Genomic DNA, 60,948 nt, shown 5'->3' on the forward strand with positions numbered 1-60,948 from the left:
TATTTGAAATCCAGTGTGCTTTATACCTATAGCACACCTCAAGTTGGGTTAGCTTTATTTCAAGTGCTGCATGTGGCTATTGCTACCAAAGAGCTAGCCTCTGGTGGAAAGGCCAACGTGGGGTCTCAGAATATGGAAAGGCCTCCTTGTTGGAGTGGCCACTCCCATGACCCGCCTGTGTGTGCTCTTGTTGCCCCAAGATGTGCTTGCTCTTGGGCCACTAACTCACGTCCTAGTGGCCATTGTTTCTTGTGTTCTGAGGGAATTAACTTTAACCAAGTTTCCTGGCACTGTGCCACCTTTCCTCTATGCGTCATTTTTTCCCCTTCATGTCCTTGCATGTCACTGTGATATAATTCAAAGCTTCTGTGGGCTGGGATCCAACAGACCCAACCCAAGCAGGAAACTGGCTTTCTCCTTGTTTATTTGGAACCATGAAGCAGAAAATGTCCGACACTTGTTTTTAGTGCTTCATTGAGCTGGAACTGAATTGAAACACAGCTATTTCCAGTGGGGCCTTCTGACATGGAATGATTTAGAGGCTTCAACTGTTAGATCAAGAGGACTAATTAGAACATGAATTGACCCTAAGCTTTCCTTGCTTTAATCATTATCACTGGCTGTCTCACCCTTTGCTGAGAATCTTGTCCGTCAGAAACTACAAAACCTTGTATGAAGCTGGGGTATCCTAATGTACTCTGGGAATATCCCAGGAAGTATTCCACAAAGTATCTCTGTGTAAAAAGTCTTGGTCTAGGTCTCTGTCCCAAACTCTTTTGTGAATCCCACAATAGACGATCTTGTCTGTCTCCACATAGCTCTTTCCAGTGTGGTCTGGGCACATAGGTACTGTATACTATATGGTGGCACTATACACCACTGTGGCAGACATGTTGGCTGCCTGTCAAATAGCTGTTCCTCTTGCTTTTGCTGTAATATGGCAGTGCTCACCCACTACAATATGGTGCCTGCTACAATAGAGGCTGACAATGACAGATACATGCTTCCCCAGACTCCTTTGCAGTCAGGAATGGCCATATGACCCAGTTCTGCCTAAAAGACACCAGTGAAATTATTTTGGGGGAGCTCCTGGGAAAGACTTTGCTCCCTGATAAAAAGAGAGTGATGAGAGAATGACTCTGTTGTGACTCTGGTTGCTTCCTTCTTCCTGATGTGGTTGTGATGTTCATAACCAAGGAAGCAATTTTGGGACCATGAGGCAACAAGCCTGAGGATGAAAGTGGAGTCTTCTGAGGATGCTGAGAATCATGAGGAGGATGGAAAGAGCTTGCATCCTTGACGACATCAGTGGACAGCTGCACCAAATCTGGAATAGAACTTCCAGAACTTCCTACTTTTAGGAATGAAACTACTGTTATTTAAACCACCATTAGACAGGTATTCTGTTACTTGCTGCCAAAAGCATTCTAAATGGTACAGATGCCTAGTATTTAATGCTATATTCTTGTCTTCTGTTTCTTAGAAGGAAAAAGGCATTGGAATAACTCTTCCTTCAACCTTGTCACCTGGCTACCTCTTACTTATCCTCATCACCAAACTACTCCATTTACTTATCAGTTCACCTCATAAAGCTCTTGTGAGGGTAAAGTCCATGACTGTTTGGTTCACTATTGCAGTTCCAGTTCCTGTTATGTAATAAATAGTCATTCATTGCCAATGAATGAATGAATGGGGTTATCAAGGAGGTAAAATCCCTAGAATTTGGTTATTGCCTAGAGGTGAAAGGATGAAGTCAAGAATGGTTCACTGTTTCTGGCTTGTGTAGTTGGCTAGAGTGTGCCACCTTCCCCCGTGAGTCTACATGGGACGGAGAGCAGAATAGTTGAAGAACATGAGTTTTGTTCTGGATGTACTGAAACTCAGGAGGTGTTTTTGGAGTAGTCCCTTTAGACAGTTGAACATAAAGTCTGGATTGAAGCTTGAGAAGGATGGGCCAGGAAGAATGTGTAGCATGAGAAAAGGGATTCTTCAGTGCTCACATCTCATTGTGTGGCACCACTGTCCACCTTGTTGCCCAAGCTGGAAATCCTCCGCACTTCCCTCTCCCTCACCTTCCACATCAATCCATCACTAGGTACTGAGGATTCCAGGTCCTGTCTCTCACATCTGTAAACTTCTCTCCATCCCTGGCTGCCACCGCTGGAGTCCAAGCCAACCACCTCTCTCTTGTACTACTGCAATGGCCTTCTAATTGGTTTCCCACGTCCACTCCAATGCCCTTTCACTCACTGTATTCCTGCCACGTCAATCTTCTCTCACTCCTTGAACGCACTAACCTCCTTCTTGTCTCATGGCCCTTATCAACAAGGTTCCCTCCACCAAGAATACCGCTCCCTCCAACCTCTGCCTTTCTCCACCTGCCTATCTGTGGTCTATTCTTTAGGTATCAGCCTAAATGTCACATACTTGGGGAGGCCTTCCATGACTGCACCCCCAACCTTTGTAGCCTCAGAATTAACTGTCTTGGAACACCGTGGGGTGATTTGGCTTTTGGTGACACATACAGGAAAATAAAACTTCAAAAGACATACGAATCAAAGTTAAATTATTAATTCAAATGAGAAATGTAACTATCCAGGATCAGAAACTCATGTTGGACAAGTACATTTTCTCCCCTAGAAGGCAAATCTACACAGGAAGTCAATAGCTTGTAAGTACAGGATCAGACAACGGGCATAAGCTGCTGGATCTAAATAACTAAATTGGTGAAACCATGATACACCACTGCACTCGTTTCACCGCAGAGATCTCCCTTGACACCTGTTCCTGGGCCACCACCCCCAGCGCTAAAGACCCCCTGCCTCCTTTTTGCCTCCAACTCCTAAACTTCAGGGGTTGAGCTGCTACCCCATCAGCTGTAAGTTCGCTTTAGTTCTGTTAACACTTACCTGGTTAATAATGTTAAGGTCAGGCCTGGGAGCAATATTTTCTTTCAGATGATTTTGCATATGTCTTCTCTGATCTAGTCTATGTATGTTATAGTTCAATTTTACGAGCTGTGAAGGCAGGCTATTATAGGACTTATATTCACTTCTTTAAAACTCTTTTATTTACTATATTGTTTAGATTCCTTCAAAATCTCCTGATTGTTTTAGTAAATAGACCTCTGTAGCCTTGAAGCTACAAGACTTCTAATGGTCTGGGGGTTGTCCATGCACGTTCAAGAAGGAGATGTAACTCTAAAGTTCAAGTGTTTTGGAAGGAGTTGTTCCATAGCGTTAGATAAGACTGAAAACATTCATCTGTATAAAACCTTGTTCTATACTTAAAAACCACAAAAACATTCTTGCAAGGTTGTCTGTAAGAAGCCCCTTTGGAAATTCCTGATCTCCCATGGAATTTAACCTTCGATCTCAATGTGTTCCATGCTAATCAGGTGTCATGGATAACAAGCAGACACCTGTAGCTCCTAAAGATAAATAGTATCTGGAATCTTTAGCAAAAGAGCCTCAAAACCTCTGTTTTCTACCTCAGACCAAAGTGGGGATTTAATGACCAGATCATTCTCATAAACTTATTATTTTGAAACAATAGGTAGGAGAGGTTTTGTTTTGACATACAGCACTCCGATGCGGCCAATCCATGGTGGCCTCTTATTTCTTCTTTGGGCTGCTTTTGAAGCTTGTTGGAGTATGTTTCCATTCTTACTATGTTTTCTTTCAACTATGCTAACTATGGAGGAAAGGAGGTGGAAGAGAAGCATTTCAGGTGGTAGAGACAAGCACAGCCAGTGGCTTCACCCTCAGGGGACTTCACCCTCAGGGGATAACATTCTGAGAAGTGGCTTGTTGTAGAGAGCTGACCCCTGAGACATACCATGGCCCAGGGTCAGCCCTGGTGGGGTACCCAGGGCCTGTCTGGGAATGTGTGGAAACTGGCTCTCAAGATATTCATCTCAAAGTGCGAGGAGCATGCTCTGAACAGCTGTACCTGCCCTCAGTAATCATTCTCATCCCTGAGTGAGGAGAACAATGGATAGTTGAGATGATACCGGAGGGGATGGGCTCATAAATCTGAAACTGAACAGGCTTTGCTCAGCTATACATCTGGTGCCATTACCAAGTATAAGAAAGGAATAAGGAGTCTGGCACATTGAGATGGAAGCCATACATACTTATGCATGGGACTTTTAATATACACAATAGCTATAAAAGGCATACATGGCCTTTAAACAGCACTTACACACAACTGACCTGTGAATATAATTTATTCATATTCTTACACAGAAATTTGTTCTACAGACAATAGGAAAAATACAAATGCTCCCCAAGAAAACTAATAAAATACTCACTTAATTTTAGGATAATATTCAGTAACAAAAATGGTTTGAGAAAATTAATATTATTTAAATTAGACAATGTACAAGGCTTTTAAATGTTCCTATTTACAAGGCTGTGTGAGCACGGGGAAGAAGGCGTGTAGTTAGCACACTGGAGCTCCATTCTGAAGGCGGACTTGGAGATGTTCTAGAGGCCTCAGGTTCACTCGCCATGGCCCGAGTTCCTCACTCCTGGTTCTCTTTGGTTATGCTTGCTTTTTTGTCCCCCCACCCAACTCTTGTTTCACAAAATCCCTAACAAGGGAGATTTCAGTTCAAACACTGAAAATTTCATTTTCCCACAGGAATATCCAGGACTCTATGACAGTTGCAAATTCATGGTTTCAAAAGGCTTTGGTCACAGGGTTTTTCAATCAGAACAATGTTTGTTTTCCTGAGATAAGGAAGAACTGAACTTCTCCCTAAAATGTTTCTAGGTTTACTTCCCTTTTGTTTATTCATTCAGCAAACTGTGTGCTTTGCACGGATCACTGCAAACCCAAAGAGAAAAGAAAATCTTTAGGCTTCCACTGTTTCACTTTTTGAATCCTCCAAAATACTCAATTGATACACACCGAAGTGGATAGTAATGATGATAACTTTCCACCTCCATCTTCAGCATGTTTAGTTATAGAATCTTTAAAGGACGGATAACTTTTAAATTAAAAAAAAGAAAAACAAGAGAACCCGTTATCTGTATTTCTTTTTGGAGGTTCAAATGCCATTGGTTTCTGAGCAAGAATATTGTGTGTAGAAAATAATGAATTCTTTTAAAGTAAGAAATTCAACAACTTCTAAGCACCCAGGAACAAGCTGACCTTAACTTTCAGTCTTTATAACATGTAAGACATGCTCAGATGAATTGAAAATGTGACCTTAAAGGGCTCTCGGATGTTGACGACTTGATTCTATGCAATCATAGCATTTACAAAATCAACTTGGGGTTTAAAATAAAAATAGCCTTGAGGAGTATTTATAAAAATGTAACTTTTCTTTAATATCCAGGAACTGGTAAAGCCAGGATCTTCTCTTATTTTATCTTATTGAAAACAAATCCATTCTCATAAGAAAAAAATAATAAATTCTACCTAAAAAATCCTTTGCAATCTCCAAGAAAAACGTGACAGTATAGAATAATTCTGACTGACAAAATCCCTTTTTCCTTTCTGCAACTCTGTCAGCTTGAGAAAAACCAATGATCTCCTGTAAAAGAATGCCACACACACAGTGGACAGCATCCAGGCCATTCTGGTGAGTCGCTGGGGAGCCAGCTGCGTGATCAGCCTGCACCCCTGTGATGTTGACCAGAGCTGTAATGTGTAACTTGCATTGATTTTTCATAAGCCGAACTGCTTATCTGAGAATTCTGAGTTGACTTTGATTTCATGACCTTGAATTCCATTCACTTAAGTCTTGATTAGTTTATAGAGCTTAATTTTTAATACTGTTAATATTATGTAACCAACCAAACACCAAGAATATTAATAAATATTAATAATTAGTCCAGTCTCACTCCCTCTTTCCGTTGGAGTATTTTGACTTTATAAATATATTACAGTCTTAGCGCCAATGTCCCACTAGGGTTTAAAATTCCGTAGCCAGGGCACATCATCTGGATGTGTCTCTTACATCTTTGGGGATGTTCCTGGAGTGTAAAAGAAAAATACAAAATGAGCATAAGAACAGATAACTGATGGTATAGAATGAAAGTTGTTACTAGTGAAAAACAGGTTTGCTGAGACCCTGGAAATGACTTGTGACCATGAACGTGGACGGGGGTAGCTCTCACAAAGGGCTTTGAACCATCTTTTTCTTGGCTTGTAGGTAGAAGATGCGGTTTTCTTCAGGATAAGTGGCTTTACTGAGGGGCATCTTGTAGATGTTGGGGTTTTTCGTGGTCAGCAAGAGGAACAACAGTGTGGCCAAACAGAAGGGCCAGGTACCAGATGGTAATCCAACCTGAGAAGAAGAGACAAGCCACATGTTCCTTTGAGATCCCATCAGAAAGCGCATGTTCACAAAGCACTACCTGTCACTCTATTCTTATTCAACCCAGGGGGAATGAGTCACTGGGGTATTGTTCTGGACTCTGCTTATGTCCATGGAGACTGAGTCTAAGATCTTAGAGCATTTAGCAGTTGAAATGTCATCATTCATGACCTCTCTCTCCTTGACTTCCATCCAGACCAGGTCTTAGACTCTACTTGCTTTACTTCTTTTCATTCCATCTCCCAAATAGGCTCTAAGCTCCTTGTGGGTAAGTCCTTCTTCTGTGCTGTCCATGGCAACTCATGCAATTCTGAGCATACATCATGCAGTTGGTTAGGTCTGGCCCAATGCATCGACCCCCCCCTTGGGTGTGATGGTACCCAAACCTGACTGCACATCAGAATCATGGGGAACAAGAGTTAAAAAACCACAGATGCCCAAGCACCATACAAGATCTGCTCTATCAGACATGCCAAGGAACAGGGCCTAAGGGTCTGTATCTTTCAAAATCTCCCTAGCTGACTCTGTTGTGCAGCCTGCCCAATTCTGATCCATGGACTGATGTCTGTGAACCTCTGTTGGGATGCAAAGGGCCCCACAATGCTCTAATGAACTTTCCATCATGGATGGGAGCTTTGACTTTCTACCAGAAAGATATTGTGTCTCCAGAAGGACTCTCCCAGACAAACTCTCTATGCTGCTGTTGAGAGGGCTAGATACTGTCCTGACCCATTAGCAGCCATGACCACATCAACGTGGATTGAGCTATCAGAAACCGGCCCTGCATCACCAGCAATGGTGGGTAAGAGAAAAAAGTTCAGAGCACTAGGAGGTGGAGGGTCCTGGAACAGTCAGGGGACACTGGGCTCCTCAGGGGAGGGGAAGGAGGAGGTCAACGGGTAGGACAGTGCTGAAAAGGAAGGAGAAGGAGTGGCAGGAGGTACTTAATGGGCAAGGATTTTGCCTATTAAATAATTCAGCCAGGACGTGGGTCTGAATAAGTCTTAATGACTGACTGGGGATTTAAAAAAAAGGGATATGAAAAACTATTGACCTCATTAAAAAAGTATCTGTCTTTAGCCAATTATCCTTTTCCTCCCTTTCCTGACTTCTCAACTACTACGTAATCTTGCCTTTCTGTTTAAGTAAAAGGTATTGTAAAGTCAACTTCTTGACACTCAGAGTTAGGCTATGAACTTGATAATATGCTATGCAAACTAAGTTCCACTTTTTTAAATCAAGGAATCTGATATTCTTAACAAGCCTGGTGATTGTAGTTTGGGCTAAAATTTACTATGATGCTGGAAGGTGAGTGAGGACAGGAAGGTCCAGGAGATGGGAAATTAGTGGCCATCACAGTCACAGATCCTGCCCTGGGAGCCCACCCAGGTAGACTTCAAGAGGGTTCCCATATCATTGAAATCTGATCAATCACGCTGATGATAAAGTGAGATTAAAGCAAACTCACCACAGCCATCAGGTTTGACATGCTGCTTCCGAGGTAGGCAGTGAACAGGGCTACAAAAACAAAAAAAGAGAGGAAAGAACAATGATTGTAGGCACATTTTTCATCACAGGAAAGACTGTCTTCTGGTGTAAATCCCCTGGAATGTAAACTTCCATATTTCACCAGCTAGCCCAGCACTCTGGTTATAAGTATGAGCTTAGAGTCAGCAGCTCTGGGTTCAAATCTGGACTCCACCACTTGGGAGCTTGGTGGCCTCCATTTCCTCACCTGTACAATGCAGGTAATAGGAATATCTGTCTCATGGGGTAGGTGTGAGTACGAACGGACATAAAGCTTGTGCTCACATATTAAGTACTCAATAAAGGTAGCTTTTCCATTGTTACTATTTTATTGCTGCTATTGCTAATACTTAAGGCCTTCCATGGTAAATAAACTTCCCTGTTATTTTATCCAAGCACAGGTGAATTAAAATGAAAATTATGAATGTTTCTTGATATACATAGTTTCTATACAATCTCACTGCATCTAGGATTCTCATATTATTGGTTAGAATTCACAACTACAAAAAATCATGGTATAAAAAAATAAGAAGGCAGTAACTCAGAGATCAGCAGAAACTGAACACAAAATTGAGATTCCTTCCCACAATAACATTTTTCTAAATACCATTAAAGTTGTCATACAGGTCAATGTATAAACATGCTATGTTTTAATTTACTTCCAGTAAGCACGAATCTTAGAGTGGTTAATTTGAGTGTATGTGTGCCTTTCTATGTAAAATAATGAAAAGAAAGTTCTCAACTAGCAAATCATCAATTCGTGCATTTTGGTTGAAGAGTGGGCTCAAGATGGCTCAGGGAAGCCCTTAGGGTTCACAGAGACAGTCTGAAGAATGACCTCCACACAATGGCCACACAGCCACTTGGGCCACCAGCATTCACTGTTAGACACACTCACCATCTAGTCTTCAAGTCCAGTGAGAAATTGCATCAGCTATGTTGGGGGGCAGGACAGGAAGTGATGGGAGAGACTCTGTGATCCTCATTTACTTTACTATAGACTTCTGTCCTTTCATCAATATTTCGTCTTTGTGTACTGGTATTTCTTGCTCAACAGTATACCTAATTCTTTCACATGTGAATTGTCTCATGCTAGTGGGAAAGGTTCGTCTTTGGAAACAGTCCTGGCTTCAAATCCCAGCTCTGCCATTTTGTTTGTTGATGACAAATCACTGAACTTCTTGGAATCTGGGTTCGTTGTCTGTAAAAAGACAACTTGAAGACATGCTTTACAGGGAGATGATGTATCTTGAATGAACTCATGTATTTCCACAAACAGCAGCTGTAAACTCATGCCTGTCACCATGGGACTGAGATACTGCTGTGAGCAGAAGGGTGCAATAGCTTGGGTTGGAAGAGTTTCTTTGCTTGGGTTTGCTAATTTCATTTATTTTTTCCATTTCATTCATTCATTCATTCATCCAACAAATATTCACTGGCCCTTGGCTAAGCACCAGGGACACTCTGTCCCTACTTTCTTGAGTACCAGTTCTTCTTACAACACTTTCCCTTAGCACATGAGAACTTATTGCCATTTTTCTCTTTTTAATACCTATTGTACTTCTAAGGCATGCTTTTGGCACCCAAGTCTCATATTGTTATGCTGTTTTGAAGTGATATTCAATCCCAGGTTGTTTTTCTCTCCCCAGAATGAGTGTCACACAATTTAATAGTAGCTGCCCACCAATTAAGACTTGCTGAGTAGGCCTGGGAAAGCCTCACGTTAGAAGTGGAATCTGCCCACTATGGCTTGGAGGTGATGACCCTGCCAGTGTGCTGGGTAACTGAGGGAGAGCAGAGGCCCTTCAGCGCTCAAGGGAAGATTGGATTTTAGCTCTTCATAGACAACATCCCTTCCAACAGACCACCACATGTGAGTCCTACTATGACACCCCAACCATGAAAAAGAAATACAAAATGTGTTTACAATTTGCACTGATAAAATAAAAATGAGGAATTTCCTGGCTATGCAGTTTCTAGTTTACAGGCAGGGAAGGAAGCATTGACAGTTTCTATCAGAGTTTCCCAAGGTTTCTTCCTGATAAAGCCATTTGAACTAATGGAAGAGCAACTCTGTAATAGATGTCTATTATTTATTTACCTTGGCTGACAAGGCTGGTCTTTTGACTGGCAGTATCAGGGTGATGCAAGCAAGGTGAAACTCGCTGTGACATTTTACATGTGAGATTTGCTTTACGAGAGGGGCTGGAGGTCTGTCTCAAAACTTTATGTCCAAAGATGAAAAAGACTGATAGTAATAGGTACTCTCACACACTGTTGGTGGCAAGGGAGACTGGTATGGCCTTTGTGTGGGTGAATTTGGCATTTATTGAAACTAAAATTGGCAGAGCTGGGATTTTGGGACCAGGGTCGGGCTCTTAACTAATTCAATATACTGCCTTAACCATTATGCTACACTAAGAAAGAAAATCTGATCTATCCAAAGGAAGCAAGGCATGCTAGGCAGAATAATGGCCCCCAAAGATGTCCACATGCCAACGCCCAGAACCTGTGAATGTCACCTTAAATGGCAAAAGGGACTTTGCAGATGTGATTAAGTTAAATATCTTGAGATAGGATTATCCTGGATTACCCAAGTGGGCCCAAAGTAATCACAGGATCCTTATAAGAGGGAGGCAAAAAATTATATCTAGGGAGTAGGATGGAATATTTTAACTTCTTGCTTTATACTTTCCTGTACTGATTTTTTGTTTGTTCCACTTTGTACAATAAATGTATGATTTCTATAAAAATGAAAATAACAAAGATATTCCTGCTTTGGGGAAACACCTGTAAACATCTTTGGTTTCATCCCTCTCCGTGGTCTGTCAAGACCTCATCAACAACTCTTGTGACCAAAAATAGTTTCTGCTTGGTCTTTAAGGATATACTCAGGCTGTCCCCATGCTGGTCTAGACCATTCCCTCCACCAGTTAGAATTCCTCCTTTCAATTTTTAGGACTTATAGAAAAGCCATCTTCTCCAGGAGGTACTTCTTGATGATTCTGAGCTGTAGTGTTCCCAAAGAATCGTGTGCTGTACGTGTCTCCTTGTTCTGCTACAAACATCGTATGGTCTCCTGTGGGCTCCCTTTCTGACTCACCTCGTCTATGCCTTCCACTATGTCATCCTCTGTATGCAGGAACCGCATGGCATCTAAAGCTTCTAAACCCCCAGCTCTGCCTAGTACTGTCAAGGTGGCAACACGAGGATTTAATACAAATTTGCTGCTACAGTCAACACAAAGGTATGCCCATCAAATAAAGGTTTGAAACTTCAAACCAATCTTTGAATAAAGATAGAAGGTTGTAGGATAAAAGAGTCTAATCCAGCTGAACTCAAGTGGCCACATAATCTGTCCATAACTTCTCCTGTGCCCTAAGCTTATAAACAAATATGGGAAAACGAGCAAAAGGTTTTGACAGGGCTCTTAGGTGAAATAGCCCTGTAACTATAAAGAAATTGACAAAATGATGGGTAAATGGAAACACCCTATAACCAGGTTTTGTTAACCTTGCTAAAGCATTGGAAAAGCAAAACTGAATGAGGCCTTAGAAATCCTTGGTCCTATCCTACCTCCTGCACAATCAAGGAGTCCCCTCTAAATCCTGCCTGACATGTAGTCCACCATTTTAATAATGATTTAGATAGCTTGGATTGATTAATCTGGTCGAAAACCAACTCTAATCCATAACATTAGAAATAATTTCTGCACATTCCCCTATTCCTCTGCTCCTTTGTTCCCCAGGGAGTGTCATTCCCTTCACTCTAGCACATTATCTTAAATACATTGTGTTGTTGTTGTTGAGGAAGATTTGCCCTGAGCTAACATCCATGCCAATCTTCCTCTCTTTTGTGTGTGAGTTGCTGCCTCAGCATGGCTGCTATGAGTGGTGTAGGTCTGCATCCTGGGAACGGAACCTGGGCCACTGAAGCGGAGTGCAGGGAGCTCAACCACTAGGCCACGGGGCCGGCCCCTTAAATACTTTCACTTCTATTGAATTAGTGGTGCCAGAGGCTGTGGGTGAACAAGCCTCCCCTTATAATGGCCTGAGAAATCCATTAGCTTTTCAAATCCAAATCACTTGAGGTCTGTTTTCACCTAAAGGCATGAATGCTACCAAACGGAGCAGAGAAGTGTAGCAGGAATAAGTCTGGAGGTTGTTAGCAAATGTGAATTCTGGGTTTGCATTGGCCCCTAACTGACTGGATGCCTTTCAGCACATCACTTTACCTCTCTGGCCTCAGTACCCTAATAGTGAAATGAGAAGGATGGAGTGGAGATTTCCAGAACCTCTTCTAGCTCTGACAGTCTGAGTCTGGGTAGAATATGGGGATTTAAAGAAAGGATTAATACAGTAGTTGTCAAAATGTGGTCCCCAGAGCAACACCATCAGCACCATCTGGCACCTTGTTAGAAATGCAAACCCCTTCCCCCACCTCCGACAATGAATCGGGGACTAGGGGTGGGGCCCAGCAATCTGGGCTTTAACAAGCCTTCCAGGTGATTTTGATGTACGCTCAAGTTTGGGAATAGCTGGATGAATGTGATTCTCAAAGGGTCACATGTAATCCCACCTGATTCAGCTGGGGAAATGACTCTGTGTTTAGCTTGAGTCTACATTCTTGTGTCAAAGAATTAGTAAGAAGAACTTAGGGCATGTCAAGTTTCTATCCCCCAACATATACATATTCTAAAATGGTTAATACAACTCAATAGGCTCTCCTGTCTTCATGGTAACCAGTGAGGTAGGCAGAGCAGACTTGACTCCTCCCAGAGAGGGGATGTCACTTGCCCTGGTCATGCACTTTAGATAACTTAGATACCAGGGGGCACAAACTAGAACCCCAACCCTAGTTTCTCACTCTGTCCTTCTTTACTGTTTCTCCTTGATTTTTATCCCATAATCATGAGCAACGCTTCCCCCAGACACATGGGATACTTACCGCAGGCAAGAGCCAGGAGGTGGGTTTGCCAGGTGAGTGCCATGAACATTCCTCCAATTGCAATGCAGGCCAGAGAGCTGTTCAAACCCCAGAGTCCAGCGTAGATGTCCTCAAATGGAGCCGAAAGACTGATTCCTGTTAGGCAAGGCAGGAGGGGTCAGAGTTGTGGACTAAAGGTGGGATGCTCTGGAGGGAGTCTGGGGGTGGGGGAAGCATCCGAGAACTCCCGTTGGTCCCTTAGAAGCAAAGCCCTCAAGAAAGGTCTGGAGCATAGAAGATGCCTGAGACAATGCACGGGATGGAGGAGATGTTCAATATCTGGTAACGAGTCTTATGATTACCTGCTATTACCCCCACCAATGATCCGATTGCAGCATGTAGGCACATGAGTGGGGAGGAGAGCAGGATGGCACATAGGAAAATGCCCCCTGTCCATGGATTATCACAGCCATATATCTGACCAACACCCACAGGCAGGGATTTCAATAACTGCAAAAACAATTTAGAAAATGAGGTCATTAAAATTATTGAACAGAAACCCACAGGACATCCACCAACACATACAATGTAATTATAGATTTAGCATGTCTTATCTTTCAAGATCATTGTTATTAATTTTTAAAATTCTCTCTAGCTACAGAAAAATCTCAGTTATTCTTCTGCTTTATCCCCTGAGACACATCAGCTCTTCCGTGGTGCATGCTGAGCATGCCTTCTCAACTCCCCTTCACTCACTGGCTCTACTGCTGGCACAGACACTTGGCCTTGGCTGCTGCTGAGCTCTCAGTATCACTACCCACTACTGTGAGGATCTGCCATGCCTCCCGGAGAGGATGGCAGGGACCACAGCTTACAATTCTAGGACTTTCAACTGTCTGTCAGTGCTGATGCCAATACATCAACACATTCCTATAGTCAACAGAAATGTTATTACTCCCATGCAATTTGGTTGTTAATACTGAGGCCAGAGACCTGAAGTCAGGTTATTTTATCCACAATTCAGATACAATTATTGGCAAGTTCATGAATCAGGACCATATTTACACTTCTGTTGTTAACAAGAACATATATTAATTTAAACTAGGATATCCTTAACTTATTAACAAACGTCAGATAGTCCTCAAAACACAAAATACATGTAAATGCCACAATTCTACTTTCTGGCTGAGGCCTGAATTCAGCTAATGTGTTCACAGAATGGCAGTTCTCCGAATGGTACAGAGTTTGACTCAAGCTAACAAATGAAAATTCTTTCTAGCAACCCTTCTGGTAGAGGCAGGATAGGCAAAATTAGCCATGTTAGTTCCCTTTTGACCAAGGCCACTTACTGAAAGTTGCCTTCCCCAGCTCCCATCTCGCTCCCTCCACCTTCTCTAGGTCACATGTGTACCTTCTGGCAAGGACCTTTGAGAAGCAGTGAGTCTGATGGGTGAGGTCCAGCTTGGGCACGAAGGAGGGCCCTCTCTCTTCTTGCATTAGGCTGGGTCTAATGCTGGCTTCCAAACGCTGATTTAGTCCTTGCTCAGCACACCAGACCATACTGTGAGTTTGAGCCTACTCTAGGATAGGCCCTAAATTCTTCCGGCCCCTGGTGGATCTTCATGTACATACAAGACCATTTCCTGTTTCTTCTAGACCAGGGAACTTGACACAAGCAAAGACTGCATAGGCTTTTATCTTAGAACTGGACAGCAGAACTTCCCTCAGGTAACCACAGAGGTGGGGAGTTGGGTGAGATGGGAAATAAGTATGCTGATGATGGGGTGGTAGTTCAGAGTGGGAAGGACAAGAGCGCCACGTCCCCAGATCAGCACTGTCAAGTAGAACTTTCTGTGATGATGGAATATTCTACGTCTGTGCTGTTCACCTGAAATGTGACTAGTGAGGCTAAGAAACTGGATTTTAAATTTTATTTAATTTCAACTAATTTACCTTTAAGTTCAAATAGCCACATAGGGCTAATAGCTACTGTATTGGATGGTGCAGTTTTAGATAGATAAATTAATATTATTTTATAATGTTATTTTTCATGGGTAGCTCTAATAAATCTTTGAGTTTTCTTCTGAGGTATTTCCAAATGCTCCCATTCATTTTCTGGAAATGAAGCTAAAGAAAAAACTCTTCCCATGTTTTGATCACTCAGAGAAGAGGGCGGTAAAAGGCGTTTCATAACCTGATAATGGGAAAGCCAGTCTTTTGCGCTTTAAAAAAGATAAGGTCTTTGGTTTTCTTCTGATATCAAGTGTTCTCTTGTTTTTAATAATCGAGAAACTTTAAACAGACTTATTAAATAAACACCAGTAGGAAGAGCTGGAATTTGATTTGGTTTAACCAGGTTTTTAAGAATGAGTGCTCTGTCTATGCACATCTGTGAAAAGATACATCGTATACATCCTATGATAGTGGTTCTCAAACTCTGTCCCACACCACTATTATTTTGGGAGCTTGTTAATACAGGTTCCCAGGCCCAAGCCCCAGACATTATATTATAATTTAGGCAGTCTGAGATGGAGCTTGTATTGGTATTTAAAAAAGAGTGGTTTGCATGCCTACCAAAGCTTGAGAACCCTGAATTATTGCACATATACTATGAGATCTACCATAAGAAACAGCAGAATAGAGAGGTTCTGTAATGGGATCTAACAGTAAGCAGTCAGTTCTTTTGTTGGAGGAGGTAGGTCATGGAGGACTTAACCCCAGGCTGGAGGGCCCTGCCTCAAGTGCTGGCCCTGTCACGCTCACCCAAACAAGGGCCAAGTTTGAAATACGGTATCTAATTTCCAACGGAGCTATACTCTGGAGTTAGCACAGCAGATTTTACAAAAAGTTAGCTGTGACCAAATATTCATTTAAAAAATCCCTTAGAGCCCAAAGTTTTAGAGGAGAACAAATGCTTTAGATGACAAGATGGAGGCAGCAAGGCCACCCTCAAACTGAGTCTCTATAAGTCTCTGACGCCCATGAACAATTAACAAGGAGGATGCTGGGTATCTTCCAGAGCCAGGAGCACGTGAGAAGATAGTGTATCTTACCTGCAGGGCATTGAGGTCAGACCAGGTGACATTGGCAACTGAGGTTACAGGTGTGAACAATTTGCTTGGGAAGAACAAATTATAATGTCCTGTGGCCGAAAGGTACATTGACAACGCCATGTTGAAGGGCAGGGTGAAGACAGGGAGGTCCCATTTGCAGAACACGGAGTTCAGTGCACTTGAGAAAATTGGGCTAACAACAACAACAGAACAGAATGTAAGAATGTGCATGTGACAAGCCAGGTTGACAAACGAAATCTCTGTACTATGAAAGGTTTTCTGTCATTGACAAAAGTCCCTAAAATGCTGTGTTGGCAAATTTTTCACAGAAAAAACAAAACAAAACAAAACCCCCCAAAAGCAACCTGGGACAAATTGTGTCATAGAGAGAATAAAGTCCAAAATAAACTCTTAGCTTATTTGGTTTTAAAAAGATTATACCCTGGGGCTGCTCACAGTGAGTTATATATCTGGGGGTTAAAAATAGGTTTGAAGTATTTAAGATGTATGAGATAAAATACTAACAACACAGTTAAAGAGCTCTGTGTAACCCACTTGATCATACGCCCCTCCTTCCCCACCAGAGACAACTGTGATCTTGAACCTGTATATCATCTCCATGAGTATTTAGCATATCTATTTTTGACAAAGAGAAACAATTGTCCAAGGGAGGATGCAGGCGGTGTGGGCTAGAGGAAAAAGATCTTAAACTCAGGGGGGCGTAGTTTTTAGTGTTGATGAACTCTGTGACATTGGGCAAGGTACCATTCCTCAGTTTCCTTGTCTGTAACCTGGGGGATTGGATTAGATGGTCTCTGGGTTCCTTTTGTGCTCTCACCTGTTGACCTAATCAAGGAGCCATCATTTTACGATCAGAACACCAGATTTCCTGGATTGTGGGAGGGGCTGTGGTGAGCACCTGCAGGAAAAACCTCCTGCCCTGAGCCTGTTCTTCAGGACAGGTCGGAAGTTACTTCCTGAGGCGGTTGGCTCTGCCGGTAGGTTCTCCTCCACACACCCATGGGAGCAGCCAGGGTGAGCTGCCCTCCTGCAGACACCATCCACAGTGGGCTGTTCTTCTCATTTGTGTGGATATTAGTACTTTATATTCTAAATTTGCTATAGTAAGAAGGAAATGTTTGCTTCCAAAAAAAAGATTTAAAAGGATTTAGGGTAAAAAAAAAACAAAACAACAACTGAATTGAATGCAGTAAAGAATTTTTTTGAAGGGGCAGGCCAGGTGGGTAAGGGGAGTCCATATAGATACAGTGGTTCTCAAAGTGTGGTCTCTGGATCAGCCGCGTCAGCATCACCTGAGAATGTGTTAGAAATGCACATTTCAGGCCCCAACCCAGACTGACTGAGTCAGAAACCCTGGGGAGGGGAGCAGCGGTCTGTTTTAACAAGCCCTGCAGGTGATCCTGACTGTGTGCAAGTCTGAGGACCACTGATGTAGGGGCTAGTTCTCAACTTTGGTTGCGCTTTAGAATCCCCGGGGAGCCTTTAAAACTCCCAGTGCCCAGGCAGCACCCCAGACCAAATACATCAGAATCATGGGTGGTGAGGTGTGTGTGGAGGGCCACATGCATCAGTGTGTTTCAATGCTTCCTGTTTCCAATAGACATAACCTGAATCTAAATTTTAAGAAATTATTTTTATAAAAATTGTGTTATAAACATAATACAAAATTTGCCATTTTAACCATTTGAAAGTGTGCGGTTCAGTGGCATTAAGTACATTCACATTGTCGTACAACCGTCACTGCCATCCATTCGTGGAACATTTTTCATCTTGCAAAGCTGAAACTCTGCACCCGGTAAACAGGACCTCCCCATTCCCTCCTCTTCCCTATAAATTTTTTTAAGGGCATTTTGCAAACCAGGTACAACTTACCAAGTCATGGACATAACACATACAGGGACTAACAGCCACCAGAAGTAGTTTCCCTTGTCTGAAAAGACAGCCATGAGTATTCCCACCAGGGTGGCGTTGTAGCCCTGGAGCCCTGCGGCAATTGCTGACCTGTGGGCAAGAGCACAGCATGGACATTTCCCACGTGGACATTGGCTAGACTGGCACATAAATGACACTTGTAACTTCCAGATCACATTCACATTAGAAAATGAGACTATATTTAGACATTTATTTCAAAGTCTACAGAAGCCAAATACTAATAAAAACATGAAAAAAAATACATAGATAAAATACAAATGTGCATGCAGAACAACGCCCTACAGAGGCATCATAGCTAAAGATAGAATTCGAAATTCTAAAGATAGAATTATGGCATCTAGAAGAGGAAACAAAAATCAGCAAGCTACCCCGTTCTGCTTCCTTTTAGCCCTTGATTTGGAAAATTATTATTTCTTTTAACTCATTAAGGGCTTCTGACTTGAATAGTATTTTTAGTGTTATGAAACTGTTTCCTAAGTGTGATTTCTTGGTGAGAAGTATATGATTCTTGAAATGTAATTTCACTTTCATAGTGTCTGTGACCTTATAAACATCAATCTTCCAACTCAGCATACATTTTCATCTTCCTGTCTTTCCATTTTATTTTCTCCAAATATACATTTCCAAGTTATTGCAAAGGTAAACAATTACTTTTCTTTTACTTGGCAAAGTATTCCATTTGATTAGGTGGATATTTAGCACTTAATTCGTTCTTGGGTTCCTTTTTGCTTCTCAGTATTTAACCTCACTTCTAAAAGTTGTCCTATGGGTAAGTTTGTACTCCTGGCCAAAATGGTTCCCATTTCATAATTGGGAACTGGAAGCCCCAAGTGACTCCTGTAGAATGAGCCCCCAGGCTGACAAGCGAGGCTCGCCGGGGCTCTGAGAGTTGGCAACATCTGGCACCAGGAAAGGCCCAGCACTAAAGGATGAAGTGTGTGGGAGCCATGTGGTATAAAGATGGTGAAGCGAGTGCGTGAGTGCGAATGCAGGGCCTGCGAGGAAGGTGATGCAGCCAGTGGGCCACACCACGGGAGTGGTACAGGAATGTGTGGAAGCTTCTCCTTGGCTTGTTTTTAACTGGAGCAGGGGGCACATAGTACCACAGCAACGTAATATCACTTATATTCATCTGGGTGAGAACATTAGTGTGGGACCCCCTGTTCAAAAGTCTTTTGTCTCCCTTAAGTAATCCTTTGGGACTTGTGGGAGGTGACACAATTTGTATTGGTTTAACCCAGGAAGTAATAATGCTCTCCAGAAATTGGGACCGTTTACGACAACAGTGGAGAACTATGCCAAGATTTGTCCTCTCTGCTACTGGCTTTCCGATTTACTGCTTGGCTTCGATCAACAAAAAATTAATGGCAACATCTACAAGTTGTGGAATGTCACAGTTAAAACAACAGGAAGATGTGGATTCACTTAAAACAGAAGATTGCCATTTTAATAGTCCTTTAGGACCAAGGAAAGCAAAAGAGATTTGAAAACTAATACATACAAATATGACTTTTTAAAAAAATACTGATAAGGAAAATGGGTCAGTTCTCACTGGAGCAAAACAATAAAGGAATATTCGATATGGCACAATTCTGGACCACACCTTCAAACTGGAAATCCCGTTTCTTGATGTACATTGGAATAGAGTTTAACCTAAGATACAAAATCACCTTCCATAGAGATCAAATCAGCCTCCTTGGACTTGATGGAAAGTGGGGCACTTCCTGACTCTCCAAGAAGCTCCTTAGCAACTCACAGTAAGAGCGACAAGAGCTTAGTTGTATAATGACCATTCACTTGGGATTATGCATTGATCCTGGACACAAAGAAGACCAGCAGTCTCCCTGAAGGAACCAGTTAGTCAGGAGCTGGCTAGACCCTGGTGGGAGTCAGTTCATCACTTCTTCAATGACAACTGATATTCAATTTATAAAGTACACACTATTTTTTTTTTTAAGATTGGCACCTGAGCTAACATGTGTTGCCAATCTTTTTATTTATTTATTATTTATTTTTTATTCTTCTCCCCAAAGCTCCCTAGTATAGTTGTATATTCTAGTTGTAGGTCCTTCTGGTTGTGCTATGTGGGATGCCACCTCATCATGGTCTGATGAGCAGTGCTAGCTCCATACCCAGGATCCGAACCAGGGAAACCCTGAGGCGCCAAAGCGGAGAGTGTGAACTTAACCACTCAGCCATGGGGTTGGCCCCAAGTTCAGCCTATTTTTAACCTAACACATATTTCAGAAGAAACACTAACACTTCTTAAGTCAGCACTTGCTAATTGGGAATTTGTGGTTATTCAGCTCTCTAGAAGCTGACCTAACCTTTGCACTGTCTATGCTATGAAGAATGAATTTGCTAAACTAAGCATGCAGACAAAATACAGTGGGATTGGGGCATTTTTAACCCTCTGAGGCATTTCATGAACTCATATGCACTTTTGCCCAAACAAACAAAATGCTGATGATAAATAATTGATTAATTATTAAAGAAGAGCCCTTTTGAACTTCTCTTGGGGATTATTTATAGCTTAGTTCTGGTTACCATGTACTGCCATGAGAATCTGGCAACACTCGGACTAGCCACTTATTTAGATACCATGAATAAGAGACCATAAACGATTCCCTGACCTCTCACTAAAGGCAAATATAAAGAATTCTGTGGAATAAAGGTTGTTTCTCCTGGAAGGGCGGGGCTTTATCGCGGCTGCCCACACTCACTGGTTGGCTCCTGTGTTCTCAGAAGAGAGAAGAGCAGGCCTGGCTGGATGTGCCTACCTGTCCTGACTGAGCAACAGGGCCGTCAGGGTGGAGACCACCGTTCCCACACAGCCATTGAGAGCCCACCAGGGGTTCTGGACCAGGAGTCCCACCACAATCAGGATTCCGCTGATGGGGTTGCTGACGAACACCACTTGGGACATGCCCCTAAGAACCCAGTCAACAAACTGGAGTACCTGGGGTTTGTCTGGAAGAGATGAGACGGGCAGAGCTAAGGAAGTGGCAAGTCAAATGGTACTCCTTCCCAAGTCTAGGCCCCCCGCCCCCCGGCCCAGAGCAAAATCATCAAAATCCCTTCTGGTGAAGGGATCAACTTATTTTTGATATTCCTTGCAGCTCTCTGTACACTTTGCCCCTTTACTGGCACCCAGTTTCTTTACGCTCAGCCCACACTGCCCGTACTAGAACTTCAGCTCCAGAAAGCATCGAAGGCACTTATTTATCATGTTCAGAGGTACAGATGCTTAAACTAAGCCAATGAATTACCAAGAGTAAAATTTCAGTTTTTAAGTACTGAAATTACAGAATGGAACTAAGTACCTTCCTCTGATATGAGGAGGACCCTGGCCCTGACCCCATCTACATAAAAACACTTGAAGAGGATTGCCTGTCAGAAAGTAGAAAGTTAAAAAGTGGAAAGGAAAGAGATAGATAAAAGGTATATATAACTAAATATATATAATATATATTTATATATATTTTATATATACAACTAAGTATATATAAAAATATAACTAAAGATATGAGTAGAAGAGCCAGCAAACCATTTCCCCCACAGCCACTTCTCCCATCTCCTGGAAAGGAAGCATAAATACCTTTAAGCCAGTTGGCAAATGTTTTCATATCACCCATGACATAGCCAAGCGCTTTGGGGAGGCACCTGCTCCCTCGACATGGTGAACCCTGGTTTTCACTTTGGTCCATTTTAATCATAGTGGGTCTGTCCTCCATGGCCATCTCTTCCTCTGATTCCTAGAGGAAAGAACAGAGCTCATAAACACCGTAATATAGGACATTCCAAACTGGTCAGCTGTGGGCCTGGTCGCAGTAGCCATAGATGATAGGTCTAAAGGCACTTCATCTGGACCATGACATCCCATGGGACTAAGAAAGCACATTTTCCTCTTGAAATAACACCGTGGAGATTATTACCCAAATCCCCTACTACTTTTGCCGTCACTGTCTTTACTGCTACCATGAGAAGTTTCCGGTTTTCAATTTCATAAGGTTCAGTTTCTAGTTCAACAAACATTTATTGAGCACCAAATCCTGCGCTCCAAGAGCTCAGTCTAGTGGAAAAGATTGAAAAATAGTTAATTTTAACATAATGAGTCAAATAATAATATAGACAGAGCTAAGATCAACTCCTTAAGCTTCGTGCCATCAATTCAAGGAGCCAGACATAAGGTTACAAAATGGCCTGCTCGTGAACGCAAACTGATCAGCTACTTTCCAAGACAAGCAGCCTCCTGAAATTAAGCTTTTATTTTAAAATAAAAGGTTTTGGTTTTAAAAATTTGAAAGCAAAGAAAAATTTTAAAAAGTTTGTGTGTCAAGACAACCTAAGAAACCCCCTCATCCACACTCTCCAACTCAAAGATTGCTTGAATATGTCCTCACATTAGGCAACTGTCTCAGATATTCTTTATTTTTGGAATTTGTTATTTACATGTTTAAAAACAGGCAAGAATAATATTCCACAAAGGTGTAGAAACTGGGAAAGGTAGAAGTGCACAAAGCTGTTGAAAACCAAAGAGTTGTGATCTAAGGATAGTATGATATAAGAAAGTACAGGGCATAACTATAGTAAGTATGTCTTGAGAAAATGCTAACAATAGAACCATGACTTGTGTTCACTACGAGCCCCTTCTCTTCTTACGAGAAGTATGTAATAGGAAAGCACCAACATCACCAGAATGTGGCACCCTGGAGACAAAAATGAAGGTTTCATGGTGCTGATGGTAGATACAAAAGAAGACCAATGATGTAATCCCAGAGGTAGACGAAGGATGAAAGACAATGGCAAAACCACCTTGAGTGTGCAAGAAAAGCCAAGAGCATAGCCAAGTAAGTGTGACAAAGGGGAACAACAAAACCGTCAGACCCCAGAAGGCATCATTCTGAAATGTTGAAGCTACGGGCACATAAGACATGACCAAGGAAATACCCAGAGCCCTCGAAGATTAACCAGCTCATCTTCTCCCTCTGGACAGGCTGTGAATAAGGAGTTCTAATGGCTATTTTTGGCTCCATCATGATTCCTTTTAACAGAGCCAACAAATAGCTATTAATAGATAATAAAGTTATGTCTTATTTTTTTTCAACCTTGACTCTAGTTTTGGCTTCCGTTAATCCTGGTTCGGAAATCACTGTGGGTAACTGATTTTTTAATTGAGTAACAATTACACTTCAGCTGTATTATTTTACTGCCCAACTAACCATCCTGCTTTTAAACAATGGCAAACCATTAATCATTACACAAAGCAGAAGCTATTTATGCAACGTATTCTAGACCAAGCTCATTTATTTTTGGCAAAATAGTGTTAGACACCAGCTTTTGTGAGGCTTCCAATGAACCTTTGCATTAAGAAATTCTTTTTTTCGTTTGTTTTTAAAGTAATATTTATTTTTTTTAAAAGTTAACATGCGCATAATAGGAAACTGAAAAACACGAGAAGCAATGAACAAAGTCATCCCTAATCATAAGAAGTTTACAGTTTGATACGTCCTTCTAGGTCCTGTGTGTTTATCTGCACAACTAAACATCCATTTTTATGTAATTAAGATTGCACAGTTACGTATCATGCTTTTTCAGACATCATGAATATTTACCATTTCGAAGTCCCAAAGCTTTATGAGTATTTTGATAACCAAGAATACACTACACCAACTCAAACTGGAAGAAAAAAAATGTAATCTTGCCTTTCTTGGAGATAAAAATGGCAACAGTCCTCTAGATAAAGATGTTGGCAGAATTAACAATTAAAATACTGCATTCCCTTAAAGTTCAATTAAAAGTGAGACAAAAGCACAGCAATGAAAGCACCTGATTACCACATTCTACAGATGGAAAAAGAGAGACAGAAAGCAGCAGAGTATACAAAATATAATACTTTTAAGAGAATTTATCTGATCTACACTATTAAAATATTAGCAAGGAGTTATGTTTCCATTGAATTACCTAACAATATATTCCTACAGTACAGCCAAAAGAGGCCACACACATCAATGGTTATCATCCAAGTATAAATGTGAACACATCCGCACACATCCCTTCCTCTGTACTTCCTTCAGCCCCTCTGCTGCCAACCTAATGAGCCAGTCCTGAGGGACATTGCTCAGAGACAGTTTAACAATTCCATGTCCAAGATGCTTCTTTTCTGTCAATTATAACAAAAAGATATTTATAAATTGATTAATTCACTAGCTCTACTTTTTATCACACATTGTCACCTCGGGACATCTACTAAGCTTAAATGTTGCAAAATATTGAACCTTGTCCACAATAAATACAGTACTTTACAAAAACGCACATATAGACCTACGGTTATAACCTAAAACTGTCTTTTAGATATGGAGATGCAAGCAAAGAGCCTTTCCCTCCATCCTTTCTCATCGCCCTCCTCCGCCATTTCAAAGACTAAGTGTAGGATTACATCTAGCTCCAAGAGGTGGATTAACAAAGACACACCTAGGAGATAGCCCTTCCTAAAAGCTAACAAAGGGGCACTTAGAAAAGGATTACTTTACTACCTCTACTTTTAATAAACTTTGGGCATTAGGACTTGTTTATCCTTTAATACACAGAAATCTTAACTAAAATGCACATATAGAACAATGGTTAGATAATCTGAACTTGTCTAAAGACTCACGGGCACACAACGCTTCTCTAGACACTTCCTTTCCTGTGCCACTCCCCCACCACCCGGTGAACAGTCAGCATACTCTCCAAGACATCAGGTTTAACAATCCCCTTCCTGAAATACAACCATTCCTATAATTAACTGAAAAAATACTTAAACGGTGTTCCTTTAACTCTCTACTTTTAACATATGTTGTATCCTTTTAAACATCTAGAAAGATTACCTGTTTCAAATAAGGATTTAAGTTTGTCCACCAGACAACAGCAGCATTGAACAAACTGCACACAAACGCTATAATCTGAAAGTATCTTCTAAATAGGAATATCTAGCCTAGATGCCCTCGCCTTCTCATCTCTACCAACCCCGTGGACAAGCATAATAAGCATTTGTAATGCTTAGAGGGGATTTCAACAATTTCTCTTCCTCAAGTTGCTTTCAGAACACAGTCTTTCCCATAAATTTTAACACAAAGCGTACACAATATTTGTTTTCTAACTCTACTTTTGTCATTCACTGGCAAGCTCTTTAGCATCTAGAAGGATTAGATGTTGTAAATTAAGACGTTTGTCTTTTATACACTATATACACAGCTAAGTAAAACAAAATGCACAGACATATGGGACAATGGTTAATCTGCCTAACTATAAACCTACTGGTATAAAGCCCTTTGCACCTTTCTTTCCTTCCTTCCCGAACCAGCACAAATGTAATAATGTGTACTGCTCAGCGAGGCAGTTTGATCATTTTGATCATTCCATTTCTAAAAGACAGTATTTCAAATGAATTTAACAAAAGGGTATCTACAAAATGTATTTGACTAACTCTCCTTTTAACCTACTTTGTGCCTTTCTAAACATGTAGAAAGTCTAGATATTTCACATAAGAACTTACTTGCCCACTATGTACACAGCGCTGTTCAATAAAATTGCACACGTAACAATGGTTATAATCTGGGATATCCTCTAAATATGACCATTTGGGCCTGAATCATTCCCTCCCTCCCTCCTTCTCTCCCCCACCAATCCAGGGGACAAGTGCAAGTACATATAATGCTTAGAGGTGGTTTCACAAATTCATATCCAAAAGTCGTTTACAGGAGACAAGCTTTCCTATGAATTTCAATACAAAGTGTACAAAATGGGCTAATTTTACTAAGTACTTTGTCATACACTGGCAACCTCTTTTAACATCTAGAGACTAGACATTGCAAAATTAGGACTCATTGGCTTACGATATACACTACCTACACAGCAAGGTAACCAAACGCAGGAACATAAGGGACAACGGTTAATCTGGCCTCACTGTAAACACACTGGCATAAAGCTCTTTCCACTTCCTTCTCCCCTGAGCCAGTGCACAAACACGTGTGTACTGTTCAAAGAGGGGGTTTGGCCATTCCCCTCAAAAGAAGCAATATTTCACATAAATTTTGACAAAAAGATATTTACAAAATGTCTTTTTACTCCCTCTAGTTTTAACCTATATCAGGCACTTCAGAACACCTAGAAAGATGAGATATTTCAAAAAAGTACTTAGCATTGTCAACTATATATATAGTAGTGAGGAATAAAATGCGCACACAAAACAACGGTTATAATACGAAAATGCCTTCTAACCATGGCCACTCTGGCATAGAACCTTCCTTTCTTCCTCCTCAAGGTCCTCTATTCTATGTCCTCTAACCCACTGAACAAACTTGGATGTGTGTCACTCCTGACGTCACTTCTAGTCGTGGCCTAACAGTTCCATTTCAAACAGTCATTTCTAGAGGCCATTTCTTTTCTACGATTTTTAAGAAAACAAATAAGCATTTGCAAGATGTGTGATTCTCTAACTCTACTTCATCCTATGTTGGCAGCCTCTTTACATCTAGAAGGCTTAGATGTGGCAAAGGTTTTCTTTTGAAAGGTCGAGGGGCAAGTTGAGAGCAGCTTTTTAAAAGTATATACACAGGCTTTCTATAAAGGGCCAGAAAACCTTCCCAAAGGTGGTGGGCACTTCCTCTTGGCCACATGTGGTCTATTTTTCTACCATGTCTCTTCCGATACCAGGTGGTTGGCAGGCTCTGGGCTTGGCGAGATGGCTGTCATTAGGCCACAGAGATGGGGATGGGGGGAGAGGTTCGCTGTTGCTGCTTCAAGGTCTGGGCCTGGCCAGTAGGCAGTGCGGTGAAAGCTCTGGGTCTCTGCAGGGCACAGCCCACGGTCTGTCTCCAAGGCCCCCCAGCTCACCCGCTGGCCTGCGGCCTGAGCGCCTGGAGGGCCGCGGGAGAGAAGGCCGCGCTCTGCTTCTCACCATGCTCTCTGCCAGAACTAAGAAATTCTTAAATTGAAAACTGCTGGAGGTCAGACACCAAAATTAAGTCCATATGGAGCTCAGCTGGCCCATAGTTAAACTGAATTATTAAGCAATGATGAAAAATTGCCTTTTATTTCATAATCTAAACGATGGCTATCATTTATTTTCAGATATGTCCCTCTTTAAATCTCATCACTGAAAATATTGCTCGTAAGCCCTTTCCTCAGTGCAGTGACTCATTTTCAAAGCCGTACCAACTTAGGAGAGGCATCAGGCTTCAGCTGGGGCAACGGCAAGCAGCTCAGATACACACAATTGCATTGAGTTTCCATAACTAGGTAGGTTAAGTCCTACAGAGGCAGCAGCAAACGAAAACATTAAAGTGGCATTTTCCACCAACTACAGAAACAATTAGGTATATGGGTTATTCCAGAGTGAAAAACTCATATTCTCAAATTTTCCAGCATTTATTTTAGAGGGTTTTAAATACATCATCACCTCAGAGATTTTGGAGATACAGATATGAAACCTGATTAATACAACTGGCCAGACGTGACTGAGAACCTGAATGGCCAGAGTTCCCTGCCGAGCCACCCAAAGGTAAATAAAGATTGAAGTATTTTAGTCTGAAACCACAGCCCAACATATAGAAGGCTGTTATGATTTGTCTCTCCAATATCCGCCTATTGGGGTGAGTCATGGGGACCTTTGCTGCTGTTGCTGAGCCCCCAGGAACGATTTATGCTGAAGTGCTGAACCCTTTGCAGCCTGGAAGCCCTGACTACTTGTTCCAGAACTCAGACATGAGAACTGGTTCTGAGAAACCAGTAACTGAAAGTTGTAGTTTACTCAAGAGTTTTGTCACACTAGACTATTTGCATTTCTTTAGGGAATTTATAAGGATTCACACATCCTCACTGGGACTGCAGTGCAAAGCAGTGGAGCAGGGACCTTCCACTGATGCTCAAACTTCTCAAACCTGACTCAGGAGGCCGTTAAATTTCAACTAAGAAGACAGGGCAATAAAATAAAAGGAAGAAAGTCTAATAAAATAGAAGCAGGATGCATTAAAAACCCTAGACCACGTTTTCCTAGCTGCAGCTCAACAGTCCACCATTTAAACCAAGATGAGTGCCACATGACTTTCTGGACCAGGGCCCCTGTGCATCCAGCTCAGCCCAAGCCTCACCACTCAGCAGAGCTTGAGCACCCCTAATCCCATGCTCTATTCAGAAAAGACACACCAGAGCTTGGAGCGCAGGCCACGAGGTTCCCGAGACAGAGGCTGCACGAAGGAAGCGTACCTGTTCTGGTGGCCCATGGGCCAGGGTCAAGTTTAGCCGGGCGAAGCCTTCATGCGCTGCCTCAACAGCTTTATTTCCAAAAGGGTCTGTCCAAAGAGGACCAGGAGGGGCATCATCAGCGCCGCCAATCAAAGACCGTCCATTCATCTTTCCTTTCTCTCCATACATGACAAAGGGCAGAAATACATGAATCAGCAGGACGCGCGCCCTGGCTCTGAGGAGCGCGTGAAATGCAAGACAGAGGGATGCCGCAGCACACTCAGTGGGTTCCTGGGGATAGGAGATGTGGCCCCAGAAGGAGACGTCTAACAGAGAAGGCAGACTTCTCCATCAGCAAAGAGCTCCATCAGCAAAGAGGGACAACCAGCTGACTACACACATTGAGTGTTATTTTACTTTGCTTAAACAAAACAAAAAATGGTGGCAAACCATCCCACACTGAGACCAACGCACAGATTTAGTTCTGCTGCGCATCTCCACTAGTAGGAGGTTGACAGATCTGAAGCCTCTTCCAGAGGAGGGGGCTGGGCTTCAGGCTCTGAAATGCTTCAGGCTAACTTTTGGGGCTCCATCTTGGGCACCAGCGCTAATGCAGCAGTTTCCTTCAGCTTCATTCTTAACAAATGTGAGGAGAAGAAGGCACAGTGTGGGGTCTTTTTTCTGCAATAAGATACTGCCACACTTTTAATGCACAGCCAAAGCCCAGTCTAAGAGACTGCTAAGTGGCATTTTTTCTCGTATGTGAATAAGAATTGTTAAATATTGGATATCACCTTGTTAATAATAAACAATTCTTAGTTGAATTCAACGAGTGTGATAACTTTTTATGTTTTCTTTTTCTTTTTTTAAACTTCCATTGCATCCAAGGATATCATTCTCCCTTCAGAAGTTCCAGAAAAGTTGTATGTGTGATATTTCTTCTTTTCTCCCTCCTCTATTTAATTTTTACCAGAAGCAGTAAAACATATTCCCATGCCTCAAAGTGAGCCTCACTCTCCTGTGTGGCTGACACATTCACACCAGGGCCTGTGTGTGTTGAAGTTAACATCCTAAGAATATTCTGGGAGCTGCACCTGATGAGCTTTCCAGCAGGAGTCAGAAAGCACTTTTGGTAGCCCAGATCACTAGTGAAACAAGCAGTACTCATCATTCTAATGTGAGGCAATATCGAGATTTCAATTCAACCAACATTCCTTATTTTATTGCATGAAATAAGACTCATTCTATTGTCAGCATATAGTAGAAATTTGTGCGATTGGAGAAACCTGAAAGTCTTTAATTTTCTATGTCTCAAGTATCACTTTAAAAAATAGTACAAAGTTTTGGACATTGACACAGAAGAAAGCATTTTAACATTCATGTTCTATCATAATAAAGAGACTTTCAGCACTGACATTTATTTGGTACTTACAATAATCTTAATTTTAGGTACTTTTTGATTTTAAGTGGTGGGAGGTACTCAGTTTTCTTTAAAGCTGTAATCAGAAACAAAGAAAATGCTGTCAGATATTCCTGTCTCCTGATTAAAACACTTCTTGGAACACACTACTCCTAGAAGCCTCGAGGTCTGAATTCCACACCAGAAAAAGCAGCTGCAAACAGCTGCCCAATTGTGGCTTCAGCGTGGCCGACCAGTTCTCCCGATGGTTATCATGTACACTCCCTTCAGCATGACAGCACATGCAAAAAGGTCCATTAAACCGTAATGGGAAAGGACCATCCCAGTACGCCACTTGTTTTTGAAGTCTCCAACTTTACTTAACTATTTCAAGAACACAGCTCAAAACTATACAGCACTGATGAACTCAGAGTCGTTTAGCACATCAAGTGGACTCCTTGCTGGAACCCGTCTTGTACATGGAGCTCAGCCTCAGCTTCCACTTGGCTTCAACCATAAACAAAGACATTGCTTTCAAGCTTCTGGGAAGAAGCCCGGGGCTTTGGTAAATTGCTTTCTAGTCTACCAGAACTCTGACTTTGCTGCTTCTGCTCAGTTCCGACCATCTGCAACATATTTCTCCATTAAAAAAAGAAAAGGGAAAAAGAGCCAAAATTAGAAGGACAACCCCCCAAGAAGGAACAGTTGGAAACAAATAGGCATAAGGAGGGTACTCACACTCCAGCTGGCTTCCCAGTGGCAGAAGGCACTGGCTGATAAAGCCACTCTGGGCTCTATTGGAAGAGAGGCTGCTTACGAGGAGATAGTGCCTGGAGAGGCACCTACAGTTTTATACTCACAGCCCCACTCTGCATATCAGAGCACTCTGCTTTCTCCGCCCACTGTAGGCACCAACGCCAAAGCATTGCCGAGGAACTGGTCCCCTGGGCTGTACCTGATGTCTGTCTCTCTCTCTGTTCTTGATTCCATGCCAACAGCTTTGCCGTAGTTCCCGCCGGTTTCCGAGGTCTTTGCCCAGCAATTATCCTATTCAAGCTCATCTTTTTCTTCTCCACTCTCTTCCCTCCAGCTCCTACCCTCACCCTGAAATATTTTGGGGAAGATTTGTAACTGAAAAGGATCAACAGAGTGTTTCTTACGCTAAAAACTGAGGGATGGGTTGTTAGACAGTGAACTCTGGAGCTAAGTGACTACTCCTGGAGAGGAATTTTCTCATACTTGTCACAGCTTCTACACAGGTGTAAGAATCCAGCCAAGTCCCAAGGGGCGTGGTGCGAGAATTGGGAGGACAGGGGTATACAGTTGGTTTTCTGGAAACCAACCTGCCCTTTTCTCCAGTGAGGAGAAAACAAAAATATAAATGTTCTCAGGAATGTACCTTTTTCCAGGTGAGAATCCTGGGACAAACTGCTGCTTTTTAAAAGTTAAGAGGCAAAACTTCCATAGCAGAGGAATGCATATATCAAGTGAAAAATCCCTTTCTTCCCCATTCTTCTTAAATTTCAGTTTCTTGGCTTGTTCTGAAATATAACTAACTCAGTTGCACTTCTATGAGCACAGAATTCAAACAAACAAACAACCCACAGAAAGCTGTGCAGACACCATTGGTCTTTCTCTCGTCTGGGCCTCCCCCTATCCTGGGTGAGCTGATAGCTCTTGTCGGGGGTCAGCAAGGCAGCCGGGCAACTCTCTGGCTCCACCCACTGGACACCCGCCAAACCACAAGGTTCCTTGTCCTTTTGGGGACGCCCTCCCTCCAGGGGCCCGCTGCAGCTAAGGGTGTGTGTATCTGGGGCCTGGGAGGGAGATCATAGGTCCAGGTTCATGATTCAATTTTTGAGGTTCAGGCAAATCTCCTCCCAACATTTTTTTCCTGGTACAATAAGGAGAATCAACTCTTAGGGCTGCCCTCAAGGAGAAAAACAATCCACAGGAGAAGAGTCTGAGGGCCTGCTGTAGGAATGAAGGGAATCATGCCAGTGTTCCTATGAGTTCTTTATGCAGATCGGTTACAATCCCTCATAGTAATAACGTTGATGCTGATAAGAATTGCACAAACGGATGACCATTCACTCTATTGCATGAACGGATGAGCATTCACTCTACGTGCTGGGCACTCTGCTGAGCACTTTATCCACATCAGTCATTTAACCATCACAAAAATCCTACGAGGTAAATGCCATTATCCTCATTTTGCAGATGAGGAAGCTGAGGTTCACACACTTGAAATAACTTGTCCAAAAAGTCTAACATCAAACTTTGTACTTTGGTGAACTCTAGCACCATGCAATATTTCCAACCTCTGCCCAGTGTTTGCCTTTCATTAATTTATTAATTAACTTGATGAACTCAGCCATCAACACACATTTATAAACCTCATCCTGCAGCCGTCTCCGCACGGCACCCGGGCAGCCTTCTGTTTCAGTGGCCCTGGGCACGGACTGAGGGTGTGTATTGAGTCTCAAGTCTTCTTGGCAGAGCCACCTCCTCCACCCTCCCTGGCCTCTTCCCCGTTCCCTGTAAAGCCACACCTTAAGTGCCACTCACAAAATACAGCCTTGCTATATGGTATCCACAAGGTAGAGCAAAGCAAGTGGAATCTGAGTCAGACAGGCCTGTTTGCATCCTTGCCTTGTCCCTTACCAGCTGTGTAAACTTCAGTCTGTTACTCATCGTCTCTGAACCTCAGATCCCTCACTGGAAAGTGCAGTAAGTTTATTCTCCTTATAAGGTTGCAATGAGGTTTGGCAATGATGTTCGTAGAGCTCTGTATCTGACATGGGGAGTTGCCACCATTCCGACGTCTGCCCTTTTCAGTCAGCGTTGGTTTACCTTAGAGGATTCCTGAAAGAGTCCCTCCTCCCAGCTTCAGCCAGGGGAAAAGTTTCTTTCTGGCTCCCACATCGGAGAGGTCATAGTTACGAACCTGCAGACAACTATTCAGCAAGAATCCTAAACCAGGCGGCCGACACTGCTTGCCAAGTTCTCCTACTGCAAGATGCCAAGATGCCAGGGTCTGCTGCTGCCCAGTTGCAGTGGCTTTGGAGAGAACCCTTGAGCTGGAGATCAGAGGGACAATCGGGCACCCAATAACAGGTGCTTACATAGATTCCTAGGTGTTTTTAAACACTCCTATTACACACTTCGATGACTTTCTCTCAGTTCTTTCTCCAGCACCTTCTGGCGTCATTTATGGAGCATCATCTGCTGAGCATTTAAGCCCTGACACTGTTTTCCTTTCCCAACCTCCCCGAGTCTTCCCCGTGCTTCTCCTCCACGTGTGCCCCCTCCTCTCCTGGTTCTCTGAACTCGTCTGCCACCCCTCTGTCTGGCTTAATCGCAATTGAAGAAATGTAAAGCTTTCCCTCCTCTATGAGTTTCTCCATAGACTTTCTGCTTCTAGAAAGTTCTCTGTCTCCTCTCTCCCTACCTACTCTGCCCAAACATTCACATCCAGCTTTCTTTCCTCCTCTATTTATTTGGATTTCCCAGCAGACTTTCACCCATCCTGCACTTCTGGGAACTGAAAGCAATTTGTGTACATATTCTTCCCTGGACAAGTGACCACAGCCCCTGGCCCTGCAACAGCTCTGCTATTGTCTTTTATTTAAAAAAATCTTTTATGCTGCACAGTCCCACCTGGGCTGGTAGGCATTGGATGACAAGGTCAGGATCTCTTTATCCATATCAGCTCTCTTTCTTCCTAGAAAGGTTTTGAGGGAGTTCATAAAATATGCGTAAGGGGTGATAAGATCTAAATCAAGAAATGGTGAAGAAGGGAGAACAAAGCTATGGATAATGATAAGATTTAAATATATTTTTCTGCAATGGCTTGTATTCATAGCTATTTCTAAACACGTATTGTTTGACTTGGAAATTATTCCAACACTATTTCATTTTGACCGCTGCTTGATACCAATTTATCTATAGGCAGCTTAACTTTATAATTTGCACCACAAGCGTTAACAGGGCAATGTCCGCACTCAGGAATTGTACAGGAGAGGATTTCTCTAGAAGGCTCCTCTGCCTCGTGAGCAGGGCTTTGCTAAATGGAACAGAGAGCGTTAAGGAAAAAACATTCTCATTCTTCTCTTTCCCTCTTCCCACTCCTGACAAAGAGAGAAGCAAAGATGGCCAGTCTGGAACAGAATGTTCCTCTGCAGTGTGTTCTGAGCCCACAACATTTGGTTAGGTAAGCAGTCAGATGAAAAGGCACCAGATGAGATCCCAAACTCCCACTGACCCAGAACACCACTCAGGGGGCACCCTTGTCATGGGCCTTCCCCAGGTGTGGAGCCAAGATGCAAGCAGGAGCACAGCGCAAGCATCTCTCTCAAACCTCCACTGCCTGCCCTTGCCAAGGGATGTGGGGATGGGTGATGGCAGGAGGCACTGAGGCACCTATGATTTTGCTCTTCAATGCAGTTGGACAATGATTCAGCTCCATTCAATAGCTGGTTGTTCCTCCCACACACAGAAGGGTGAGGGAATCTCCATCCCTACCATGACTTTTATCAGATGCCTTCTTTCCATGCATCACCTTCTTTCCAGCTTTTAAATTAAACTCAGGCCAGGGTAAGGCCCATCGTGTAGGTCTCTGGTGTCCACAGCCAGTCCTAAAGGTGTGCAGGTTGTGTATTGCACAAGTGCACCATGTCTAAGGAGAGGCTTCATTAACATTCTAGACATTTATATATTTGTTGTAACAAAACTCCTGCAGATGACCCTAAAATATCTTGAGGAGAGGGGTGCTAGGGTGCTTTTGCACAAAGGGGACTTATCAGCTAACAATGGTCTGCTGCTGCCTTTGTTTCTTTAGGATTAAAAAAAACAATTTCCCAATGAGGGACAATAGGCAAAGGGGTAGGAGGACAATCTTGTCAGTCTCTTTAGACTAGGTTGAGGAAGGGATTGGAGTGTTGGGAAAAATGAGATTGGGGACTGGCATGGCCCTGTTTCCCTGGCCCTGTCTTGAGAGTAATTTACAACTCCTTAGATTGTTTCCTCACCATTAGAGATATTGTGATATCCACCCCAAGTTTAGGGAGTTGAGCTTTATTTTATAATTGGACTGAGAAGAGAAGGTGGGGTGGCCTGATACCACCATTGCAACTGGGGCTTTCTGAACAAGGGGGCCACATGACATAACTAAATACTAGCCCTCTATTCAAATACATCCCTTGATCCAGGTGTTGGGAGAAAATAAACAACCACCAGCTCTGAGAGAGAAAAAACTGCAAGTAGGGGAAGTGGATAAAGCAATGGAAAAATCAGTCCTTCCCTGTCTGTACCTTACGTCTTCCCACATTTCTATTTCTCCAAGACCCAGAACTGACACCTCACTTGGGAAAAGGCACCACTAGTTCCAAGAAGCTGAGTTCTAACCCAGCTCCTTCCATTTGGAAACAAAGTCAATGGGGGTGTTTCTCTAACTAAGGATTACAACGGTGTTGAGAATTGCTATGTTTTATTTTAAAGTAAGGATTTGTGATTAATTGCTTTCTTGCTTTCTTCTAGTTCTATCACCATTTTTACGTCTTAATTCTAACTAAGAAATTGAAAATTTTAAATTTCCAAATAGCTATATATAGGAATAATGGTGGTATAATGCTTAGTTGATTTTTTTTAAGTTCTAATAAGAGATATTGCATCAAAAAAAAAAAAAGTAAGGTCCTTCCCACAAGGTTTAGGGTTGCTTTTAGCATTTTTGCTGAGAATCTCTTTGGCTAGTGTCAAATTTTCTTGGATACTTTTCACATTTTTACAACCAGTCTCTTCTGCTGTTAGGTCTCTTTGGCCATTGTTTTGTATTTCATGATGATCACTATTGCTCTGTCTAGGAAATAACTTCTGATCCCTGATAGTTTTTCTTAGCATGTGTCCCCTTAATTCTTGGCCTTTTTTAGGTTAAGAAACTTCACATTTCTTAGTTTACTCTCTGTGTCACTTTTGGAAATTAGTTCCCTGGCTAACTGTGAACTGTGCATAATCTTAATTCTCAAAGCCAGTTGGATCCCATATTCGTGGGATCCAGACAGCTCAAGCAGGCCCAAACTAGATCCCAAATTGCTCCTATAACACTCCACTTCTGGAATAGCTCTGGATGAGTGAGTGTTGATTCCAATTTGGAGCAAGTCCTGTCTCAGGCTCCCAGAGACATCATGATAGAAGCACTAATAACCCCAAAGTTAGTAAAAGGAAGGAAATAACAAAAATCAGAGTGAAGCACAACTCAGCCTAGATTGCATTCATTTAGTGATTTGCCCAACAATTATTGACCGGCAAAAGACAGGTATTTCAGGATCTTTGCTTCAAAGGCCATCCCAGCGATCTGAGCCAGGGCGCAAGTTGACTTTGTGATGAGAACGTTTTCATCTTCACAGATCACTGGCATTCTCTCTGCTGTCATTGTCTTGATTGTGATTGTGGCCAGTGGATTCCTCCTGAAGCCACTACAAAAAGCGACACTCCTCTCTCTTCGGATACTCTCTCTCCCCTTTGGGTGGGGAATGAAGGGCTCTGCTTCTTAAAGTCTAGAAGCACAAACTAAACTAGGGAAAAACAAGGGAGCTGCTAACTCTAATGTATTCTTCTTAGCCAAAACTCTATGGGCCAAAAATATTTATTTTCCTCCCGGCAGCATTTTATGAATGCTAAGAATGCAGATGCCCAAACCACCTTATCTGCTACTCTTCTTCTGTTCGTAGCCCTGCATATAATTAATGTTTAGACAGAAAGGCACCCTGGTGCTGGCCTCAGTATGGATTGGCTGAAGGGAAGATTTTCTTCAAGGTTGAGGTAATCAGGGCCTCTATCTAATTCAGAGAATGGTGCTACCAGTCACACAGCCCGTGCTCAGGAACGTGGCCCGCAGCGCCCAGAGTTTGGTTTGACTCCAAGACCAGAGCCGTCAGATGGCACGATGGGAGCAAAGAGCCAGACGCAACCCTCACACTTTCACCTAGCGTTCCTCTGTCTGTCTCTCCTGAACCGTCATCTTTGGGGTTAGGTTAATGTTTTGTAAACTGCTACAATGCCCAGATTTAAAAACAGAACTGCAGACCCTGGAAAACAAGGTTTCTACGAAACCAGATGATAATAAATATACTGTTCTCTGTGGTGTTAATATAATTTTGAGGTAGTCCATGGAGCTCTGGCTCTAGAGTCCTATAGAGCTGCTTCTAATCCTGGCTCTGCCACTTCTTATCTGCTTGCTTTTGGGCAAATTACTTAACATCTCTGAACCTCAAGTTCCCCATTCATAAAACAGGGAGGGAAATAGTCCCCACATCACAGGGTTGCTGGGAAAGTCAAATGAAATAAGACACATGAAGGACTTAGCCCAGGGCATGGCACATGATACACATGAGAAATGATAGCCATTATTGTTAATATTATTATTGCTTTTAAATTACTATTATTCTACACACATTCTATTACACTTCTGACTGAAAAGGACATAGAGATATGACACGGCCTGCCAACATTTATTGGTCGCTATCCAGGCCTTTTTCCTTGTGGGTTAGTAGCCGGAATGTGAATTTGGTCCCAGGTTTCTGGACTCTCAGTGTGGTCATCCCAAAGGGCCTCACGGGCCATATCTGTCTTCAAGCAGTGCAGAGTGCTGCTTGTCAAAAATATGCCTTCTCCATACACTAAAATACTGATTCGCAAAGGAATGGCATAAAAGGAGTCAAGAAGTCACCACCAAAGAAATGGAAGAATATTATGTCTCAATAAAAATAAGCACACACGTGACCCCCCTAGAAAGAGAATTCTGTTCTACTGTGCTTCTCCCCAGATACACACTTGGGCCCTACCCACCCACGTCAGCTAAAGAAACAATAGTCACTTAAAATCCTCTCTCTCTTGTGAGTAAACCATGCCCAATGACAGTGTCTTGGATGTTAATCAAAGCCCCTGCTATAAAGGATCCTGTGACCCCTTCTTCTTGGTAGGGAATGTCTCTTTCACCAGAAGAGCTGATTGGCTTCTTTTACTTTATGAGAGCAAAATAACCCATATTAATAGCTAATAATGGATGTTTTTTGAGTGCTGACTGAGCATCAGCCAAGTTCTAAGCATTTTATATGTATTTAATCCTTACGTCAATTGCAGTATGGATCCTGGTTCCTGGTAAAATTATCCCCCATTTCCTCTCTATGGCTTCTCAGTGCTCTGTAATCTTTCTTTTCTTTTTTTTTTTTTGAGGAAGCTTAGCCCTGAGCTAACTACTGCCAATCCTCCTCTTTTTGCTGAGGAAGACTGGCCCTGAGCTCACATCCGCGCCCATCTTCCTCTGCTTTATACGTGGGACACCTACCACAGCATGGCTTTTGCCAAGTGGTGCCATGTCCTCACACGGGATCAGAACCGGCGAACCAAGAAGCAGAACGTGCGAACTTAACCACTGCGCCACTGGGCCAGCCCCTGTAATCTTTATTTTCTAAGGCCTTTATTGTGTATGTATTTTGACGTACATTTTTAAAAATTGTTTTTCCATGGGCTACCATTCGGGTGAGAAATAATGCCTAATAAAAAGAAAAATGATATGTGTCCTCTGCAGGTGGCACTTGACATGTGTTATACTAGAATCTCCCAAAAGGGGAGACTTGTTGTACAGAGTCTTATGGAGCCCTCACCCAGCTACCACAGTGGTGACATCTTATGTAGCAATAGTCCATTATGAAAGCCAGTATACTGACGGTGATACAATGCATCTAAGTAGGTTACAGACGTTATTCAGTTTTCATCATTTTTAACTGGTGTTCGTTTGTGTTCAATTTCCTTTTGAAAGTCACTTAAGACCATATTTAGTCTTCTAAACAATGCTACAGTAGTGGGTAAAATTAACTGGTTAGATATTAAATTATAAATGTTACTTGTGAAAATCAAAAATGTCCAGATCAGTTAAATTATCTTTAACATAAGAATATAAAAAGTGTGTTTGGTTTTTCTTTGTACACTGTGCTTTCATGGTAGGAAAGTAGTCAGTATACAAATTCCATAGTCCATTCAGAATGGAATAGCTTGAATTGGGGGCAGGAGTTGGGGACATGTTCCTACCCTTGTGTTAAAATTCAAATAAAGAAGAGAGCACACTTGGCTATTGGGTGTTTTTCACTGTAACTATCATGATTCCTACAAGACAAGTTATCTCGCTTTGGCATGTGAAGAAACAGAAGGCTGAGGCATTGCTGTGGCGGAGCTGGTTTACCTCCCAGGCCGCTCTTAATGAATCTACTTTTCAGGGGTATCAACATCAGGGCTTCTTCAAAGAGGCTGTGCTCCTGGGTGCTCAGTACTGGTTTGGGAAATAGTAATTCATTAGCTCCTCCACTCAGTCACAGAATAATTAAGCCCATCCTGTATACATTCACTGTGGGAGGTTCTGGGGTATGCAGGGAACAGGACAGATATGGTTCCTGTTGTCCCCGAGAGTCTGCCTCAAATCTTTGTCAACCTCTCTGTGATCTTCAGCTTTCTCTTACAAGATGGCACAATGGCTGATCATCATCATATGTTTGAATTCTGATTTCAGGACCCCAAGCTCCCTAGGCTGTTTTCTTTTTCACAAAGAGCAACCCCCCTGTTCCTACCTCCAATAAATAAACACATAGTAGAGTATCTCTGATTGGGAAGAATTTATTAGTCATAGATCTTAAGATCCACCTTTCTCTGTCCCAAGGCACAGGATGGGAAGTGCTATCAGAGCATCGATGGCATGTCACTGTCACTGTGATGGGGACATAGTCATCCATAGGGACAGGTCAGAGTCCCAGATCTGGTGTGAGTGAATTCAGAGTTTATTTCTGAGCAGGTTGGTTAGCTCTCTAGCCCTCAAATGCATGACATACTGGCCTGCCATGCCCATGTGCCAGATGAGGTCACAAAGTAGGCCACGGGAGTGTGGATGGATGAAGAAAAGTCCTTCCTCCTTACAGAAGAGCACCTAAGACACAGCTCAGGGGGTGTCATTTTTGAAGACAAGGGTCTGTGGGCTCATAATTAACCCACCTCTGACAGTGACAATGAATTAAACACTATTGGGTGAGGGGACGAATCCAGTAGGAAATTTAAACAAACATAATGATAAGGGATGAGCAAAACAATATTTCAGTGTGGACTCTTAATGCCCAACATCATTCAGAGTTTTGGCTCCTCCTGACTCACATTTTTGCAGAGTCTGGGGCTTACAGAATCTTACAGAGAAATTCAACTGCCATGTAAGTCTGACAACCAATTTCTCAATAGCTTTTTATCCCCAACAATTTACAAGGAGAAACTAGCCTTAAACTAATTTCCATTACAGTCTTGAAGGGAGAAAAAAAGTTACCCAAAGGCTGCCTTGGGGACAGGTGGAGGATCCAGCGCTTTGCTCAGTGGAGAATCTGCGATTTCTATTTGAGGAGATGATGGGCAGCCTCAGCTTTTCACCTTGATTATGGCAAGAGATGACGCAATGAAGTCTCTACAGGAGCCTCAAGCCTTTTTTGCTTCAAACAGATTGCTCCATTTATCTTTCCACTTGGGGCATTCCATCCTACTATTAAAAAATAATCCCAATCCTAAAAATAAAACCCCAAAACATGATTTCCTAATGGTGACCATTTACTTTTGTGTTGGTAGCTTCATCCTAGGTAAAGTATTTTCTCCTATCATTGTTTTTTCCCTCAATCCAAGTGTGGCTCCCCATTTCTCAATTTAACTTGACTTCTGGACTTTCTTCTCCATTGGACCCACACTATCTTTCCTGTTCCATCCATTCATTCATCTATCCATTGTCTAATGTATGCTAAGTACAAGAGTATGCATAGATGAACAAGATGTTGTTCTAATTTCAAGGATTTGGCGAGTTTTCTATCTTCCCCTTAACTTCTAAATGTGTAATGTCTCTAGTGTTGGCTGAAATTCTCTGCTCTTCTCCATGTATTTTCCCTGAGCAAGCACCTCCATCCTGCTTCCTCCCCCAGCCTGGTTTATCTTTCGCTGGCTTATCGGGAGGAGTCCCAGAGTAGGAACTGAGAGGTCCTACTGTTGACAAGATTGGCATTTCACCCATCAGCTTCTCAATTACCTCACTTAATAAAAGAGGAGTTGAATGAAATCAGTGATTCTTAGTCTTGGCTGCACATTGGAATTAGCTGGGGGGCTTTTAAAAAACGCTGATAGTGGGTCCTTCTCCTTGAGAGTCTGACGTAATTGGTTTGGGGTATAGGAGTTTTAAAAGTCCTCTTGGTGATTTTAACATGCAGGCAAGATTAAGGACCATTGGATTGAATCTAATCCTAATTCCTTACTCTCCCAAACAAGGAAGTGTCTCATAGTGGGTTCAGATGGAGTTTGACAGACCAGGTTCAAATTCCAGCAGTTATAACACCCCAGGGGAAATTACTTCTACCTCTTCAAGCCTTAAATCCATTATGAAATTAATGGAGGTTAATAATACCTACCTTGCAAAATGTAAAGATTATGCAAGATCATGGCACATGATAGGCATTCAAGCAAAGGCAACCTGTATTATTATTCCCCCTAAAACAGTTCCTACCTCTGACTTCCTTATTTCTGCTAGTGGTGCCATCATCATCCCAGTTCTTACGCTCAACAAATGTGTGATGGGTGAGTAAAGGATGGAGGATCTGACGATCCTCACTCGTGAAGGAGAGGAGAAGGTTTAATTTCATTCGCCCTTGTTAATGTTCTCAAGTCTTCAAAGTGTGGTCCACAGACCAGCAGTGTCGACATTCCTGGGAACTTGTTCCGAATGAGGAATCTCAGCCCTGCCCAGACCCTTGGAATCAGAATCTGCATTTTAACCAGATCCCCAGGGGATTTTCATGCACATTAAGGTTTGGGAAGCACTGCTCTCAAGCATCACTGTCCTTGAGACTTGGTGAAAAGGGAGGAATTCAAGTTCCTGGAGTGGCGACAGTTTACAAATTCCAGTGTCTTGGTTGTAGACACCATAGTGAGCCCAAGTGGGTCATGGGTGCGTTCCAACTAGCAGCCTGGAGCGTGCTGTCACATGCTGGGCCACACCAGAAGGCAGGGCTCTAGGTGAAACCTCATCATCCCATTAGAGTCCATCAAGCCACTCCATCAGGTCCCACCCTCTGTCTGGTGCTAATTGCTTTACATAGGCTTGGTGAGTGCCACACAGCCATCAGTCACCTCAGATCATCTCAGGTCACAGGAGGGTGAGGCCTGCATGCATAGGGGCAGGCCTCTTCCTGCTCGGGGAGCCTGGCGGTGGCTCCTATGGTCCAGCCAGAGGCCTCTGCATCCTGCCCACCCACAGGTCCAACACCCCTTGCAATGAAGGAGCAACTCCTGCCCCACCCCCCTACCCCAGGTGTCAGGGATCTTCCTTTATCATTTTCCTGGGTAGCCCCGACCCCTTGGTTCTCCATCTTGAATTCCTTGCCTTTTTACCCTGGGGCCCTGCAATGATTCCTCTCACTCGTAAAGGCAAAAAATCTGTGTGGAACTGTACTCTCTATAGCCTAAATTACAACAATAGACATTTTAAATACACTTTCCAAACTATACCTGCCCTCCCCTTTGCTTTCTCTCCTACCCCAGGGCAGGGGTGGTTAAATGTTCCTCATTAACACTCACTGTTTGAGGAAAGGTAACACTTTAGGCCATGGCTGCAATGATTGGCATGTATCTCCCCATTGGTCATTATTTGTAATTACATAATCGTGTGACTATTTGCTTCATTAAGTTTGCCCACTAGACTGCAAGCTTCCTGAGGGGAGAGTCTGGGCTGGTTTTGTTCACTGCTGTGGCCCCAATTTCAGGCTCAATGTCTGGCTTGTAGAGATTCTCAGTAGCTGTTCGTTGAGTATATGGATGACTAAATGGGAGACTAACTTTGGGGCTCTGGGAACATGAAAGGCTAGGATGAGTTCTTGCGCCATAATGAGATAGGGGTGTGTGTGTGTCTTTGGTATGGCAAGGGAGTGGGGGTAGATTTTCCCCAAACATAGCCCTCAGAGCAGGGCATAGCATTATGACTGGGACATGTAGTCCAGGGGACAGTGCCCCTGCATGCAGAACACACATAGATGACCCTTTCTCATCTGCTCCTGCCACAGGTCAGTCAGTCTGAGGCACCACACACCTGGCACTCCTGCTTGCAGGTCAACCTCCATGGTTAGAGGCTTTGGCTTGCCTCTAGGACTGTCCTGAAACCGAGGAGGACTGGGCCTCAGCTCCTGATGTGCAGGCTGGCCTGTTCTGGGGGTACCAGAGCCATCCTGAAGTTGGCCAAGCAGAAAGGAAGCCTGCATCTTCAGGGCCTCCTTGGTGGAGATTAATGTGGATGATACAGGACAGTCCCAATCCCAACTGCCAAACCCAGGGGGCCTGGGCTCTCCAAAGATTGGGTGTGGGGATGGCTGGCTCCTCTTCCCTTTACGTCCCAGGTCTTAGGCTGTAAACTCATGATGCCTTGGCTAGCTCACCACCCTCCTGCTGACCTGGGACCCAGCATCTTCTCTCAGGCTGTAGGCCATGCTCCAAGCTGCCTTTGTTCATCCCTGATTTCTCATCCTACTGTGTATCTAGGTAAGTCCTCAGGACTCTAGAGGATGGCATGAGGTATAAGACAGTTCTTGCATCCTGGTGGAGCAAGAAGACAAAGGGAACATTGGTGTCAAGGTCAAGACTGTATATGATCAATGGTCATGCTAGTGCTTTTTCCTTAGCACAGAAGGGATTTATAATTCATTGGCCTAAGAGGGAGCCCATGATGTAGTCTTCCAGGGAGGGAGAGATGCCTGTCAAGTTTAATTGAGAACTGCTGGTAAGACCTGAAACCATGAAACTTCTAGAAGAAAACATAGGCAGTATGCTCTTTGCAGCATTTTTTCAAATACCATGTCTGATTCAGGCAAGGGAAATAATAGAGATAATAAACAAATGGGACTACATCAAACTAAAAAGCTTTTGCACAGCAAATGAAACCATCAAGGAAACAAAAAGACAACCTAACAATTTGGAGAAGATATTTGCAAACCACATATCAGATAAGGGGTTGATATCCAAAATATACAAAGAAATCATATGTCCTAACAACAAAAAAACCAACAACCCGATTAAAAAATGGGCAAAAGATCTGAAGAGAGATTTCTCCAAAGAAAATATACAGATGGCCAACAGGAACATGAAAAGATGTTCATCATCATTAACTATCAGGGAAACGCAAATCAAAACTACAATGAGATATCATCTCACTCCCTTCAGAATGGCTATAATTAACAAGACAGGAAACAACAAGTGTCGGAGAGGATGTGGAGAGAAGGGAACTCTCATACACTGCTGGTGGGAGTGCAAACTGGTGCAGCCACTACGGAAAGCAGTTTGGAGTTTCCTCAGAAAATTAGGAATAGATCTACCATATGATCCAGCTATCCCACTGCTGGGTATTTGTCCAAAGATCTTGAAAACACAAAGATACATGCACCCCTATGTTCATTGCAGCATTATACACAATAGCCAAGACTTGGAAGCAAACTAGGTGCCCATCAAGGGATGAATGGATAAAGAAGATGTGATATTTATACATGATGGAATACTACTCAGCCATAAGGAACAATGAAATCCGGCCATTTGTGACAACATGGGTGGACCTTGAGGGTATTATGCTAAGTGAAATAAGTCAGAGGGAAAAAGTCAAATACTGGATGATCTCACGCATACGTAGAAGACAAAAACAATGACAAACAAACACATAGTAACAGAGATTGGATTGGTGGTTACCAGAGGGGAAGGGGGGAGGGGGGGGTGAAAGGGGTGATTATGCACATGTGTGGTGATAGATTGTAGTTAGTCTTTTGGTGGTGAACATGGTATAATCTACACAGAATTCAAAATACATTACGATGTACACCTGAAAGTTATACAATGTTATAATCCAATGTTACAGCAATAAAAAAAAATTCATATGTTGAAGACTTAACCCCTGATGTGATGGAACTTGGAGATAGAACATTAGGTAGGTAATTAGGTTCAGATGAAGTCATGAAGGTGGAGCACGCATCCTGGGATTAGTGTCCTTATAAGAAGAGGAAGAGAGACCAGGGCTCTCTCTGTCTCTCCATGCACACACAGAGGAAAGGCCATATCAGTGCACAAGAAGAAGACGAGAAGGTGGCTGTCTACAAGCCAGGAAGAAGACCCCCGCCAGAATGGAAGCGGCAGACACCTAGGTCTTAGGCTTCCTGGTCTCTAGAACTATGAGAAATAATTGTCTGTTGTTTAAGTAAAAAAAAAAGAAAAAAAAAGAAAGAAAAAAGAACTGCTAGATTTTGAGGCTCTCCAACGATATGAGAAATGTGCAATTAAGCGCTAAGTTGTGAGCAGACATGATTTAGGGCTAAAAGCGTTTGGGTAACATCAGCAGTGTTTGGAGTAGGCAGAGGGAGGTTTCCTGAAGATATGGGCCTCATAAGGCCCTCAACATTTGAGCAGAATTTAGTGAAGGCAGGAAAAGAGGGAACAGCCTTTCAAGAAGGAACTTGTGTCAGCTGAGAGAAGCACGGCAGGTTTGTGGGCTGCCAACAGTCTTGTGATTACACTGAAGGGTGTGTGTTGTGAGTCACAATCCAGCTGCAGCTTGGGGACACAATGAATGCAATGCTCCATCATGTTCGAGTCAGGCGTCTGAATTGATGATGCACTCTGACACTCGCTTCCTCTGATACGATACGCTAACCAGGCATTGACCCCCTACCAAATGACTCAGCATCAAAGAAAGTATAGGTGAGAAAAATACTACACTGGAAAAGAAAAGGTGGAACTATGAAACTCTAAGGCCATTTAAAATAGCAAAATTCTGCTTTAAGTTCTAAATATGGGCAATATAAACTAGTGTATTGAGGTTCCTTATGCAAAGTTTACATTCAAGCAATAATGATAATAAACTGCAAGCAAACATTAAACACATAGTTTTATTTGTCTCCTTAAAATTTGGGAGGAGTAAGTGAAATTTGCCTGCTTTCTATTTCCTGTGCATTTATTTCTATGATTCTCTGTAACGAGAAGAGGTTTCAAAAACTTTCTACTGGCCCCAAATCTCCTTCACTGTGGCAGATGCTGAAGAACTGTAGCTGAGAATATGTTTCTCTCACTGAGAAGCAGTTTTAAAAGCAGAGCTGACTTGAAATTTCTTTGTTATTCACTTTTCTCCCCATCCAGTTAATATCCCAAGCACTGCCTGCCTTCAGATCAAATAAAGGCCACCAGCAAATAAGTGATAGTTGTTACTTTAAGAAAGCCATGAAACACCCGGCAAGTCATTAGAATTTTTTTAAAGTGCTTTATAGCTTGAGGCTTCTTTGGAAATGAGAGTGTTGGAACAGCCTCTTTAAGGCTCTGCCAACACCAAACCTCTCAGCTTGGGGATTTCTTGTAGAACGGCCAGCAGAGGAGACAGTTTTCCTGCCAAACAAGCTGTTGTCCGAGACTTACGGGAGAGGGATTAAGGCTTGGAAAACAACATGTGGGAATTACAAAGGCAGCATTGAGGCTGGAAGGAAAGATGAGGTCTGCTGGATCACTGACTAGACTCGCTCAGAGGGTCAAAAATCAGGCGAACAGATATTCCTCTAAAGTAATTAGAGATCAAGAGTCGTGGAAGTTCTGTAGAGAGAACAGGGCGATGATGAAAGCAGCATTCACGGAGATTATCTGGGAGCAGTTCAATGGGGTGGCCTGAAGGCCGAAGCCAGGGAGGCTCGCCCTGAGCTCATGGAGCCTGCAGCAGGGCAGTACCAAAGAGAATGGGCTGCAAACAGGAGAGAATTTGGGAAGAAAAAGAAATACTGAGAGACATGGGGTGAAGGATGGGTAAATAAAAAATGGTGTCAAGTGTTGGTGAGGAAGTGGAGCAACCAGAACTCACATGTGCTCCTGGGGGAAATGTACATGCATACACCCACTTTAGAAAAGTGCATGGTGGTACCTACTAGAGGGGGTGTCTGAGCACCCCTCAGGCCAGCAATGCCTTCCTAGGAACACATGCAAAAGAAATGCGTACATACCATCACAACCAAAGACATGCCCGACAAAATCCAATACAGCACTACTCATAATGGCCCAAAATAGGAAATAACCCAATTGCCCACCAACAGCAGAGTGAATAAATAATGATATATTTGCACAGCAAGAGAATGGTGACCTACAACAACATGCGATGGTATGAATGCACCTCACAGTGTCGAGTGAGAGAAGCCAGGCACAAAAGAGTAGAGACTGTGATTCCATTTATACAAAGTTCAAAACAGGCTAAACTGAGAGAAGTCAGGATATTACTCTCCTTTGGGATGGGGCACAAGAGGGACTTCTGAGGCGCTGACAACCTTCCGTGTCACGGTTACCTGGGTGTGTTAGTTTGTGAAAATTCACCACGCTGTGTACTTATGATATGTGCATTTTAATGCAAGGCTATTACACTGTAATAAACATTTTGAAATGACAATACGAAGTAGAGTAAAGGCAATTGAGAGCCCATTTTGTGACATGTTTGAGATGTCTAGACAGGAAGTGGAAATGACTAGGATGAAGTTGGAGATGTGGGACTCTGGTCTGGGCAAAAACCCAGGGCTGGCAACATTGAACTTGGGGACTGTTTACACAGAAGTGACAGGGAAGACGACAGCATGGGTCTGTCTTCTGGGACAGTAGGGGAGTGGATAGAGCCAGTATTTATTAGGTCCCATCAGAAGGCGAGAGGAAGATGAGGAGTGAGCAAAGTCATTTCTCAGAAGCCTATTCAGCACTTCCCTGCATCAGGACCCTCTGCTTCGCTCTGCTAGCCATGATTTCTATCCTTTGGGACTCATATTTTGATGGGGTGGAGGGCAGATGTTCCTTCATTCCTTCATGTGGCATCATCGTCCCTTTAAAAGCTGCAGAAAGAGAGGGTTGGCGAGGCAAGCAGTCGAGAGCTGGTGAGTGGTAGGGTGAGGCAGCATGTGATGCCTTTGACACAGTTGCTGCCAACAGCAGGGGGCATTGAGGCACCTGGGCAGATGGGTAGGCTGGCAGGCCCCATGGAAGGGCCTTGAAGGTCAGCCTGTGCACACACACAAAGCAGTGACACAGCCTTATTGTCCCACCACCTCATGTGGGCTGCTGGGCTTGTGCTTTTCCTATAAGCACATTAGATCAGAAGGTGAGGGTACCATCCCAAACACCTGTGTGATGCTGGAGGCTGAGGTGATATGTCAACAGCAGAGCTAGTACATTTCCTCTAGTGGAAAATAACAGGGCAGTAGGGACTATCAACACACCCCCATGAAGGATCAAAGCATCTGCGTAAATGCATAATAAAAATATATATCAAGATGTTACACACATATATTCCTCCCCCCCTCCCGCCCACCAAGGTCCCCACCATGAACTCTTAACCATCATACACGGAAGGCAGGAGGGACAAAGTAGCTGGTTGGGGCAAGAGAAAGCAGCCCTCCATCAAATCTCCTCTACTTGTTTTCAGGGCCCTCTCTCTGTAGTGCGGTGCTACCCCACCCCTGCATCCTTAATTCTCATTTTTCCTCAATGGGATATTACATGCATGTGTCAGCTGCCCCAGAGGAGAAGTGCCCCAGGACAAACGGTCCTCATTCCTACCCCAGTGCCTTTGCCTATGCTGTTCCTTCTAGAAAGATGTTCTTGGGAGTCAGATGGATAGAAATCCTCGTTCTGGGGCTTCTGAGCATCATACTATGTAGATTTGGGGCAAGTCCTGTTTGCTCTCCTCAGCTTCCTCTTCTTTAAGATGGGGACAACTCTCTCACTAGTATCACTGGGTTAGTCCATGGGAAACCCTTAGCAGAGAGACCAGCACAGAGTTGGCAGGCAACAAATAGTAGTTGTCCTCTCACTTCCAATGACCCCTGCCTGGAATGTCCTTACGGCCAACGTGAACTTGCTCTCTTAACATCGCTAGGGGTTTCACTCAGTTAGATGGTGTACCTGTCTCCTTTCATCCTGGCTCAGCTCCAAGGCTTGGGGGAGCCCACTGTGGGGCTTGTGTTAACTGAGGGCTTGGGTTTTGCTATGGAAAGGAACACAGTGTCTCCAGATCTTTGAATGACTTCCTCAGGGATATTTGTCTTCTGTAACTTCTAAATTGTCTTTGAAAATCTAATAACTACTTGTCTATTTGGAATTTGATAGCTCATTTTTAAAATCATCAGTTTACATTGTTAGAAACGTGTTTTAAATATAATTGTTGAGGGGCTTCTGAATGCTGGTAATACTTTGTTTTTTGATCTGGGTGCTGGTTACATGAATACGCTCATTTATTGGAAATTCATTTATGAAGTCTTCACTTTATGTTTTTTTCACTTTTTCTGGATATATATTAAAAATAGATTTGTTACAGGCTGTCCGAGCTCTGCCACTTGACCTCATAGTAGGCATTCGAGACTGTAACAGAGTGGCTGCGAGGACAGCATGAGGGCACTGGGTCAGAGTTCTCAGATCAGTCTAAAGGGATCCTTGAATAGGTCAATTTTAAGGCCATCTCTGGCAGGAAAGAAGACCCCATCAGCCTGTTACAAGCTAGATCAAAAACCTTAGAGTTGGGGCTGGCCCCATGGCCAAGTGGTTGGGTTCACATGCTCTGCTTTGGTGGCCCTGGGTTTGCTGTTTTGGATTCTGGGCATGGACCTACACGCTGCTCATCAAGCCGTGCTGTGGCAGCATCCCACCTAGAAGAACTAGGATGACATACAACTAGGACATACAACTATGTACTGGGGCTTTGGAGAAAAAAAAAAGAGGAAGACTGGCAACAGATGTTAGCTCAGGGCCAATCTTCCTCACCAAAAAAACCCCACAAACAAACGAAGAAACAAACAAAAAATGTTAGAGTTGAGGTATGCACAAAATACTACAGAAGCGTTGAGGAAGAAAACTTAACTTTGCCTTGAGAATCAGAGAACTCCTCCTAAACGATGCTAGTGACGTTTGAACTGGGTATTAAAGTCTGGATAGGAGTGTGTTTGGTGGAAAATGGAAGAAAGGGATGACAAGAATAGTATGAACAAAGACAGAATCACTTTAAGGTGTGCTGGGTCTCGGGCTCAGAAAGTCTTCTAATGTGGAAGCGCTTAGTGAGTGTGAGTATGTGTGAGTGCGGGAGTGTGTGAGTGCAGCTGGTGAGAAGTGAGGCTAAAGAAGTAAGCAGCAGCTGGACCATGAAGCGCTTTGTCTGTCAAGCTCAGGAGTTTGGGATTTACCCTTCAGGCAGGTGGAATCTCTGCAGGACGCTAAGGAGGCGAGTACAGCACCAACTTCACCACAACTTCCACTTCCTCCACCACCCCCAACTCCAACACCCCCAACTTCAGCACTTTCACGACCACTAACTGCACCATCACCTCCACTGCCACCATCAACTTCACCACCATCACCACCTTCACTGTCATCTCCCTCTCCAGTACTCCCTTCATGACCACCTTCATCACTTCCACCTCCACCACCACCACCTCCACCTCTATTACCAGCCTACCTATCACAATAATTGTTTCCACAGAAGGAATTATCATAATGTTAATTATAGCATGATTAATTAGGGAACAATGCTTAAATGACACCTATTTTTAACTACCTGGCATTGCCTAGGGAAGAAAGCTGAGTGATTGTGGAGCATGGAGCTGAGCTCCTTGGTGGGAGGGATGCTCCGCTTGGCTAACCTGCACTCTTCTGCTCACCATTGGTGTCATGGACTGTGCTGCAAGCAAAATTACAAGAGCCACACTGAAGACTGTAGAGGAGATGGAAAGGCTTCTGTGTATATGGATGAAAGACAGCCAAGACAGAACTTAGATTTGTTCATAATTTGTTAGTAATAAAATTAAAAAAAAATTACTTTTGCAATTCAAAGTTTATGGTTTTCTGGTCATGCAAATCACTGCCTGTGGTAGAATAATAGTAGCCAGGAGCTGACCAAGGAGCGTTACCTCTCTTACCTCCTTTAACCATTAAAAGAACCGCAATAACAGGTTCATATTTTTCCTTGTTAGCATGAGAAACTTGGACTCAAAGGTCTTAGGTAAGTTCCCCAGGGCCTTACACTTAATGAGTACTTTTTTTTTTTAGCAGCTGTTCATTCTTTTGTGATCTGATGTCCTTGTGAGAATCAGTGAGGTTGGGGACAGGCCTGAGCCTGGGAGACAAGACCCGAGTGGAGAGCCTGCGACAGAAAAGGAGAGCAGGGAGAAAGGCGGCGGACACTTGCATGGCTTTTGGAGGTGCTCTGGCGCCCTCTGGTGACAATCTGAAGGTATCATAAACCAAGGAGCGCTTAGTGTACCTGAGTTCAGTGATCACATACACAGGATGTGTCAACCTGCAAAAGGGCACAGAATTGGGCAGTGGAGATGGGGAAGGGAAGGGAAAAAGGCACATCTTGCTCCTAAGTACCTGTCAGCTTCTGTCCCCCATCTGTCTACAGACAACTTGGCTCTGTCCCTTAATTCAAGGAGGAGCAGTGGTTCTCAACCTTCGGTGTGCACAGGAAACACCAGAGCACTTGGGAGCATAGGATCTGGGCCCCAGCTCCAGAGCCTTTGATTATTAGGTCTGAAGGGGGCCCAGTGATCTGCATTTTTAAACCACATCCAGGTGATGCTGATGCAGGTGGGTCCTGGACCGCACTTTCAAAAAACCACATCGCTTAATATTTAGCTTTAAAAAGATGGACACTTCAGTAGGAAACTAAAAATGGGGGACCTAAACCAGTTGCAGAAAGGAATCCAGAGGAATTCATGAGTTACTGTCTTATTTCTTCTCTGACCTGTTTAAAGATGAAAGGCACCTCTCTACAAAGCATGCAAAGCCCAGCCATCCTGGTGGCTTAATTCTCAAAGACTAAAGTTAAGACATTTTAATAGCATTCAAATTAATGTCTATCCCCCCAAAGAGTGGATCCAAAGTTTGAGTTCCTTGGAAGTGTGCTTCCAGAGATGCTCATATGTGGCCAAATAAAAAAACTTCTCTGATAAAGTAAGGATGAGAGATTCATTGAAGCACCTGGCATGAAAGTCTGAGACACCTAGAGTAAGGAAAGATGTTTAACTCTATTTAACTAAAGGTACCTGGATCTTTTTGGATCATGTGACTTTTTTCTTACGATTTCTCTTGATTTTGGTCACACGTTTATTAAGGTTTATGATAGACCAGTTTGGGAAATAATCACCCTAGAACAACAGGAATGTAAACTAAAGATTTTTCTGTGTTCTGAAAAATACCCCTCTAAGTGGGCAAGAATAGTCTTTTCAATAAATGATACTGGGACCACTGCATGTTCACATGCAACAGATTGAGGACCCTTACCTAATACCATATTCAAAAACTAACTCAGAATGGATCAAAGACCTAAATATGAGAGTTAGCTCTATGAAGCTCTTAGAAGAAGAATTTTTGTGACCTTGGATTAGACTATGGTTTCATAGATACGATGCCAAAAGCACAAGCAACAAAAGAAAAATCAGATGAATCAGAGTTCAACAAAATTAAAACCTTTCGTGTTTCAAAGAACATCGCAAAGAAAGTGAAAAGACAGCTCATAGACTGGTAGAAAATATTTGCAAGTCATCTATCTAAGAGATTCGTATTCAGAATATATGAAGAACTCTCAAACAATAATAAAAAGACAATCTAACTGAAAAATGGGCAAGAGACGGATAGACATGTCCCCAAAGAAGATTTACAAATGGCCAATAAGGATGTGAAAACATGCACAACGTCGTTAGCCATCAAGAAAATGCAAATCAAAATCTTAGTGGGATACCACTTCACACCCCCTAGGACAGCTAGGATCAAAAAAGACAGGTAAGGGTCCAGCCCGGTGGTGTAGGGGTTAAGTTTATGTGCTCTGCTTCCAGGGGCCCAAGGTTCACAGGTTTGGGTCCCTGGCACAGACATACACACTGCTCGTCGAGCCATACTGAGGCGGTGTCCCACATGCAAAATAGAGGAACATTGGCACAGATGTTAGCTCAGGGACAATCTTCCTCACCAAAAAAAAAAAAAAAAAGATAGATAATGTAAGTGCTGATAAGGTCGTAGAGAAAATTGGAATCCTCATACATTCCCGATGGTGGCAATGTAAAATGGCACAGCCACTTTGGAAAACAATCTGACATTCCCTCAAAAAGTTAAATATATATTTACCATATAACTCAGTAATTCCACTCCTAGGTATATACCAAAATGAAATGAAAACACACAAAAACTTGTACAAGAATGTTCACAGCAGCATTATTCACAATAGTGAAAAGGTAGAAACAATATAAATATCCACTAACTGATGAATGGATAGACAAAATGTAGTAAAACAATATAATGAAATATTATTCAGCAACAAAAGGGAATGGAGTACTGGTTCATGCTTTAGCATGACGAACTTTGAAAACATTATGCTAAGTAAAAGAAGCCAGTCACAAAAGATCACATATTATTTGGTTGCCTATGTGTGAACTGTCCTGAACAGGCAAACCTATAGAGACAGACAGTAGATTAGCATTTACATAGGGCTGGAAGGTTGGGGGTAAGTGGGGAGTCACTGCCAATTTTGGGGTGACAAAAATGTTCTAAAATTGATGGTGGTGAGACTTGCACGATTCTGTGGATATTCTAAAAACGGTGGAATTATATGCTTTAAGTGAGTGAATTGCATAGTATTTGAATTATGTCTCAATAAAGATGCTAGAAAAAAATCTTATAAGCTTCCTTACTCCATGGAGACAGTGGAAAGATCCTGAGAATTATATACGAAAAGGAATCTTTATTTTTAAATTGAATTTTCAAACTAGAAGAAGAGCTCTAGCTACCCGATCTGAAATGGTGACAAGGATGTAAAGTTTTTGAAAATATATTCCTGGAGAAAAGAGGGGAAGACACGCTCCTTGGACTAAGCCTACCAGTGTGCCAAGTAACACTGAAGGGAGCTTAGCTGAGAGCATTCATAGCATTTCACGTTGCAGCTTCCAGAACATTTAACCACATGTGATCCTCACTGTGACCTCCCAGGAAGGCAGGGCAGGGATTATTATCTATATTTTACTGGTGAAAAAAAGGGTTCAAGGACAGGAAATGTCTTGCTCAGGGTCACAATGAGAAAGAAATGGGACACAGACTGAGGTCTTTGGACTCTGTGTCCGATGCTTTGTTTATACCACTGTGGTTTCCTCCAGTTGTCATGACTGCCCCTCTGCAGGTGTCCGGGCCCATTAATGATGTTTGATAGCTCTGAGCCTCTTTTGTTTAATTCCTTTGGCCAGAAGACCCCAATCGAGGCTGGTTACTCCCATCCGTCTCCAGTCTACCTTGCCTGCCTTTAACAAACCAACATTCCCAAATTCTCACTGTCCTCAAGTCCCACCCTCACTCAAGAGCCTCCAAGGGCAGCCATGGGGCGTTGGGTGTGAATTCTGGCTATGGGATTTACGAGTTGGGTATCTGTGAATACGCCCCTGAACTTATTAGATCCGCAGGTATTTGATCTGTAAAATGGGAATGAGATGATCAACCCTAGGGGATTTGTGAGACTTAACTGAGATATTACGTAAAGTTCCCAACTTTTGGCCATATCTGTCTCACCTGATCCCACTTCCTGACACTGCATCAGATCTGAGGTACCTTGCTTTGCTTGCCAGGACTTTTTAACCTCATCCCCTTCTAAAAGCTGCTTACAGTACACAAGGGTCTGCATCACACAATTTGGCACCTGGTTATTTTCCAATGAATTTTCTGGTCTTTGTCATCTCTCATCTTCTAAATCACTATTTGTCAGAGTGTGGTCCTGGAATACAGAATAAGGGTCAGAAAAAGCTAGGATTCTATTTTAAAAATCCAGACCTACTGACTCAAAATCCCTTGGGGGTGGTAATGGTAGAAAACCATAGATTTACATTTTTCATGAGCACTCCCTCCTCCATCACATCTCATTCTTATATACACGGTAGCTGGGACCCACTGAACTAAATTCTAAGCTTCTTGAGGCCAGAAGAGGTTACAGGGTCTTTGCTCCCACCACATTACTTAGCACAGTTTTGGGCACCTAATAGGTTCTTATATCAGGGCTTGTGTGATTGAAAAGAAAGTACCATGCTCAGCTTAGTAGTTCTCGAGCTCCACCTGCATCAGAATCCCCTGGAAGGCTTGTCAAAACAGATTCCTCGGCCCCACTCCCAGAGTCTCTGATTTAGGAAATCTGAGTTGGGGCCCAGGAATTGCATCTCTGACAAGCTCCCAGGTGATGCTGAAGCTGCTGGTCTGGGGGCTGCACATTGTCTCTGTAGAAGTTTGGCCTGGAGACAGCACCTCAGCATCACCTGGGAACTTGTAAATTTGTACCATCTCAGGCCCCACTGGGGATATGCTGAAGCCAGCAGTTTAACAAGATCCTTGGGAGATCTGAGGGCACATTAAAGAGTGGGGAGCCTCACAGTTTAGTTCATTTGATCCTCCCAACAAACCTGGGAACCAGTTGCTCTTGTTACTGCCATTTCATAGATGAGGAAATAGAAGGCAGCCGAGAGAGCTCACCTGATGCAAAGTCATGGCGTGGACATGGCCAGCAGCAAAGGTGGCTCTGGAATAGGCTGTGGACACCTCCAGCCCTCGCCCTTTAACACTTAGACACTGCTCCCCTCTCTCCATGGAAGCCCACCCAGCACCCGCTCTCTTCCCTCAGACAATATTCCTAGGAGGTCCAAACAGTAATGGCACCCAGGAGCAAGCATTTCCTGTACCCTGAGATGTGCTCTGTCCCCAGAGTATGCCGTGTCCATGTAATTACAAAGATGAAGTAGCTGGCCTCAGAAGTTACCACCTCCTAGAGGAAATAAGACCCACCCAGATAAAACAAATGATACCAGACAATATAAAATTGTGTTAAATTAAGTGTTAGGTGCTCAAGGTCACATTTTATGTTAAAACTACAGTTTTCTTAAAATATATGGACTCTATTAAGAAATCTGTGCTGAAGATAAATTGAAGCTTTTTAGGTGAGAAATGTACAGACTATTTATGTTTTCCTTAAATTATACCAAACCATATTTTGATCCTTTCGCTCCAGGGTCAGCAGTAACCGTGGCCCCCACAAGCTCCTCTCTGAGTCACGTGGGCAAACGTGACACTGTGATGGTAGGGAAGGAGGGTGGGCGAGGGCTTCAGAGGGCATGGAGTCATCTGCAAGGCTGCTGCTGCTCTTGGCAGGATGGCAGCTCCCAGGTCAGACTTTACAGGCCTAGGATTTGCACCCAATGGTAAGCCAGCTACCCACCGGCACATGGCCACTCATAGGCCTCTATGTGAATCCCACCTGTGTCCCACCCTGAGACCTCCTCTCCCCACCCACCTCCCTCGGTCCTTCAGACACTCAGAAGCATTGGCCTTCTCAAATTACTTGGGATGCTTGTAAAAATGCAGATTCCTGTCCCCCCAACCTACTGAATCCCATTTCCAAGGGTGGGGCCCCAGAATCTGCATTTTGAACCAACAGTACCTTGCTTAAATATACACCTTCTGGAATTAATTGCTAAATTATAAAGCATTTACCACTGCAGGAGTGGGCAACGAGAAATGCATGATCTGGCCCTAACAGAGCTTATGGTGTGCAGGGAACACAGATTACTGGACAAGTTGGTTGTGGCGATGCACGCACAGGAAGCCAAGTCATGGATGGGTTCCCTGCTCACACACCCTCCTGTTTGGGTGGAGTCCTGCTCAGCATCTATTCCAGGGAGTGTGAGAGGCAGGGGGAAGTTCGGTTGCCCTTTTGCCTTTCTACAGTAGAGTGTTTTGCTGGTTGGCTATGAGTAGGGGACTGTCTAGGTTTTTGATTTGCTCCAGCCAGGAAATTCATGAACATTTTGGTCACTGGGTGTCCTCCTGGCTTGTTCCAGTCCCTGCACCATGGAGCCCAGGTGGCAGGTGCCACCTCTCTCTGCATTTCCCTCTTCCCTTGGGTACTCGCCCTTCTCTTCTTGAGGTCCCTTTGTGTATACTGGAGTGTCATGTTGTTGTCTCATGCTGTCACGGATGAGGAGCGAATTTGAAAAGCATAGGGGGAGTTTTGGTGCTGTTGCCATGGGAGAGAGCTCCAATCTCCAGCAAGAGCCCAGTGCAGAACAGGCTACATAATTCGCAGGGTCCAGTGCAAAATGTAAATGTGGATCCACTCGCTCAAAAATTATTCAGAGTTTCGAGATGGTGACAGAAGAGCATTAAGCCAAATCTGAGGCCCATGTGATGCATGGGTCCCATGCCCATGAGGCCACCTACGCACAGGAAACAGGACAGACGGCACATCATTTTAACTTGCAAATAACTTGCCTGTCAGAGGATTGAGCGATCTATGGAGGAGAGGAAAGGAGGTAGAATTGGAGGATAGAAGAAAACGGAGGAGGGAATGCCACATTTTTCTGGACATAGCTTAGAGGATTTACTTTAGTTTAACCGTGTCTGTCACTCTCTCACTGCGCCTGGGCCGAGAATGTGGGGGCTCCAGGACGTACGAATCTCCATCCCTGTCTGCAAGGGGCTCACAGTATGTTCCTGTTGAGAGCTTCGACCAAGGCCAGGGAGCCAAGGTGGGGTCCCAGGAGCACGGGAAGCTTGCAGCTCAGGAATGGTGGTGGGCACTCCAGCCCCAGCCCCCTTCCTGCCTTCCAGACCCTCACCTCAATCTGGGCCCTGCGTTCTCTGTTGTGCTCCATGCTAGGGTTGCCAGAAACGAGCTGGGCACCACTGTCTCTCAGGGAGTTCAAAAACAAAAACAGTCAGATGAGCAGAATAGGATTCGCCAGATCTTTAGTGGGAGCACAGCTTAAATGCGTCCAGCTCCAGAGGTTAAGAACTGCATGACAGCTCTCCCTTGACCAAATAATGATGCCTGTGCCTCCTCCTGGCTGATGACTCTTTAGAGAATCTTCTCCCTGTAACCTGCCTCCCTCATGCCTATCTTCCAGGGCACTGGCCCACAGCCCAGCACAGACACAGCACTGAGTGCCCCACCACACCTTCCACTGCAGGGGGGTTCAATCTTGGTTGTAGGCCAGCATCTCCTGGGGAACTTTGAAAACTACTCCTACTCGGGTCCACCCTAGAGATTCTGATGGAGCTGGTCTGGGCTGTGGCCTGGCGAGCGGGATGTTCAAATGCTCTGCTTCCCGATTTACTCATGTGCCCCTCCTGTAACCCTCCTTGTCCACTCAGGCCGCACTGTAGATGACAGTCTCTCTCCAACATTCTGGTGGGTCCTCTTGACTCAAAATGACTCCTCAAGAAGCAAGTGGTGAGGAAAGGAGTGAGAGCCACCCCTATCCCTGTCCCATCCTGGCCCCACCAGGCCATTCACAGAGGAGTGGAGCCTCGTCTTATTACCAAAACCGGCCTGCTGTTTGCCCTCTTCCGGTTAAGGACCACTCGGCCCACCAGCACTTGCTCTCCGCACTTCTCTGTGTTCTGATTTTCTCCGTCTTCTTGAACCTTATCTCAGATGTCTACCTGCCCAGGGTTTCTCGCATGCAGGTCTTGATGGAGCTCCCTTTCCAGTCGCACCACATGCCCACATTCCTGTGCACCTGCAGAGCATAGGCCTCCCATCCCTTCTACTTTCTGTGCCCACCCACAGGGCTGCCCTCGACCCCCATCCCATACCTGTTCACACAGCACACCTGCAGCTTCTCACCTCTAGGCACACCTCTCCACCAGACCAGCGCTGCCTGCGCCCTCAGGGCCAGAGAGATGGACCTCTGACTGACAGAAGCGTGGACGGAGGTGCTGCTGACAGTCCCGCTGCTCGACTCTTCCTTTCCAGGGTCAAGGCTGCTCACCCTGTAGTCTTCCGGGGCCAATGCAAAACCTTGCTTGTCTGCTCAGCCTACTGGGCTGGATGTTTCCTGTTAGTGGTTTCATTTTTCTTTATCTAGTCTCCTTTAGGGGGCAGGGCTGGGACCCAAGAACACTGAGAAAGAGGCTAACGTCACTTCACAGAGGATTGTCTGTGCCTCCTGCGCATGCCCCTCCTGCTTCCAGGCACCCAGGCCTTCTCACTGCACCCATGTTGGGCCCAATGCCCCTTATCAAAATCTTCCTGGGGACTGAGGATGGTGAGGGCTTAGCAGTCTCTAGGAGTAACTCTGATTGGAGAAAGGTTGGGGCCCAGGAAACAGACACTACAGTTGTTTTCAACCCTGCTGCACCATGGAATCACTCCAGGAGCTTTTAAGAAATCCCCAGTGCCCATGCCCACTGTTGACTTAGTTGGTCTAGAGTAGGACCTGGGCATCAGAATCAGGTGACTCTAATCTACCCAGGTCTAAGTACCTATGCAATGATCTCAAAGGCTGGACCTTGAACCAGCAGCATCCACATAAGCCAAGAGTTTGTTAGAAGTTCAGATTCTCAGCTCCACCCAGATCTACTAAAGCAAAATCTTTGGGATTGAGGCCCAGGGATCTGTGTTTTAATTAGCACTACAGATGATTCTTGTATGGGCAAGAGTTTGTCAACCAGTGCATTACACCATGCCAAGAAGGAGGAAGGCATGATTGGAGGCACCATCCTATTTCTAAGTCTATGCCAGTGGCTTTCCAAGTGTGGTCACTGGATCCACAACATCAACTTCACCTGGCAACTTGTTAGGAATGCAAATTCTCAGGGCCTGCCCCAGACCTACCGAATCCGAAACTCTGGGGCAGGGGTTCAGAAAGCTGTGTTTGACGAGCTCTCTGGGTGATTCTGATGCTTGCTCAAGTTTGGGAGCTGCTGGTCTACCACCTACCTGCCTCACCCGAGACCGTTACTTGATTCAGGTTCCAACTGTGGAGGCTCTGTAAGGAAAGGATGGTGCAAAAGGACGCTTGTAGAGGCTTGAAGTTATTACCCTAAAAATGATGAAATGGGTTCAATGGTGTGTATCGTTCTGGAGAGTTCTTTCCCTGACACTATTTAGGAATCCATGTTGGGAGGAGGCTACAGGCAGGAAGTGTTGGAGATGAGATTCCAGTCAGCTGGCTGGAGGAGATTCTGCGTGTTTATTGTGCATGTGTGGTTGTGTGTGTGAAACAGATGTCGAGTTCCAGCCAGTATGAGTGAACAGACTCTCTGGAGGGAGAGAGAGTGGGAGTGGGAGGGTGTTTCAGGCAATTATTCAATTAATTTTGGGGGCTACTATGTGCCCATCAGTGGGCTAGTTCTGTAAAGGAAAGAGACAACAAAAACGACTGTGTGTGTGTGTGTATGTAGCTGTACTTATTTATGTGGCGATATATATATGAATACATAAACACACGTGTATACATACATGTGCGTATCTTTCCGTATGCCTGCACATATGTACGCACTCCTGTGTATATAGCTTGTGTGTACATATCCATGTGTGTATGTATGTGTATGAGTGTGTGCGTTGTATGTATATTTGGGTGTGTATATTACAACCAGTATCCTCACAGGATTTGCAATCTAATTGGAGAGAAAAGATGCACATAACTAAAGCGGAGAACAATTGTGCAGCACCCTCCATGGTCGTGACTTTAAGGGAATAGGAGACTAGGGGGCCTCTGAGGAGTTTGTTTTGAGGAAGTTTTCCTAAAACAGGTGGTGCTCTGCTCTGGGAAGGTAGGAAGAGGAAGGACAGTTCAAACGGGGAAATGAGGGGACAGTGCATCCCCACTTTGATGTCCAGCCATTCCTTTCCGTAGCATCTTACAGCTAAGAAAGGGTTCTGATCTGGCCCCTCTGGCCCTGGACACCCACGTTTTAAAGAAAATCCATGAGATGATGCCCAGGCGCTGCTGGGGGTTTCTGGTCACTGGGGCTGCCTGGGAATCAGTGCCGATGGGCCCCGGCATGGACTGGTTCCGTTCCAGGGGTTCTTGGTTAGCCTCCACGTGAACACTGCTCTTAGGAAGGTATGGTCCTTCTTTTGTAGATAATAAACTGCAGGCTCTGAGCGATTAACCCCCCAGCCAGTAAGTAACGGAATAGAGCTGGATTCAAAACCAGCTTTGTCTTTAGAGCTGGGACCTTTCCACACCCACCTCCTGTTTGAATCACCAATTCGTTTTGAAGACTGTGGGAGGTTACATGAATTTATTCTTTTTATCCTAGGTCCATGCTCTCTGTGAACTCATTTCGCAGCCTCAGTTCCTACATCTCTCATTTTCAGGAATGTCTTTTCTTTCCCATCTGTCTGCAATCTCAACAACAAAAAAATTCCGCTTATTTCCACATTTCGTCAGAGATTCTAAAACATTCTAAAAGCGGAAATCAATACATATGTTCATTACTATTGTTACTCTAGGGATCAAAATGTTCCTCTAATTTGGAGGCAAAGTGCAGAAACCTTTTTTTTTCAATGTATGTAGCACTTTGTAGCGTGGCCAGAATGCTTCCGAACGCTAGTGGAGGCAGAAAGGAGGGCTGGGGGCTTTGCAGCTTGACCTTGCCCCAATTCTGAGGTCACTCTGACACTGACAACCAGA

At 43.6% G+C, this 60,948-nt stretch overlaps 1 protein-coding gene across 6 annotated transcripts; it reads right to left on the minus strand.

The window, feature by feature from the left end:
- Nucleotides 1–4,119: 4,119 nt before the first annotated feature.
- On the minus strand, nt 4,120–58,303 carry SLC14A1 (solute carrier family 14 member 1 (Kidd blood group)). 6 transcript variants are annotated; one of them, XM_044774661.2, is made up of 11 exons: nt 30,152–30,289; nt 29,447–29,510; nt 28,036–28,191; nt 21,386–21,542; nt 20,568–20,757; nt 17,728–17,856; nt 15,835–16,027; nt 13,144–13,291; nt 12,803–12,937; nt 7,797–7,846; nt 4,120–6,298 (listed from the first exon to the last, which is right to left on the minus strand). In XM_044774661.2, the coding sequence occupies exons 3-11, from the start codon at nt 28,180–28,182 to the stop codon at nt 6,125–6,127; spliced, it is 1,323 nt and encodes a 440-aa protein (XP_044630596.1). In that variant the 5' UTR covers nt 28,183–28,191; nt 29,447–29,510; nt 30,152–30,289; the 3' UTR covers nt 4,120–6,124. The 6 variants fall into 6 exon arrangements, with proteins under 6 accessions (XP_044630596.1, XP_014712757.1, XP_070369223.1 ...); XM_014857271.3 differs by having other exon boundaries at nt 28,036–28,121; nt 30,152–30,287; XM_070513122.1 differs by lacking the exon at nt 28,036–28,191 and having other exon boundaries at nt 30,152–30,287.
- Between the last annotated feature and the right edge of the window lie 2,645 nt (nt 58,304–60,948).

The sequence above is a fragment of the Equus asinus genome, chromosome 7 (genome assembly GCF_041296235.1).
Source record: "Equus asinus isolate D_3611 breed Donkey chromosome 7, EquAss-T2T_v2, whole genome shotgun sequence".
NCBI classification, from domain to species: Eukaryota; Metazoa; Chordata; class Mammalia; order Perissodactyla; family Equidae; genus Equus; species Equus asinus.

Bases quoted from the DNA above. Each gene is read 5' to 3' on its own strand.
- SLC14A1 (XM_044774661.2), bottom strand. From the start codon at position 28,182: ATGAATGGACGGTCTTTGATTGGCGGCGCTGATGATGCCCCTCCTGGT. The intron at 20,758-21,385 runs GTATTTATGCTT...CATCTCTTCCAG, and splicing joins ATTTGCCAACTGGCTTAAAG to ACAAACCCCAGGTACTCCAG. The intron at 6,299-7,796 runs GTGAGTTTGCTT...TCTTCTTCTCAG, and splicing joins TGTCAAACCTGATGGCTGTG to GTTGGATTACCATCTGGTAC.